We start from the raw sequence: 72,089 nt of genomic DNA on the forward strand, positions 1-72,089 counted from the left end.
GCAACAGCAAAAGCTTTAATATATCACATTACAACTTCTTGTTTCATTAGGAAATACAGAAAACTCCACTCATCAGGCATTTCTTTTTAGTTGTCTTGCTTTAATTATGTATTTACAGCAAAGAACTAGCTCATAAATTTGAGTTATAGTTCTAAAGTTGTTGTGTATGACTCCTCTATTTGTTTCTCCTCATTCAGTATGGATGAGGGTGACATTTCATATGCTGTCCTTAGCACAGTGTTTGGAGACAAATATAGCAGTTCTCAATGGTGTTAGGCTCAGTGTTCTGCACAGACATTGTTCTCTCTAAGGGCAGCAATATGCTACGGTGGGTGCAGCCATCCATCATGGATGTCTTGCACTCATCACCGGAGTCCTTCTGGCTGATGGCGTCGCTCTCACTCTGCTGCAATAGCGTTCTGTCACCAGTAGAGGGAACTGTTTGCTAGTGCGTGTTTAGTAGCTTCTTAGTTTTATAAAGCATAAATATAATTTAAAAAAATGTTTACATTTATTATTTTATATTTCCCTTTTTAAAACCAGAATTTTTATTCTCTATAATTTTTGATCATTCCTTTTTATTAGTAATAAAAATGTTGTGACATCCCTCATACATAGGCTACTGGAGGTCAAATAGCCTATGTAACTCAAATATTCAGTATTGGGGGTGACCAAAGCTAAAATATGAAGTTAAACTACCAGTGCGGCAGTGATGAGAGTTCATGGAAGAAATTGGACAGTCTCTTGAGTGAATGACTGAAATGGTCCGTCTCAGGTGTGAGAAGTTTAAGTAGCAGAAAGAAGAAAGGTATTCCATTACAGCCCAGAATATTGCAGAGATTTTTCACATTTACTGAACCATTACTGTAGACTGAGAGACACAGTATTAAATAATGTCATACTGGAACCCACTCAAGCCTTTTATAAAATTGCAGAATCTGTTGATCTGTGCCGGGAGGAGTAGACAAAGCTATGCCTGTAAACAAGTGATATAAAAATAGGGATAATAGCAGATTTTGTGATGCGCTTTTAGCTCAAATTAACGTTTCATTGAAGCTCAAGTTTATTTAGCCTAATTAATGTTTTCTCCGTCATTTCTGGTTGCTGTCTGTTTCTCTTTTCGTACTGCAATTTCAGCGTTTTGAATCTCTCTCAGAACAGAGTTAGTTGAATTTAACCAGTCCAGCCCTCAACATATCATTGATGAAAGGGTGCACAATCCTTTCAAAACCAATTAAAGAGGCCTTAGCCCGCAGGGGTGGTGAGCGAAGGGCTGACAGGAGACCACAGAGGAACTCAGAGAGGTAATCAGTGCCTTGCTTTTGAACAATATTGAAAAGCACAACAATATCGCACAATAAATCACGTTGAGTGGTGCAGGTTCTCAAGGACAAACAGGTCGTCTCCTTAAATACACCTTGTGACATGCTCACCTTTCTGTCTGCTGTCAGATTGTTTACTTATTTACAGAGGGTGTCAATAGTATCACTAGTTATTAAATCGAGGATTTCAGTGAGATATTTTTCTGATTAAATACCACGGTAGGGCTACAACGTTAGATTTTCCTCTGACAACTAAGTTAAAATCGCGCATGTGAATATTTTCTGTTGCCTGGAAAGAATTAATTTGTGTTAGCCATGCAGCTATAATGTCGCTATAATGTTCTTATTAAGTTATGAACTCAATGATATCTGAACGTCCAAAAAAGTCTAAAAAAAAGTTTAAAAAACGTATTTCCCCCCCTTAATTATGCAGTCGTTAAGGTAAGATTCCATTTTATCATTTTGCAAACATTTTGGGAACGTTGCATTTGAGTGTTATATTAATCTGAAACAAGTAATAACATTTAAAAAATGTCAAATTAACATTTCAGAGAAAAAGTTGTAGCCTTTGTGTTAGAGGGTTCACCCAAAAATGAAAATAATGTCATTTATTACTCACCCTCATGTCGTTCTACACCTGTAAGACCTTCACTCATCTTCGGAACACAAATTAAGATATTTTTGATTAAATCCGATGGCTCAGCGAGGCCTGCATTGACAGCAATGGTACTCCCTCTCTCAAGATCCATAAAGGTACTAAAAACATACTTAAATCAGTTCATGTGAGTACAGTGGTTCAATATTAATTATTATAAAGCGACGAGAATACTTTTTGTGCGCCAAAAAAACAAACAAACAAAAAAAACGACTTTTTAACAATATAGTGATGGCCGATTTCATAACACTGCTTCATGATTCATTCTTTATGAATCTTTTGAGTCGAATTAGTGATTCGGAGCGCGTATCAAACTGCCAAACTGCTGAAATCACGTGACTTTGGCGCTCCGATTCACTGATTCGAATCGTAAAGGTATGAAGCTTCATGAAGCAGTGTTTTGAAATCGGCCGTCACTACATATTGTTAAAAAGTCGTTATTTAGTTTTTTTGTCGCACAAAAAATATTCTCATCGCTTTATAATATTAAGGTAGAACCACTGAACTCACATGAAGTGATTTAAATATGTTTTTAGTATCTTTATGGATCTTGAGAGAGGAAGTACCATTGCTGTCTATGGAGGCCTCACTGAGCCATCGGATTTAATCAAAAATATCTTAATTTGTGTTCCGAAGATTAATGAAGGTCTTGCGGGTGTGGAATGACACGAGGGTGAGTAATAAATGACATTATTTTCATTTTTGGGTGAATTAACCCTTTAATGTTTTGAGAATATCAAAGATATATCTGAACACTTTCTGTTAGCATTAGCTACTTGAAGACGTTTCGTAATTCAGTCTGAATCATTTGAACTGCAGTTCAAATACAAAGTACAGTACATGCAAGCACAGAACCATATAATATTTGTTAAAAAAATATCAGAGGTACATTTTTTGACTAGTTTGCCTAACACTGCTGTTTATTAAAAACATTCATTCATATTATGTGTATAATATTAAATTTACTTCTATGTTCCCAGTCAGTGCCTTTGTGACAATGCGGCTTGTGGCAGGGGTCCAAGCACTGAACCTCGTGGCATCCCCGTGGTGAGAGTAACAGACTGAAGTGAGTGAATCTTTCCAGCTGACTAGTTATGACCTGTTACACATGTAGGACTCCAAGACATTGAAGTTGCAGCTGAGGCACACCTAGAAGTTTTGTTATTGGTGCTGGACAGGTTCTTTCATGTGACGTATATCACTTCTTTACCACACCACTTTTGCCCTCCAATTTGGCCTTCGGCTACTCACACTTTATAATATCATCATCTAAACATCTCTCCTGCACAAACAGACCTGCAGATGTCATTATACTATCAGCACAGATTAAATTCTACTAGCCTCATGGAGCGGCATGCATATCCAGAGGGCACATAGGGAGAGAGCGCTACCTGACAGCATTAGGCCTGTCACCAGTACCTCTCTGACATCTCTTCCCCCTCACTAGGCCTGTCATCACTGATCTTGTCCCCTTCTCACAGGAGAAAATCCAACGTGTTCTCTGATAGGGATGTGCGAACTCTGAATAGAGACTATTAATCTGTTGCACCCAAGGTCCTCTCAACTTAAAACGTTATTTTGACCATTCACCATAGTTCTTGTGATATTGCTACAATTATTTTTTATTGTATACTATATTATTTTATTTTATTGTGCAGTTTGTATTTGTTTATTTATTTTTCATTATATAGATATATAATGGAAACCCATTTTCGTCATATAAGAAAACAACACATGCTTCGGTAAATTATAATTATGACATAAAAAGTCATAGTTATGAGATAAAAGTGAAAATTTTGAGATACTAAGTCATATTCTAGACAAAAAGTTGAAATTTGATGCTATAATAATGAAAAAAAATTTAAATGATGAGGTACTGAGTACTAAAGTCAGTTGCGACAAAAGTCAATCGAACTTTTTGTCATAATTCTGACTTAGTATGTCAGAATTTTACTTTATCTCATAATTATGACTTATAATTTCGACTTTTTATGTCATAATTATGATTTACCAAAGCATGATTTGTGGTCTTATTTGGCAGAAATGGTTCAGAATTTATTTATTTTTTGTCATAATGTTAACTTTTTATCATAATTTTGACAATTTTACATTATCTCATACCAAAGCATTATTTTCATTTTCATATTTTTGACAGAAATGGGCTTCCATAATGTCGGGCTGGAGAATTTGGAGAGTAGTGTGAAGAATATAAGGTAACAAAATTAGGAAAAGCCAGGTTAAAACTTGTTTCACCAAGTATCCAAAGCTAAATATGTGTCAGAGCATGTGCACTAGTTACTAGGCCACTTCTTTAAGGGTTAGTTCATCCAAAAATGAAAATTTTGTCATTTATTACTCAACCTCATGTCGTTCCACACCCATAAGACCTTTGTTAATCTTCAGAATACAAATTAAGATATTTTTGTTGAAATCCGTTGGCTCTGTGAGGCCTGCATAGCCAGCAATGACATTTCCTCTCTCAAGATCCATAAAGGTACTAAAAACATATTTAAAACAGTTCATGTGAGTACAGTGGTTCAATATTAATATTATAAATCGACGAGAATATTTTTGGTGCGCCAAAAAAAGAAAATAACAACTTATATAGTGATGGCTGATTTCAAAACACTGCTTCATGAAGCTTCGGAGCGTTATGAATCAGCGTATCAAATCATGATTCGGATCGCGTGTCATACTGCCAAACGGCTGAAATCACGTGACTTTGGCGCTCCCAACAACTGATTCGACACGCTGATTCATAACGCTCCGAAGCTTCCTGAAGTATTGTTTTGAAATTGGCCATCACTATATAAGTTGTTATTTTGTTTTTTTAGCGCACCAAAAATATTCTCGTTGCTTTATAATATTAATATTGAACCACTGAACTCACATGAACTGATTTAAATGTCTTTAGTTCATTACTGGATCTTGAGAAAGGAAATTGTCATTGCTCCCTATGCAGGCCTCACTGAACCATCGGATTTCAACTAAAATATCTTAATCTGTGTTCCGAAGATTAATGAAGGTCTTACGGGTGTGGAACGACATGCGAGTGAGTAATAAATGACAGAATTTTCATTTTTGGGTGAACTAACCCTTTAAACAGAACAGTTTATGTTGTAATTTATATATTTCAATAAGACCAAGTAAACTGGTTTAAATCTCCTTACTGTTTCATACTGCGAGTGATGCATGAGGAAAATGTCTGCTTTGCCTTCTCATCTCTTTATAAGGTTCTGCACAGATCAGCCTCCATTAGAATGCTCAACAGATTGTCTATTTAAAGCATCCAGTCACTCATTTGCAAGGGTGGTTTGCTGTGATATTATTTTCCTTTTAGATTCTCAGTGCATTAATGAAATCCTCACTCACATGATTTCATTTGGCCCGTGCATTAATGGCAGAGGAAGTAATAATTACATTCAAATATTAATTCGGGCCCCGAGACAGAACCATGAATCATTAGCGCTCACGATGTCGAACACAAGCTCCTGTCCCTTTTCTTTTCCCAGTGTCTGACCAGATGAATTAAAATGACAAATAATTGCAATTCCCTTGCGGAGGGCGTTTAAAAAAACACTATTTGGTAGAATTGGTTGAGCAAAGAGGGCAAGTGATGAGACTCATTTGTTATGCTGTGTTCTGAACACGCTCGAGCTTAATGACGGCGAGGAGAGACAGAGATCAAGGACGATATCGGGATTGTAGTAATGGCCGTGATAATCGCCATGGAGATGAAACCATAGCACTCAAAAATGTCGTCTGTTTGAGAGGTCCGGTGGTGTTAAGAGTGTGGATGAGTTAAAGTGAGCTGTTGATTGTTGTGATGAGAGCAGTGGGAAAAAATGATAAGCAGAGGAATGTTTTATTGCTCAGAGTTTGCTCATTCAAAGCTCAGGAGGGTTAATGGAGTTCACTTGTTTCATTTAAGCATCGCATTTGTGTTTGGTACTACGGAAGAGGATTAGGGCCAAGCAATAATAAAAAAATAAAACCATCTCGAGATTAAAGTTGTTCAATATCGAGAAAAAACTCGCTAAATTTCAAGAAAAAGTCGAGATAAAATGTTGAGAATAAAGTCATTAAATTACGAGAAAAAAGTCATTAAATTACGAGAACAAATTCGTTAAATTATGAGAAAAATGTCGTTAAATTTCGAGAAAGTCGAGATAAAATGTTGAGAATAAACTCATTAAATTATGAGAACAAAGTCGTTAAATTATGAGAACAAATTCGTAATTTAACGAATTTGTTCTCGTAATTTAATGACATTTTTCTCATAATTTAATGATTTTGTTCTCGTAATTTAATGACGTTTTTCTCATAATTTAATGACTTTATTCTCAACATTTTATCTCAACTTTTTTCTCGAACTTTAACATTTTTCTCATAATTTAACGAATTTGTTCTCGTAATTTAACGAATTTGTTCTCGTAATTTAACGACTTTTTCTCATAATTTAAGGACTTTATTCTCAACATTTTATCTCAACTTTTTTCTCTAAATTTAACGACATTTTTCTCATAATTTAACGAATTTGTTCTCGTAATTTAACGAATTTGTTCTTGTAATTTAACGACTTTTTTCTCATAATTTAAGGACTTTATTCTCAACATTTTATCTCAACTTTTTTCTCGAAATTTAACGACATTTTTCTCATAATTTAACGAATTTGTTCTCGTAATTTAACGACTTTTTTCTCATAATTTAATGACTTTATTCTCAACATTTTATCTCGACTTTTTTCTCGAAATGTAACATTTTTCTCATAATTTAACGACTTTTTTCTCATAATTTAACGACTTTATTCTCAACATTTTATCTCAACTTTTTTCTCGAAATTTAACGACATTTTTCTCATAATTTAACGAATTTGTTCTCGTAATTTAACGAATTTGTTCTTGTAATTTAACGACTTTTTTCTCATAATTTAATGACTTTATTCAACATTTTATCTTGACTTTTTTCTCGAAATGTAACATTTTTCTCATAATTTAACGAATTTGTTCTCGTAATTTAACGACTTTTTTCTCATAATTTAATGACTTTATTCTCAACATTTTATCTCGACTTTTTTCTCGAAATGTAACATTTTTCTCATAATTTAACGAATTTGTTCTCGTAATTTAACGACTTTTTTCTCATAATTTAATGACTTTATTCTCAACATTTTATCTCGACTTTTTTCTCGAAATGTAACATTTTTCTCATAATTTAACGAATTTGTTCTCGTAATTTAACGAATTTGTTCTCGTAATTTAACGACTTTTTTCTCATAATTTAATGACTTTATTCTCAACATTTTGTCTCGACTTTTTTCTCGAAATTTAACGACATTTTTCTCATAATTTAACAAATTTGTTCTCATAATTTAACGACTTTTTTCTCGTAATTTAATGACTTTATTCTCAACATTTTATCTCGATTTTTTTTCTCGAAATTTAATGAGTTTTTTCTCGTAATTTAACGAGTTTATTCTCAACATTTTATCTCAACTTTTTTCTCAAAATTTAAGGTAGAACCACTGAACTCACTTGAACTGTTTTAAATATGTCTTTAGTACCTTTATAGATCTTGAGAGAGGAAATGTCATTGCTGTGAATGGAGGCCTCACCGAGCCACCGGATTTAATCAAAAATATCTTAATTTGTGTTCCGAAGATGAACGAAGGCCTTGCGGGTGTGGAACAACATGAGGGTGAGTAATAAATGACATTATTTTCACTTTTGGGTGAACTAACCCTTTAAGCACAGTTTGAGACATTTTTTTAATGTTTTCTATAGAGGAGAGCATTTTACATGTTTTCTTGTAAAATATGCAATAATATGTGCAATATTAAAAAAATAAAACTTTAAATATAATATTTATACAGAAATACAGAAAATACATCTGCCAAAACCAGGTTTCTCCTGGGCATTTGTATTATCAGCGGTGTATTACTATGTATGTACTTACAAAAACTCGTGTCACTAAAGAGAATGCAAAGCCACTAGACCACATTCCAACAGTTGAGTCAGCTTTAAACATACTTGAGCTGAATCTGTTCAACACAACTCAGGTCCTAAAGAGCGCTCACCCTAATTACTTTACTGTTTGCAGAGCTATGGGATAAATCTATAACCTGGCCTCCACCAACAAAGAACAGCAGCCAATTACTGATAAATGTGTTTTCAGTATAACGCAGTAAACAAGTCTGAAGTGAGCATCTAATTGTGCGGGTGGACAGGACCTTCACTGTGCCATTTAATTTAATGAAAAATAACCATTACGACCACCAAATGTTTAGGACATGTCATTTTGCTGTAGGTTGATAACACTCCAGGTTGTTTTTAAATGTGCTTTACATGAAACTTACCTGATTATTAATTAAAGATAATTGTGAGTGAGTGATTTTACTGACTGCTTCTCAATTTTATCTCTCTTTCTCTGCAGGTCATGCAGTGGTTATTGTTACATATGTGTTTATATTTGAGTTTTTTTGCTTGTGACTTTTTTCTTTTTTTTAAGTAATCGATACCACTTGCTTTTAACCTAGAGTGAATTCCAAACATGCCTGTTTGCCCTTGAATGACACTACAGGAAGTAAATTCCTAGGATAATTCCAAAGAAAGAACACTGAGCAATGCAATTCGTTCATGGCCAAAATTCCATTCAAATATGAGCATCAGTATGCTCCATTCATTCTGAAGGATTTTTTTAAGATTATTTGATGAATATAAAGTTCAAAAGAACAGCATTTATTTGAAATAGATTTTTTTTTTGTAACAATGTAAAAGTCTTTACTGTCAATTTATATTAATTATACAATAATACAATTTTAAATCTATAAGGGTTATCTAAGGGTTGTCTAGCGAAACGATCAGCCTTTTTCTAAAAAAAAAATAAATAAAAATTATATACTTTTTAACCACAAATGCTCATCTTGCACTGCAATGCAACCACGCATTACGTAATCACGTTGGAAAGGTCATGCATGACGGCGGCAGAAGTACCGTGCAAAGACTAAGTCAAATGCCCTACAGCGGTACTTCTGCCTACGTCATGCGTGACCTTTCTAACATGATTACTGAATGCGTGGCGCATCGCAGAGCAGTGCAAAATGAGCATTTGTGGATAAAAAGTGTATAATTTTTTTTTTTTTTTTTAGAAAATGACTAATCATTTCGCTAGATAAGACCCTTATTCCTCGGCTGGGATCATGTAGAGCCCTTTGAAGCTGCACTAAAACTGCAGTTTGGACCTTTAACCTGTTGGTCCCTGTTGAAGTCCACTATATGGAGAAAATCCTGAAATGTTTTCCTTAAAAACCTTAATTTCTTTTCGACTGAAGAAAGAAAGACATGAACATCTTGGATGACATGGGGGTGAGTAAATTATCAGGAAATTTTAATTCTGAAGTGAACTAATCCTTTAACAGCTATGAACATGAGTTCTGCTGTCATGTAAAGCAACTTTATAATTTAACATGGTTTGAGTCATGTATGTGTACAAACCACAGACATAGAGTATAAGCCACACATACAGGTCCTGCACCCTTTATAGTACACACTTTTAAGTGCTCTGCCCTGGGATACACTGATGCTCACTTTTGCATGGAACTCACCCCTGGTCTGTAATGAAGAGAAATGGAACAGACTACAGTCCTTTACAGTGCTTCGTAAAAACCCTCGACCACAAACAGACCCTCTGCTCCTGATTGTAGTGATGTATTCTGTAATAAGAAATTGATGCCAAAGATCAGATTGAGAATGACAAAGCCACTGCTGTGCCCTTCAAATAACCCCATAACCTATTCAATTTCTTTACTTCTCCCTCTCTCTCCCGCGGTCGTTCTCTCTGTTAATCTAAGGTGAGTTATGAAGTCACTCTCTTCACACCCCGAGCCCTATAGGCAAACAGCGGCATGGACGTTGTATCGGTGCTTTAAATACAGGTCGGGAGGATAGACAGGAGGAGATGAAATAAAGAATAAAAATGAGTGCCTCGGAACTGTCATTTTTCAGGCCCCGACTCAGACCTGGGAGAAAAGGGCCAGTTAGATTTATGGGACCCCCGTTAAGACCGAGCAAAGCGATGGGAGAGATGGAGAGAGAGATCAACGCTTGACATTTATTGGTGCAAGGGGAGATGGGCCAAGCTGTCAGGCATTGGGTGGCTCCACGGCCCAGTTTGAAGGTTATGTGAAGTCCCACTCATTAAGAGACAGACCCACTGACAGGAAGCTGATCCTCTGCGGGCAGCCCCCTTGCTCAGAAGGAGAAAAAGCATCGTCTCTCATTGGTGGCAGGAGAAAGAGAGAGAGAGGTTTATTAAGACATAAAAGATAGTTCTCAGGCCTGCCATTAGTGCTTCACACTGTCAGCTGAATGGCTGTAACCACTGATCAGAATAGACACTCGGTTCAGGGAATCTTTAAAAACAGACTCTTAAATTTAAGACATTCAACTTCAGGCCAACCAATTAGATCAATTAGCGGTGCGGTGGTTACTAAGTTTGGGGTCAGTAAGATGCTTTTTGCATTATATTATATTTATATAATATATATATGTATATGAGCAATTTATAATATATGCAATCACAGGCATACATTACAAATATAATTATACAATAAACCATATAGAACCGCCCTGGCTCCACCCGCAGCAACCTCATAAAACTGCCCTGGCTCCACCCACAGCAGCCGCATAGAACCACCCACAGCAACCGCATAGAACTGCCCTGGCTCCACCCACAACAACCGCATAGAACCGCCCTGGCTCCACCCACAGCAACCGCATAGAACCGCCCTGGCTCCACCCGCTGCAGCCACATAGAACCGCACTGGCTCCACCCACTGCAGCCACATAGAACCGCCCTGGCTCCGCCCACAGCAACCACATAGAGCCACCCTGGCTCCACCTACAGCAACTGCATAGAACTTCCCTGGCTTTGCCCACAGCAACCACATAGAGCCACCTTGGCTCCGCCCACAGCAACCACATAGAACCGCCCTGGTTCCGCCCACAGCAACCACATAGAACCGCCCTAGTTCCACCCACAGCAACCACATAGAACCACCTTTTTCTCCATCCACAGCAACCACATAGAACCGCCCTGGCTCTGCCCACAGCAACCACATAGAGCCACCCTGGCTCCACCTACAGCAACTGCATAGAACCGCCCTGGCTCCGCCCACAGCAACCACATAGAGCCACCCTGGCTCCACCTACAGCAACCACATAGAGCCACCCTGGCTTCACCCACAGCAACCACATAGAACCGCCCTGGCTCCGCCCACAGCAACCACATAGAGCCACCCTGGCTCCACCTACAGCAACCACATAGAGCCACCCTGGCTTCACCCACAGCAACCACATAGAACCGCCCTGGCTCCACCCACAGCAACCACATAGAACCGCCCTGGCTCCACCCACAGCAGCCACATAACAATGCCCTGGCTCCACCCACAACACTGCAGGATCATGGCTGATTTTACACAGGAAAACATATTTTCTCTAGAAAAGGTAACATTTTTTTTTTTAATCCTTCTTTCATAATGTGAGCTCAGATTCAGATGGGAAACCTCCAGACATTGTGGTTCATGTGGAAGGTGGAATACTAGTAACAATAAACCATCAATTATTCATTATCAATAACTCAATAGCCCACCGGACGTGACCTTTAGTTGGTGGATGGCCACTGTAGCTTGTCGCCTCTCATTACTTTCTCCACACGTTTTGTCACATGAAAACAGACAGATGGGCATCTTCAAACAATCAAATTGTACTTTAGATTTCTCCACTATTACCAAGAGAAAAATATGCAACATCAACATACAGCATTGTACAAATAAAAAGGCAGAATCAGTGGCCTGAGAGAAATATTGTATGTGACATGGACACATGATAAAAAACAACATAGAATAGCTCTCAGTGCATCCATCTGGACATAGTTTGAGGAAACCATGACCTTTAGGAGCAGGAAAACAAAGTTAGTCATCAGAGTTTATTGTAAGGTCAGTCGTGATGACTGATGTGATGTTATCATGGCACATTTTTCATGAGTCTGAATCTTGAGACAATCGGATGGACAGACCTTAAAGGGAAAGTCCACCCTCATGTTGTTCCAAACCTGTATGACTTTTTTTCTTCTGTGGAACTGAACTAAAGTTTCCCATTGACTTCCATTATATTTTTTGACCACACAATGGAAGTCAATGGGACCTGAAACTGTTTAGTTACCAACATTCTTCATAATTTGTTCCACACAAACAAAGTCATACAATTTTGCAATGACTTGAGAGTAAGGGGTGAATTTAGGTAAATTGGGACACATTTTGCCATTGAGATGACTGGGACAAAATATCCCAATTTACCTGAATTCACCCTAAATGATGACAGAATTAACTAGATAAAAAAGTTTGTCGAAAAAGCCGGTCCAGAAAGTTTAAAGCAGTTTTAAACGTTTTCAGTTTGAAAGTTTCAGTTTTAGTTTAGTAATTTTGATAGAGTACTAGGGTGCTCTGTGTGGTTGCTAAGATGTTGCTATGCAGTTGCTAGGGTACTCTGAGTGGTTGCTAAGATGTTGCTATGTGGTTGCTAGGGTACTCGGGGTGGTCGCTATGGTGTTGCTATGCTGTTGCTAGGGTACTCGGGGTGGTCGCTAAGGTGTTGCTATGCGGTTGCTAGGGTACTCGGGGTGGTTGATAGGGTGTTGCTAGATTTAGTTTGATAGATAGATTTAGTTTGATAGATAGATAGATTAAATGAGTTTATGAGTTTGAATGAGTTTCAATGGATTAGAAATAGTACATAGAATGGCACTTGAGTCTAATTACGTTTTTGAGTCTAATGGGCTTCCGTAGTTTAAATTTAAATTTTGACAGTTGGAGTTTGAACAGTCTTGGCTCATTTGAACATTCCGTCAATGAAAGTCAATGGGATTTTTCCGAGCTTTAACAGTCTTTTTTAGGAAAACCGTAAGTCCGATCAGTTAGAAAAGATATAGCACACTAAGTCAGAACAGTCTGAAGATCTCACCCGAGTTTGGAGTATGTAGAGTTAAAGCTCTAGGAGGAGTTAGAGTTGGAAATTTTAGTCTCAGAAGAAAATAGCATAACAGTAAGTTGGCTTTTTCAAGCCAACTTAACTATCCCTTTCATGACCTACATATGTTTTTTTTTATGTATTTATTGTATTTTCACTTTTCTGCATGCTGGTTTGTTGTTGTGGTGTCATCAATTTTAGATGGACCTGCCCTTAAATGTTACATACAGGAAGCAAACTGTGGTTGGTTGCATTACAGATGCCCCCTACTGGTTAATGGGACAGATTTATAGACCCTTTAAATAATACTATTAATTTCTAAACTTTCATATTTTCATACTGAAGACTTGTCAAATCATCAAGAATAGTTGAATGAATCATGGTGAAAAATGAGCATGTCTCATTTTCAATTTAGGGTCAAAGTTATTTTGTCACAACAGTGTACGTACATGTGAAGTTCACCATTTTCTGAGCTCTCTAAAAGCGCTGTTGTTCTCCAGCAGATCTGGGTGGCTTTGTCCCTGTTCGGCAGCCGCAGAGAGTCCACGGAGGAGGAACAATGGGCCATTGATTTAAGGTAGGCCGACTCTACGCGCTGCTATTCCGATGCTGTGTAACTGAGGCGATTTGTCACCAAAAAGGTCATAAATCACAAAGTGCCAGGAGAGATTGGGCAGTTCGGCTCATCCACCTAGAGGAGCTGTTCACCCACCAGGACAAGCTTGGATCAATTCTGGGGACAAAAAGTCGGTATTAAAGCATCATAAAATCCTTGCAAAGTGTTTCAATGTACATATCATTTAGCATGTCTTACTCTGCAAGTAGGACATGCTCATAGATCAACATACTTTGTTTTCCGTTGTGTTAAACTGAAATATTAATGTTCATCTATCTATCTATAAACCTTAGCAATCACATTGCAGCGACCTGGCAGTCGAGTTTTATATCACTTATATTTTCCTCAGAGATGTCTAGTTTGTTGTCAATGCTTGTTTCTTTACTATAGGACAAAATCAGATTGGATCCATAGTAAATAATGAGTGCTTTGGTAATACATTTAACACACTTTTTTAAATTCAGTCTATAGCATAATTCATTATACGGACGTCTTTCGATGTCTGAAATCACTGTGGACTCAGAGAGACAGGAAGCGACATCATGGCCCACATCCACCACAGCATTCCATTATGTGTTTCTAATACCAGACTGCTAAAAGTGCTCAGGCCCAAAGCTCTGCTCTTTGTACAGTCCTGAGAAAAGAGAAATGGAGACCAGTGTCGTCTATCTCTCCATCTCTCTCAGCTAAAGGCCACCGACACATAGTAGACCCCATTATCACTGGGATGTATCAGTGACTCTTTAGAAACCCCGGGTCCATTCAGCTCCGAGTGAGATATCTGCTTGCGGTGACTGCACGTGGCAGCCGGATACATAGCGGGACTAACCTTAGAGCACAAAGAGGCTGGAGGTTATCACACGGGCAGATCTCTGACCGCTTTGATTTGGCCGTGTAAAGAAGAGCGGTGCGTTTGCGAAGGACCCGAGCGTGTGCGTCTGAGATGAAAAGAGCCGAACGGGGACCTTCTGCGCTGATGAATGGAGCTGGAAGGCTAAAGAGTGAATGCGTTTGTGTTGGTGGCTTTATGAAAGCAAGACAACAGGTACCTGAGAGGATATCGAACGACAGCATCGTAAATCAAACCGAGACACGCTCCCCTCCCCGACTGCAACGTGTCTACACATCTACTGTTCTTTCACCTCACTCTTTCAGTCGAGCTTTTGAGCTATTAGCATCGACTTGACTCGGTATCCATCATCAAAAATTCATATTGTTACTTCTGTAAAAGATATTTCTCTAAATACATTCACAAAGAATTATGGGTAATTCCTCTTTCCCTTCCTACCGACGTTCCCCCTCTTAAATGTGTCATCTTTCACCTAAGACTTCATTTTATCTCAGAGTTAACCTGAAGGGACAGGTCCGTCCTATCAGCATGCAGGGACAAGGGCTAGAAACACTCCATCCATCTCCACATCGAGATTTAGTACTTCATAAACCATTTCCTCCGGAAGATTCACTCTCTGCGCCGCCGCGGCAGGTGCCTTTTTCACACGGATGCTTCCGAGCGCAGAGACGTTGTATTGTTTCTCACTTCCCTTGTCGCCAAGGTTTATAGAGACTGTAAAATGGACACAAATGGGATGTGCCGTGTCCGTCAAAACACGCTTTCTTGGTTTTGATGGCCTTACGGTATCTTGTTATGGTTTGTAAAAAACATCCTGTGTCACGGCGGATAAGATATGTGCTGCTTTGAAAGCTGTGTTTCCTTTTTGTGCACTTCAGAGTTGCTTTTTTATAGGCAGCTGTAGTTATTTGCAAACTAATTTAGTTAAATGTCCCACAGGAGCAGAGCAATTTACACAGGGCTGAGCTGAGCCCAACCCGGGGTCATCATTAATATATACCATGTTATACGCAGCTTTGGGTGTGGAGGTTACAGTGGACATGAAAAGTAGCTGAGATGAGATGAGACAAGAGCAGGTGAGATAACAAATGAGATGAGACAAGTTGAGAGTAGAGCAGGTGAGGTTAGACAAGATGAGTGTAGATGAGATGAGACGAGACGAGATGACAGTAAAGCAGGTGAGATGAGATGAGACAAGATGAGAGTAGAGCAGGTGAGATGGGACGAGATGAGAGTAGAGCAGGTGAGATGAGATGAGACGAGACAAGATTAGAGTAAAGCAGGTGAGATGGGATGAGATAAGAGTAGAGCAGTTAAGATGAGATGAGATGAGATGAGATGAGGCGAGATGAGAGTAGAGCAGGTGAGATGAGATGAGACAAGATGAGAATAGACCAGGTGAGATGAAATGAGACAAGATGAGAGAAGAGCAGATGAGATGGGACAAGATGAGAGTAGAGCAGGTGAGATGAGATGAGACAAGATGAGAATAGACCAGGTGAGATGAAATGAGACAAGATGAGAATAGACCAGGTGAGATGAAATGAGACAAGATGAGCGTAGAGCAGGTGAGATGGGACGAGATGAGCGTAGAGCAGGTGAGATGAGATGAGATAGAGCAGGTGAGATGAAATGAGACAAGATGAGAGTAGAGCAGGTGAGATGAGATGAGACAAGATGAGAGTAGAGCAGGTGAGATGGGACGAGATGAGAGTAGAGCAGGTGAGATGAGATGAGACAAGATGAGAGTAGAGCAGGTGAGATGAGATGAGATAGAGCAGGTGAGATGAGATGAGACAAGATGAGAATAGACCAGGTGAGATGAAATGAGACAAGATGAGAGTAGAGCAGGTGAGATGAGATGAGACAAGATGAGAATAGAGCAGGTGAGATGAGATTAGACGAGACGAGATGAGAATAGAGCAGGTGAGATGAGACAAGATGAGAGTAGAGCAGGTGAGACGAGATGAGAATAGAGTAGGTGAGATGAGATGAGACAAGATGAGAGTAGAGCAGGTGAGATGGGACGAGATGAGAGTAGAGCAGGTGAGATTAGATTAGGCAAGATGAGATGAGACGAGACGAGATGAGAGTAGAGCAGGTGAGATGAGATGAGACGAGATGAGAGTAGAGCAGGTGAGATGGGACGAGATGAGAGCAGGTGAGATGAGATGAGACAAGATGAGAGTAGAGCAGGTGAGATGGGACGAGATGAGAGCAGGTGAGATGAGATGAGACAAGATGAGAGTAGAGCAGGTGAGATGGGACGAGAGTAGAGCAGGTGAGATGACATGAGACAAAATGAGAATAGAGCAGGTGAGATGAGATTAGACGAGACGAGATGAGAATAGAGCAGGTGAGATGAGACAAGATAGAGCAGCTGAGATGAGATGAGACGAGACAAGATGAGAGTAGAGCAGGTGAGATGAGACGAGATGAGAATAGAGCAGGTGAGATGATACGAGATAGAGCAGGTGAGATGAGAGGAGACAAGATGAGAACAGAGCAGGTGAGATGAGATGAGACGAGACAAGACGAGAGTAGAGCAGGTATGATGAGATGAGTGTTGAGCAGATGAGATGAGATAGAGCAGGTGAGATGAGATGAGACAAGATGAGATGAGACGAGACGAGATGAGAGTAGAGCAGGTGAGATGAGATGAGATGAGATGAGAGTAGAGCAGGTGAGATGAGATGAGATAGAGCAGGTGAGATGAAATGAGACAAGATGAGAGTAGAGCAGGTGAGATGAGATGAGACAAGATGAGAGTAGAGCAGGTGAGATGGGACGAGATGAGAGTAGAGCAGGTGAGATGAGATGAGACAAGATGAGAGTAGAGCAGTTGAGATGAGATGAGATAGAGCAGGTGAGATGAGATGAGACAAGATGAGAATAGACCAGGTGAGATGAAATGAGACAAGATGAGAGTAGAGCAGGTGAGATGAGATGAGACAAGATGAGAATAGAGCAGGTGAGATGAGATTAGACGAGACGAGATGAGAATAGAGCAGGTGAGATGAGACAAGATGAGAGTAGAGCAGGTGAGACGAGATGAGAATAGAGTAGGTGAGATGAGATGAGACAAGATGAGAGTAGAGCAGGTGAGATGGGACGAGATGAGAGTAGAGCAGGTGAGATTAGATTAGGCAAGATGAGATGAGACGAGACAAGATGAGAGTAGAGCAGGTGAGATGAGATGAGACGAGATGAGAGTAGAGCAGGTGAGATGGGACGAGATGAGAGCAGGTGAGATGAGATGAGACAAGATGAGAGTAGAGCAGGTGAGATGGGACGAGATGAGAGCAGGTGAGATGAGATGAGACAAGATGAGAGTAGAGCAGGTGAGATGGGACGAGAGTAGAGCAGGTGAGATGACATGAGACAAAATGAGAATAGAGCAGGTGAGATGAGATTAGACGAGACGAGATGAGAATAGAGCAGGTGAGATGAGACAAGATAGAGCAGCTGAGATGAGACGAGACAAGATGAGAGTAGAGCAGGTGAGATGAGACGAGATGAGAATAGAGCAGGTGAGATGATACGAGATAGAGCAGGTGAGATGAGAGGAGACAAGATGAGAACAGAGCAGGTGAGATGAGATGAGACGAGACAAGATGAGAGTAGAGCAGGTATGATGAGATGAGTGTTGAGCAGATGAGATGAGATAGAGCAGGTGAGATGAGATGAGACAAGATGAGAATAGAGCAGGTGAGATGAGATGAGTGTTGAGCAGATGAGATGAGATAGAGCAGGTGAGATGAGATGAGACAAGATGAGAGTAGAGCAGGTGAGATGGGACGAGATGAGAGTAGAGCAGGTGAGATTAGATGAGGCAAGATGAGATGAGACGAGACGAGATGAGAGTAGAGCAGGTGAGATGAGATGAGACGAGATGAGAGTAGAGCAGGTGAGATGGGACGAGATGAGAGCAGGTGAGATGAGATGAGACAAGATGAGAATAGACCAGGTGAGATGAAATGAGACAAGATGAGAGTAGAGCAGGTGAGATGAGATGAGACAAGATGAGAGTAGAGCAGGTGAGATGGGACGAGATGAGAGTAGAGCAGGTGAGATGAGATGAGACAAGATGAGAGTAGGTGAGATGAGTGTAGAGCAGGTGAGATGGGATGAGATAGAGCAGGTGAGATGAGATGAGACAAGATGAGAGTTGAGCAGAAGAGGAAATGAGATTAAAGTAGATAAGAAGAGAGCAGAGAAAATGAGAAAAGACAGGGGAGGTGAGATGAGATTAGATGAAAAGAAAGAATAGGAGATGAAAAGAGACCTGAGGAGAACAGTGGAGAGGATTTGAGATAAGACAACAGCAGAATAAGAGAGCAGAGAAAAGAAAAAAGAGTATTTGAGATGAAAAAAAGAGAAGAAATTAAAAGATGAGGAGACAAGAGCAGAACAAAGGTGAGGGGATGAGACAAATCAACAGCAGAGGAGACAGGAATGAGAACATAGCACAAAAAAAGGAGACGAGACAAGGTGATACAAAATGAGAAAAGAAGAAAGAAAATAAAAAGAGTAGAAAAAAGAAATGAGAAAAAGGAAAGCAGGGAAGATGAGACAGAACAAGACAAGAACATATGTAATGGAGATAAGATAATGAGTTGAAATGAGACAAGACATTAAAAAGAGATAGAACTAGATAGAAAGATAGAAATAGAACAGAGGAGACAAGATGAAACGAGAAACTAGATAGTACTAGTTTTGGATTAGAAGAGGAAATGAGAACAAAAAGAGCTCATACGAGACAAACTAAATGAGACGTGAGGAGATGAGATGACAAAAGACATGCAGAAGAGAGGAGAAGATCAGAGAAAAATTAGACGAGATGAGAGCAGTTGAGACAAAGGAGAATAAATGAGAAGAATGAATCAGAACAGAGGAAACAAAATTAGAGACAAGTGATTACTAACTAGTTTAGATGAAGAGAGAAGATGAGCACAAAAAGAGAAGAGATGATATCAAATTAAATGAAGATAAATGAAATGAGACAAGAGGAAAGAACAGAATATGAAAAAACAACAACACAAAAGTAGAGCAGACGAGATGAAAGGAGATAAAAATTGTGATGAGATAAAAGATGTGATGAGATAAAAAGGAGACTAAATGAAAAGAACAAAAACAGAACAGAGGAGACAAAACACGGAACTAGGTAGTGATTACCAACTAGTTTTTTTTTGAGGAGAGGAGAGCAGCTAGTTAGACAAGGAAGAATTGACTTTGGAGTGCAGGGTTGTTGTTGGAGAGGATTCCCTGCGTTCACATCCATCTTCACTGTCTGCAACTCAGCCTTTTAATTAACAACTTTAGAATCTGCTTTGTCTTCTAAAAGAGGATGAAGTCTAATTGTGCTCCAAATTAAACAGCCTAATGAAAACACACCTTTAGCTCATTCATCACAAGCTGCCGGTGCACAGACCAACACTCAGCCCCCCAGTGGGGAAGACATGGCAAAACACCACAAACACTCCCCTTGTGGGAAGAACAACAATGATTTCTAATGACCATTTGAACTTTCTTTTTCATAACAAGGAGGAGGGAAAGAAGTCATTACTAACGGATGATTTTAACTAGGGGATGTGCCCAAAGCCGAATACCATATTCGGAAAGGAAATGACGTGTACTACGGAGCCCCTTTCTTTCTATATATATGCTTTCTCTAGCAATTATATAGTTGGGTAATTATATGGTAAATAATTTGCCAGCATCAGGAAGCTGCTGTTAATATGCAGAGTATTGAAATCGCTTTTGAATGCATGCGCGCTTTTACTTTTACTTTCGAGATTCGCAGTCACACGTGCTGTGTGTATACTAGGTAGCGTCAGTACTTATTACACATTTCGCAAGATTAGATATTTGTCAGTGATGCTCAGGAAATGCAAACCATTCACCACTGTCCTATTAGCCATCTCTCCTTACTCTCTCCTTACTCTCTTTACGGATTTAGTATTTGGGCACACCCCTAATTTTAACTCACTTCACAAGAGCTTTTCACACTGCACTTAACCCTGGGTTATCATGGTTCATACCTCACTTTTAACCCCGGGTAAAGGAACGTTAGGTTATAAACCCTGCTCCCAACCCCTTGCTTAACCCCGGGTTATCATCATTCTAAACCCCACTTTTAACCCGGGGTAAAGGAACATTTCATGCTTGTAATTTAGAAGCGGGGTTAGCACCGCTTTTTACCCGAGGTTATAAACCCTGCTCCGCTTTTGCGCTGTTAACCCCTCGCATAACCCTGGGTTATCCTGCTCATACCTCACTTTTAACCCCGGGTAAAGGAACGTTTCACACTTGTAATTTAGAAGCGGGGTTAGCACTGCTCTTTACATGGAGTTATAAACCCTGCTCTGCTTTTGCGCTGTTAACCCCTTGCTTAATCCCAGGTTATCATTATTCTAAACCCCACTTTTAACCCCGGGTAAAGGGAAGTTTCACATTTGTATTATAGAAGCAGAATTAGCACCGCTTTTTACCCAGGGTTATAAAAAGATAACGCAACAATCGGAGAAAAGAGATGGTTTCAACACATTTTAATACCCAGGATTCATTTTTAACCCTGTAAATTGTGAGTAATGTGAAACTTGAAGCAAGATAACCCAGGATTTTATTTACCTGGGGTTTAGAATGACCCAAATTTAACTATTTCAAGTGTAAAAAGCCCTTTTTACTTCTAAGATATAGTAAGGTTTTTTGGTCATAATTAAAATCAGTAAGTAAGTGTTAAATAATAAAATTAATAGGGCAGGTGTAGTCTCAAGCAGTTTTGTGACATATTTAGACAGAGCCCAGCTCCTTCAGGTCGTGAACAGAGAGAGAGGGGGATGTGACGGAGGAGGGGAGAGCCGCGCAGATTGAAGGAGGATGGGGCAGGAACAGATTTGATAGCTGTCAGAGTCGTGGTGGAAGCTGACAGTCGGGACGGATGACTCCTGGCGGAGCGTCCACGAGAAAGTGGTTTAAGAACGCCCCTGGAGATGACGGAACCCTCTCTAATGGGGCCTGCCAATCCGATTACTCTTTATTGTGAGTATGAAGCCTGGTGTGTAATTCAGTTTGAGGAGAACAGAGGGCCACCGTCAGCCTGGGAAAGTTCACACTCGGCAATGTGCAGACACATTTCAGGCACCGAGGAAATATTGCAGAGGATGTGTTGACTTCACCTGGCAGGCGGTGCACACTGAGTATGTGATGCTCACTACCTTTAAACTTGCATTTTAATGTTGCATTTTCTTCATTTACACTAAATGATAATCAATATTTGAGTCAGATTAATTTAAAGATGCATGTGAATAAGAATCTGTTGTGATTGTTAACTAAAACATAAAGATGAAAAACTAAAAGTTCAACTAAAATTAGAAATGTTGCCTTGGCAATTAACTGAAATAAAATAAGCTGAAGTACAAAATTTAACTAAAACTGAAATAAATAACAATAAATTAAAGCTAAATAGAAACAAAAAAATAATAAAAATGACAAATGCAAATATAATGACTAAAAGTTAACTAAAATAAAAATGAACGCTAATTCAATATATTAATAATAGTATACAGATAGTAATAAAATAACATTGATATGAACAAGAAAAATTGTGACATCATTTACTGATTACTTAAAGAAATCCATAAAGTGGTTACATCAATTTTTATTTTTAATTTAAAAATATATAAAAACACTTTAAGCAAATAAGCAATAGTTAGTAATGCAATACTGTCTTACTTCATGATAGAACTCTGTTTAATAGAAAATACACAATAAGTCGCCCCGTATGCAACTCAGTTTCTGGCTTTGCATATAAAGGTCCTCATACACAATGTCAAACTGATCAGCCACGACCATGTTCTGTTGATTTGGCTGTAAACTTCAAACTCCATGTAATTGTGCCACATCCATATCCATATCCTGGTCACGCAGAGCAGGGTCATGACGAGGTTGGAAATTTTGTTGAAGTCATAGTAGTCCATCTTCTTTCAGTTGATCCCCTTTACCTTGAGACTTTTCCTCACTGATTTCAAATAATTTGGATCTGGATAGCCGAAGCTGACACAAAAGGAGAGAGAATGTTACTGAATCATATTTAACCTCAACATTAAAGGTGAACAAAAGAGAAAATATGAGAGAAAAAAAATCTTACAAAATTAATTTTGTTATCCTAAGATGTCAATGTAAATGTTTAACATAACGATTTCCTTATAAAATTAGCTTTTTAATAAAAAAAAAAACAATAGAACATTTTTAGACTATAACTGAATTATATATATATATATATATATATATATATATATATATATATATATATATATATATATATATATATATATATAATTAATAAATGTTTTATCTTTCTATTGCATTTGAATTTAATAAAATTAAATATATAATGTATTTATTATTTATATTACTATGGTTTCATTTTTCTAATGGCTTCTAAAGACAAAATCATGAAATTAACTTTCAAAAACACAACATAAAAAAAATCTGAAAATAAATAAATAATAAATACAAACAATGTTTTATCTGTCTATAGGAATTTGAATTTAATTAAATATTAAATACACTGCAAGCGAACAGAAAGTAAATATTTAAAATATTTTTTGTTTGTTTGTTTAGTGAACATCTCAGGTTACATGTGTAACCATGGTTCCCTGAGAATGGGCCAATGTGTCTTCAGACCCAGTGTGAGTTCCCATTCGAAAAGGAACTTTTCAGGTTACCCATGTAACCATGGTTTCCTGAGAAGGGTAACGAGACACTGCGTCCGAAGACACATCGGCTTTCCCCACTGTGTCTTTGGATGCAGTGCGAGTTCCCATTCGAAAGGGAAATTAGAATATGTATATTCCAACTCAGCAATAATGAAGAAATATGGTGAACACTAATCTATTTTTTTGGGATTCTTTTATAATTACTATATACCTTCCAGGTCCCCCGCTGTCCTGAGTCTTGAAGGGTATATCTGCAGGTGTCACGCAGTATTCACCGCTGATATTGGCCGCCACAGTGAACAGCAGCTTGTTTTCGAAGGCCTGCTCTAGTAGCCGGAGGATCCTGGTCCCTGTGGTGTTCTGAGGCAGGTAGGCCACAAATTCAGTGCCCTTGTAGCTATGTCCTGGGTGCGGATGCATGTCCTAAAAGGCGAGTTACTAAAGTTGATCACTTACATACTGTATATATATATATATATTAAAAATAATTTAAAAATGTATTTGCATGTGTAAAACTTTGGGGTGAGACTATAGTAAAGCTGTTTTTCTGAGTTTCAATGTATATACACAAAAAAACAACTCTGATCTTATTTAAAAAAACAAACTGATGAACACTATATGAAAGTTCAAGCACAGCGCTTTATAAACACTTCAGGCATTAGTGTTTATCATAACAGGGGATTTTAGTTATCAGCACACATCCGTCAGTGTCTGCATGTGCCCTGTGGAAGTGTATGAGAAACAGGCCGGACAAGATTCCACAGAGCAGAGAGACGAATAGCTGAGATGTTTTAGAGTTCTCAGTGAGGTCATCAGGTGTGTCAATTCACCTTGATACTTTAACATTGTCAAAGAGATACTGTAAAAAATAAGAACACATCATGAGCTCACCGACTGGATTCCATCATCAAAATGAAAGGTGATTTGAATGGTGTCACATTCAGAATGTCCCGACAAACTCCGTCTTTCGATATTCCAATTCATCTTTCCTCCATCTGGCTGGTTGCCTTGTTTTATCAGAGTATTCTTTTTGTGGTTGTTTGATCCTTGAACTTCCGCTTGAACTGTCATAAAATATAATAGTCACTAAATGCACAGTTAAACAAGTGAAAATGCCTGAATGGAGTTGGAGTAGAATACAAATGACATCTTGCAAACAAGATTTTCTCAGAACTAAATTGACTTTCCTGAGTAACCAGGTATTAATTGTTTATTACATTAACTATTGTATGAACATGTTAAACTAATGTTTCACAATTACAAAGTGTCAAAAAAAAGAACAATATATCAATTGTTTTATCATTTGAAACCTAAAAAAAAACTCTGTGAAATAATTTGATTGAAAAGTAGGGTTTTGTACATTAGTTAACATTAGTTAATGCATTACCTAACAATAAGTAAGACATTTGTTACAGTATTTATTAATCTTTGTCAATGTTAGTTAATAAAAATAGAACTGTTCATTGTTACTTCATGTTATCTCAGGTTTATTACCAATATGGTAATTTTAATAATATATTAGGTATTAGTAAATCTAATGTAGGTATCTAATGTTAACAAATGAAACCTTATTGTAAAGTGTTACCGATATATTATTATCTAATGCGATAACATTCATGCGTTCTTAAAAGTGGAAAAACAGATATTTTTGGGTAATATTTGTCTTTCTGTATGTCAGCTCAGAAAGTCACCTGTCTCAGTCAGCGGTGGAGGACCTTTGCCGTTCAGATATCTGGTGCAGTGCATCTTATCTTTGCTCTGTGAAGCCCCCATGATCAGCTCTGAGTTAAATGAGCAATGATGACATAGATCTGCAGGTCATTGAAAAGAATAAGCTCTGAAATAGATACAAACAAAATATAAGCATCACAGAGGTTTTGAATCAGAAAACAATTTTCACATATAAATATTTAATCTTTGAGTGCACTTACCTGATATCTTTTAGGATGCTCACCTACTTCTCTCTTTCTTTTGGGTGAACTGCTCATCTACACTCTGACTACAGGGATGAACCTTTCTCATAGCTCACAGATTTTTATAAGCACAAAAATAAGTGCATAAGGAAGTGAAGGTAGGTGCAGTTAAACCTGTTCTGGATGAGACAGCTGGTTGTGAACGGGAGGGGTTTTAAGGATTTCAGCAGATGAGCATGACGTTGTTTTGATTTATTTGTTTACATGAGGATTCAAAACGCTTCAAAAACTTTTAATTTGATTTGTGTGTGAAAATCATGATATTTGTTTAATCTGGTTCATCAAAATAACTTCCCATCCCTTTTTCAGCAACTTCTCTGATAATGTGTTTAATGGCACGAGGGTGGGACAACCTGTCAATCACATAAGATCGACCAATAGCAAACCACAACCATCCAATTAATTCCCAATGGACAAAATCAAATCCCACCCTACATTTTATCTTGTTCGGGAAGCCATTTCAGCCATTCAGAAATACATCATGATACAGAAGAAAAGACAATCGCTACTTTCATTTCATGCCAACTTTAATCTTTCTGACCAGTCTATGGAGTTGATGTTAAAGTTGGCATGAAATCCAAATTGACCCTATTTATTTTGTTAGTGCACATTAGTCTTAGTGAAAAATTCATCCGTGCAAGTTGATTCACAATAAATGTTTTGTTTTTTTTGTCTTTTATAATCTTTGATCAAAATCTAAAAATGTACTTCCCCTCTGGAATGGCTTCCTTCTCTGATGACATCAGTCAGTGTGCTGCGATCTGAATGGAACGCCTACTTTTCTAGATCCAATCAATTCCCAGCAGATAAAAACAAGCCACACCCTCTTTTTTCTCATTTAGTATTCCGTTTCACTCAGAAAATCCGGTTCACTCAGCAACCTTCCAGTCTCGCTCTTGAATCCAACACGAAAGTGACTTAAACTGCAATTCATCGACTGGCCTCTAGAGTCAGGCTTCAAAATTTAGTCAATCCCATAGACCCCTCATTAAAATGCCCAACTTTTCCGCAGAAAAAAAAAATGTTTACAGCCTGGTACAAAAAGTGGTTTTGGTCTATATAGCTAATTTTGTCCTTCATGACAACTTTGAGGGGGGTGAAGTATTTTTTAACTCATATGTTTAAATTATATTAAGCCTTAAAGTTCTGCATAATTATGAGCGTGACCACTTGAGTGACAGGTGAATTGCCGCTGCTGTCACTACTAGTCGTTTGTATGCTGTCTGTTAGCCGTCACGTGACCTTAGCTAATTCCTTTTTGCCCATTTTTGGTTATCCGGGAGTGACATGCCGTGATGCGCTGCCAAGATGGCGACAGCCGGCTCCGCCCACTTTGGGCTTCAAAAAATTTTCAGAGACCTATGGGTGACATCACGGACACTACGTCCATTGTTTTATGTAGTCCATGGTCACAATACTGAACTAAAATAGGTTGTAACTTCCGGTTGATTCATGCGTTCATAACTATCTCAAACTATCTTATAAATCAAATTATTTTTACAATGCTCTAGAGTATTCTACTATGTAACGTCCCAAACACAATGTTTGTCTCATGAGGATTCAGAGGCCACATATTTGACTCAGTCTCATAAGTTTGTAGAGATCTGTTCCTTATCATACACTGAGGAGGTTTTCCAACTCTATAAAGTATTATTTAATAAAGGAAGGATAGAACATGTAGTCTACTTCCTCAGAAGCGAGGAGAGAGATATCACTCAGACAGCATATGAAGCTGTGGATCCACAGCAGAGGCTCAGAGTGAGATGAGGGGAGATGAGACCAAAGACTCCAGGCTGAGAAGAGATTGAGAGTTCCTGCTTTCAGCAGAAAATAAATCCAGAGACGTGAGCAGAGAGAAGGACTTACTGATCTGCAGACTGGACGGGAGTTTACTGTTGGTTTCATTGTGAGGTTTTGTGTGTGTGTGTGTGTGTGAGGCAAAACAAACAGGATTTTTATCTGTTCGTCTGTGTACATTCTGTCTTTTCTGCTTCTTTGTCACAAACGTGCACGCACACACCAAAATCCCTACTTTTTCTTTCCACTCTCATATACATATTGATTACAAATGCTCAATTCAGCCATGAATTTTTTGAGGAGCATTATAGGGTCTTGATGACTTGATTAGAAGTGCAAGGAGCTAATCAACCAGATAATTCAAATACACACACAGAGCAGAGAGAAACCACTGATTAATGATATTGATAATCACATGCATTTTCAAAGTAACTAGAGACTCTAATATGTTATGCCCTCTTTTAGGCCTCTAATCTCCACCAGTTTTAAAGACTTTAAAAGAATAATAAATATATTTTTGCTACTGTACCTTTAAAACTTCTATGTAAACGTAATGCATTTCTTTTTACTCTTTCCAACCTCTCTTTAGCCGCTTTCCCACCGTCGAGTCGAACGGTTCCAGTTGTATTTCCACTTGAGTCTGGCTTAGCACGGCATGATTACAAACTGTTTTTGGCCAAGAATTCTCAGCACGGTTGACTAACCGTGTTGAACCATGTTGGTAGAATGCTTGTAGTGACGTCGCAACTCAGGATAGGTCACTTTTGGGATGTTACATAGTAGAATACTCTAGAGCATTGAAACTTTGCGTTCGCTCACAAAATTTTTGCATTCCCCTGAACTCAAAGTGAACGCGAAAGCATTGACTTATTATTTTTCCTCCCATCTCATATTTTATGTCTTAGGGGCTCTGTTTTTTTCTCATTTAATTTTACTGAAGGTTTATTGCAGCTAAACTTAACAAAAATAAATTTCTTAGAAAACATTTCCATAGTAGGCTTCGGGTTTGATAAGACCACTTACTTAAGCTATAACGTTTCCTCTGGGCGGCATGGCAGCGTTACAGTCAGAGTGTGTTTTTCAGTGTCGCGTTGTGAGGAGAGAGAGAGGCATAGCTGTACCGTGCTCCTCTGGAGCGTGCCGGAACATTCCTCACAGATTTGGGCGTCAGCTTCTTTCTCTTAAATCCCTGAGAGTGCTGCGTTTCCATGGTGATCGGAAAGTTATATGAGCCATCTTTATTCATCACTGTGGCCCAGAGGGCTGGAGAAGAAGCACTGACGATAGAGAGAGATAAAGAGGAGGAAAAAGAGGAAGACAAAGATAATCTCCTGTTGGTTTGCGTCTGTCTGGGATTGAATTGACACCTTTTTATATAAAAAATCACAACGGTGAAAGCAAAGATCAGTGTCAAGATTCGTACATCGTGTCTAAGTGATGCAACAAAAACATTTGTTGATTAAAAAGGGTGTGTATGTGCGTGTGCCAAAGTATATTAATTACTCCCATTGATCCCAGCAGCATATGACACATGAAAAATACAAAAGGTCCTCAATGGAGACAGTCGTTCACGCAAACAAACAATAAACGCTCAGTGCTGTACTAGTTTCATTACCCATCATGCCCACTGGCTCTGAGCCCCTAATCTGTCTGTGTCCTGACTGAAGTCATCTGCTCTATTAATAGTCATGTGCAACAGAACTGGGGAAACTAAATTTTAAATCTGTCTTGTCTCAAGAACTGCATGTTAACTTTCTCTCTCTCTCATCTCTAGTCGAATGGCCTGAGAGCAGATGTCCCTGGGATACTGAAGAGAGCAACACCTCTGACATCATACTGTTATGATGAATGATATCTCAAATCATGCAACTTTTGAGGAGAGGTGAGCAATTACTTTTGTAAATTAATGAAGCTGTGATTTCCACCTGGCTGACTCTAAAAAGTAATTCAGGGGACTTGTTACCACAACTTAAATAAGTGCATGGTTGCAAGTTAAAAATTCTAATTTATTGTTGCAAACATTATTTTGTTGAGTTCTGTTGACATAATAATGTTGATCATTACATCAACTTAATATCGTCTATAATTTAAAGTCAAATTTCTGCATTAATTGACTTTTAAATAAAATATTAGGTTGTAGTAACTTAATGAAATTGTCTTGATAACATCAGAAATGAGGCAGTGGATTTCTAGTTCCAGTGCATAGGACTGGATAAGAAGAATAAATGTTGAAATTAAGTGTTAATTTATGTGTTTTTAGTGAAGGGAAAGACCTGTTAATGTTTGACATTTAAAAGAGTTTCTGTAATGTTGAAGTTTTTGTGGTTACCATTGTGCTGAAGAGTAGACAACATGAAGGTAAACACTACATTGACTCTATAAGCAATGACTGCGCTAATGCCAGTGACAAGTAATATCTTACTTGTTCATTAAATATACATGCTAAATAAGTTATGTTAGCATGTGCTGTGATAGCCGTGGATTTGAACTGAAATAGATAAGATTAATTACTTCCAGGGCCACAACTCTGGTAGTTGGAGCAACTTTTTTTTTGAGTAATCAGCTTAAAAATTTGTGTCTATGCTACAAATTATTAAGTTCATCTAACTCAATGTAGCTTGTTGGTTGAATTCACTCAAAATTGATGCAAAAATGCTGTTGCGTTAATTTTTTTGTAGAGCCAACACATTTTTTTAGAGTGTATAAAACAGGTGAAAATTCCTTAGATTTACATTGAAAGAGGAACCCGAGTCTTACGCCTTCTAGAGATTAGGGTTCCTTTAGTATTAGGGCTGCACGATTAATCGCAAGCTATTCTCACGCGCATTTCGTCATAAAGCCGGTTCCCTGTACCGTAAATCGCCATCACCTGTTTTAAACGGAGCGCCTTTTAATAGACGGAGCCGTAGTTCACGAAAGCCACGCAATTGCGTTCATATCGCAGGCGATTCATCTGCGATATGAACGCGATTTGCGTGGCTTTTCATACCTACGGCTTGTCTATTAAATGCCGCTTCATTTGAAAGCAGGTGATGGCGATTTAGCGGTAATCAGGGAACCGGCTTTACTGACGAAATGCGCGTGAGAATAGCATGCGATTAATCGTGCAGCCCTATTTAGTATCATTGAGATACTATTGTAGTTTTGATTTGTTTGAATTGTTTATAAATATCTTTTTTTATAGTTGAAGTAATTAGTCTATTTCCTCAGGGAACCATCTTCAAATCTTGAGAAAATCTCTGGAGCCAGATTAATATTTCGGGAGTGAACTTTCTCTCTATTCTTTTTTTTCATTAATATTTTTATGAATTTATGTAGTAAAACACAGTGTTTTTTATGTAAATGTGTGCACTGGACATCCTAAACAAATATACCATATGAACATTAGCTGTTATATCATTCTGTTCATATGTGTTGTAAAGTAATCAGGCACCAGGATTGTTTTATGACAGGGAAAGTGTGAATTTCAGCATTTCAGGAGTGCGTACGCTACGTGACTTTCAGACAAGGCAGTGTGTGGTCTGTGCGTGAACGGCTCCAAATGGTTGTGATATATTAGTGAGGTGCAGCACAATCAGACATGCACTGCTAACAAATTGGCTGTAGAGCAACTGACAAGAGAGAGATGCACAGCGAGACAGAGAAGGAGCTAAGGACCTAAGATCAGGCTATCCCAAACAAGTGTGTTTGAATCTACAGTTAAGATAAAACCAGAGAGAGAAATCTCTAACTGGGCAAGATAAAGACAATTTGTTTCCTATTGACCTAGTTGAGACCCTTTGCTTAACATGAAGTGTGCAGTGTGCAAACCGAGTTGCCTATACCTTTATATAGTGAACTTTTTGAGGGCAGAGCCATTGATAGTGGTATCTGAAACCCATGGACATTATCCAGTGCTCTCATTCAATCCCATATTGCACCTCACCTCACAACCAGTGTAGTACAAAAAAAGATATTTTGAAGAACCAAACCATTTTTTATGGGAAAAAATACTATAGAAGTCAATGGGGCCCATCAACTGATTGGTTACTGACATTCTTCAAAAGAACTTCTTTTGTGTTTAGCAGAAGAAAGAAATTCATACAGGTTTGGAACGACTTGAGGGTGAGTAAATGATGACAGAATTTTCATTTTTGGGTGAACTATCCCTTTAACTCACTCAATGGTGAATGAGGGCATGGGCCGATTTCTGTTAGTTGCACCATTCAACCAGTAGGTGGCGAAAAGTGAGTGTCTTTTTCTGCAATATCAGTGAGTCACTGAATCTTTCTCTCACTGAATCTTTTCTGTCTTTTTTACGACAGGAATTCTTATTCTCCTATATTAAAATGAAGAGAATCAATATATTTCGTTCACTTTAAAAGATTCATTCTAAATAGAATGTTATGACAAAAGAAAAACAGAAGCTAAATTCTAAAATCACCAGCAGGATTTTTTTCTCCTCAAACACAGTCTTTATGAGCAGGGCAAAGGATTAGTCTGAGGGGAAATACACACACATATTAAAACAATGGACTAATCGTCTGAGGTCTGTTATATAAACCATTACTGCCACAGTCCATGTATTTTTTATCAACCTTTAAATATAGAGAGGTGGGAGCGTTTTAATACCAGCCGGACAAATAGGGGTCTGACCGCTGTCACGATCAATAAACCTCCTTTGCAGGAAGCTTCAGATCCCCTATTATCCAACTCTATCGTTCTTATACACCAAAGAAGAGCAAGCAAAGATACACGGCCATTGGGACTCACAAAGTCAATAGTGTTCCCTGTTCACAGGCCTGAGGGGTCATGTAATGATCCATTCTCTTTGCCAAATATTGTTCCAGCCCGGTTTTGAGAGATATTTTCGATCTACCCGCAATGTTGTTTGAAACGGGAAGCTTTACTACTTCATTCCCAGCGTATAACTCTTTGCCCCGTCTTTCAGATTGACGAGCCTATGCTAATCAGAACCACTAAACCAGTTCAGCAATATCAGACGTTTAGGATGGAAAGTGGATTTTGTTAGCAGAATCAAAGCTTTTGCTGAGATCCAGCAGCCTCAGCTAGCTGCCAAATAATTAGCTATCAGATGTCTGGCATCCAACAGGAGGCCGTTGAGTGAAATTAAGTGAAAGCAGAGAATAAATGGACAGTGCGTCCTGATAACTGAACGCGGAGCGTCTTAACAGACAACCTGACTGCTGCTCTTCGCAGGCATGTCTTCAGATAATTCAACATTCTCAAGTGTGTCTCAGGCTAATTAAATGCAAAACGTTCCATCCAGAAATGTCACAATTGATTTATCTTCTTCTGTGGCCAGTGACTTTACTTCAATCTTTCCATGGATAAGTGAAGAATAAAGGAAAACCGGGGAATGTTGATGTTATTTGCCCCAAAACACTTGCTCTTCATGTCCTTTTCTATCTGATGATTCAGTAGTAGGCCTATATACCTATATACTGACATTAAACCTTATTTTCGATATGGACATCATATAATGATAACTTACTGCAGTTCAGTAAATGAGTCAGATGTTGATTCAGTAACCGGTTTGGTTGATTCAGTTCAGTAAGATTCTGTTAATTCAAATTGTTGAATAATTCATTCAAATCGCTGTTGGACATTGTTGATATCCACACACTAATGTCCAATTGACGTTGAAAAAAACATCAAATTGACGTCCACACACTGATGTCCAATTGATGTAGAAAAAAACCCCATCAAATTGACATCAATTTTTTTTACAACAATTTGAGGTCCACACACTGATGTCCAATTGATGTTGAAAAAAACCCCATCAAATTGACAAATTTTTTTACGTCAATTTGACGTCCACACACTGATGTCTAATTGATGTCGAAAAAAAACATAAAATTGACGTAAATTTTTTTACGTCACTTTGGCATCCACACACTGATCTCCAATTGATGTCGAAAAAACCCCATAAAATTGACGTCATTTTTTTTACATCAATTTGACGTCCACACACTGATGTCCAATTGATGTCGGAAAAAAAAACATCAAGTTGATGTCAATTTGACGTCCACACACTGATGTCTAATTGATGTAAAAAAAAAAAAACATAAAATTGACGTAAATTTTTTTACGTCAATTTGACATCCACACACTGATGTCCAATTGATGTTGAAAAAAAAAACATCAAGTTGATGCCAATTTGACGTCCACACACTGATGTCTAATTGATGTCGAAAAAAAACATAAAATTGACATAAATTTTTTTACGTCATTTTGACATCCACACACTGATGTTAAATTGATGTCGAAAAAAACCCATAAAATTGACGTCAATTTTTTTACATCAATTTGACGTCCACACACTGATGTCCAATTGATGTCGGAAAAAAAACCATCAAGTTGATGCCAATTTGACGTCCACACACTGATGTCTAATTGATGTCGAAAAAAAACATAAAATTGACATAAATTTTTTTACGTCAATTTGACGTCCACACACTGATGTCGAATTGATGTTGAAAAAAACCCATAAAATTGACGTCAATTTTTTTACATCAATTTGACGTCCACACACTGATGTCCAATTGATGTCGGAAAAAAAAACATCAAGTTGATGTCAATTTGACGTCCACACACTGATGTCTAATTGATGTAAAAAAAAACATAAAATTGACGTAAATTTTTTTACGTCAATTTGACATCCACACACTGATGTCCAATTGATGTCGAAAAAAAAAACATCAAGTTGATGTCAATTTGACGTCCACACACTGATGTCTAATTGATGTCGAAAAAAACATAAAATTGACGTAAATTTTTTTACGTCAATTTGACATCCACACACTGATGTCTAATTGATGTCGAAAAAAAACATAAAATTGACGTAAATTTTTTTACGTCACTTTGACATCCACACACTGATCTCCAATTGATGTCGAAAAAAACCCCATAAAATTGACGTCAATTTTTTTACGTCAATTTGACGTCCACACACTGATGTCCAATTGATGTCGAAAAAAACCATCAAATTGACGTCAATTTTTTAACGTCAATTTGACGTCCACACACTGATATCCAATTGATGTCGGAAAAAAACCCATCAAATTGACAAATTTTTTTACGTCAATTTGACGTCCACACACTGATCTCCAATTGATGTCGAAAAAAACCCATAAAATTGACGTCAATTTTTTTACATCAATTTGACGTCCACACACTGATGTCCAATTGATGTCAGAAAAAAACCCCATCAAATTGACAAATTTTTTTACGTCAATTTGACGTCCACACACTGATCTCCAATTGATGTCGAAAAAACCCCATAAAATTGACGTCAATTTTTTTACATCAATTTGTCAATTTGACGTCCACACACTGATGTCTAATTGATGTCGAAAAAAAACATAAAATTGACGTAAATTTTTTTACGTCATTTTGACATCCACACACTGATGTCTAATTGATGTCGAAAAAAAACATAAAATTGACGTAAATTTTTTTACGTCAATTTGACGTCCACACACTGATCTCCAATTGATGTCGAAAAAACCCATAAAATTGACGTCAATTTTTTTACGTCAATTTAACGTCCACACACTGATGTCCAATTGATGTCGGAAAAAAAAAACATCAAGTTGATGTCAATTTGACGTCCACACACTGATGTCCAATTGATGTAGAAAAAAACCCATCAAATTGACGTCAGTTTTTTTACGTCAATTTGACGTCCACACACTGATGTCTAATTGATGTCGGAAAAAAACATAAAATTGACGTAAATTTTTTTACGTCAATTTGACATCCACACACTGATGTCCAATTGATGTCGGAAAAAAAAACATCAAGTTGATGTCAATTTGACGTCCACACACTGATGTCTAATTGATGTCGAAAAAAAACATAAAATTGACGTAAATTTTTTTACGTCATTTTGACATCCACACACTGATGTCTAATTGATGTCGAAAAAAAACATAAAATTGACGTAAATGACAAGTTGATGTCAATTTGACGTCCACACACTGATGTCTAATTGATGTAAAAAAAAAAAACATAAAATTGACGTAAATTTTTTTACGTCAATTTGACATCCACACACTGATGTCTAATTGATGTCGAAAAAAAACATAAAATTGACGTAATTTTTTTTACGTCACTTTGACATCCACACACTGATCTCCAATTGATGTCGAAAAAACCCCATAAAATTGACGTCAATTTTTTTACGTCAATTTGACGTCCACACACTGATGTCCAATTGATGTCGAAAAAAACCCCATTAAATTGATGTCAATTTTTTTACGTCAATTTGACGTCCACACACTGATGTCGAATTGATGTCGAAAAAAACCCATCAAATTGACGTCAATTTTTTTACGTCAATTTGACGTCCACACACTGATGTCCAATTGATGTCGGAAAAAACCCCATCAAATTGACAATTTTTTTTACGTCAATTTGACGTCCACACACTGATCTCCAATTGATGTCGAAAAAAACCCATAAAATTGTCGGCAATTTTTTTACATCAATTTGACGTCCACACACTGATGTCCAATTGATGTCGGGAAAAAAAAACATCAAGTTGATGTCAATTTGACGTCCACACACTGATATCCAATTGATGTCGAAAAAAAAAACATCAAGTTGATGTCAATTTGACGTCCACACACTGATGTCTAATTGATGTAAAAAAAAAACATAAAATTGACGTCAATTTTTTTACGTCAATTTGACATCCACACACTGATGTCTAATTGATGTCGATAAAAAACATAAAATTGACGTCAATTTTTTTACGTCAATTTGACGTCCACACACTGATCTCCAATTGATGTCGAAAAAAACCCATCAAATTGACAAATTTTTTTACGTCAATTTGACGTCCACACACTGATCTCCAATTGATGTCGAAAAAACCCCATAAAATTGACGTCAATTTTTTTACATCAATTTGACATCCACACACTGATGTCCAATTGATGTCGGAAAAAAAAACATCAAGTTGATGTCAATTTGACGTCCACACACTGATGTCTAATTGATGTAAAAAAAAAACATAAACTTGACGTCAATTTTTTGACGTCAATTTTACATCCACACACTGATGTCTAATTGATGTCGAAAAAAAACATAAAATTGACGTCAATTTTTTTACGTCAATTTGACGTCCACACACTGATCTCCAATTGATGTCGAAAAAAACCCATAAAATTGACGTCAATTTTTTTACATCAATTTGACGTCCACACACTGATGTCCAATTGATGTCGGAAAAAAAAACATCAATTTGATGTCAATTTGACGTCCACACACTGATGTCCAATTGATGTAGAAAAAAAACCATCAAATTGACGTCAGTTTTTTTACGTCAATTTGACATCCACACACTGATGTCCAATTGATGTTGGAAAAAAAAACATCAATTTGATGTCAATTTGACGTCCACACACTGATGTCCAATTGATGTAGAAAAAAAACCATCAAATTGACGTCAGTTTTTTTACATCAATTTGACGTCCACACACTGATGTCCAATTGATGTCGGAAAAAAAAACATCAATTTGATGTCAATTTGATGTCCACACACTGATGTCCAATTGATGTAGAAAAAAAACCATCAAATTGACATCAGTTTTTTTACGTCAATTTGACATCCACACACTGATGTCTAAATGATGTCGAAAAAAAACATAAAATTGACGTAAATTTTTTTACGTCAATTTGACATCCACACACTGATCTCCAATTGATGTCGAAAAAACCCCATAAAATTGACGTAAATTTTTTTACGTCAATTTGACGTCCACACACTGATGTCCAATTGATGTCGGAAAAAAACCCATCAAATTGACAAATTTTTTTACGTCAATTTGACGTCCACACACTGATCTCCAATTGATGTCGAAAAAAACCCATAAAATTGACGTCAATTTTTTTTTACATCAATTTGACGTCCACACACTGATGTCCAATTGATGTCAGAAAAAAAAACATCAAGTTGATGTCAATTTGATGTCCACACACTGATGTCTAATTGATGTAAAAAAAAAAAAACATAAAATTGACGTAAATTTTTTTACGTCAATTTGACATCCACACACTGATGTCCAATTGATGTCGAAAAAAAAAACATCAAGTTGATGTCAATTTGACGTCCACACACTGATGTCTAATTGATGTCGAAAAAAACATAAAATTGACGTCAATTTTTTTTACGTCAATTTGACGTCCACACACTGATGTCGAATTGATGTCGAAAAAAAACCCATCAAATTGACGTCAATTTTTTTACGTCAATTTGACGTCCACACAATGATGTCCAATTGATGTCGGAAAAAAACCCATCAAATTGACACATTTTTTTACGTCAATTTGATGTCCACACACTGATGTCCAACTGATGTTGAAAAAACCCCCATCAAATTGACGTCATTTTTTTACGTCAATTTAACGTCCACACACTGATGTCCAATTGATGTTGGAAAAAAAAACATCAAGTTGATGTCAATTTGACGTCCACACACTGATGTCTAATTGATGTAGAAAAAAAACATAAAATTGACGTCAATTTTTTTATGTCAATTTGACGTCCACACACTGATCTCCAATTGATGTCGAAAAAAACCCATAAAATTGACGTCAATTTTTTTTACATCAATTTGATGTCCACAAACTTATGTCCAATTGATGTTGAAAAAAACCCCATCAAATTGACATCAATTTTTTATGTCAATTTGACGTCCACACACTGATGTCCAATTGATGTTGAAAAAAACATCAAATTGACAATTTTTTTTACGTCAATTTGACGTCCACACACTGATGTCCAATTGATGTTGAAAAAAACATCAAATTGACAAATTTTTTTACATCAATTTGATGTCCACACACTGATGTCTAATTGATGTTGAAAAAAAACCCCCATCAAATTTCATTCACAACAAAACCCCCCAATTGCTACTCAAAACTAGCCCAATCGCATTTCAGGGGAGTCCCCTGGTAAAGGGGGGTAAAATCCACGTTTTTGGTAGGTGCTCCTGGTTAATTTTGCATTCCAGGGACTAAATATCATGTTATTTAGGGTCGCTTCAACCTGCAGACATAAAAAACAACCTGCGGCAACAGTGTTAAGCAGCTCAGAAGAGTCATTTGTTTGGGTAATCAGACTATAGCTGTGTTTGAAATCGCCTCCTACATCCTTATCACACTATTCCCTACATTACTCGACTAATATAGTCCATTTGAAGGAGTGAATGAAAACGAGTGAGTGAATTCTGAGTGCGCCGAAAGCTGCCGCTTTTGCATAGTTTGTCATTGTCGTTTAATAATCATTTGGAACTTAGCAAACTGGCTGCTCCAGTAGCGATGAAAAGATTTATCTTGAACTCTGTCATGGAAACTACTGTAGCATGTCCTTAATTAAACAATTTAATAATCAATTTAAAGGAATTTATACCTGTATGATATTATGCTGTACCCACATTGGACCAGCAGTTTGGAAAATGGCTGGATGGATGATTCAGCTGCGGGCGCCATCTTCTGGTCAGATGTGGGAATTCAATCGGCAGACCCTCACAGTGCACTATGGGTATTCTCTAGCTGTTGAGTGTACATCAGTTGTCATTATTGCGGTGCATTGTGGGATTGAATGAGTGCGCTCGATAACGTCCACTATGGTTTCGAACACCACTACAAATGGCTGTCCCCTCAAATAGTGCCACATGTTCATGAATCAGTCTACACTTTTCATGTAATATGTTGTTTAAGCCTGCAGCCCACGAGAACAACAACAGAAAGATGTTTCTTGCCATTTTTTCATGGCGCACATGAAGGCTTTTTTCATTAGACCTACTGTACATCACATTCAACACATACAAACTCACATTCGCAATGAATAAAATGTAATTATTTTGCCATGGCACTGAAGATTCAGCTCTTCTGCCATTGGCGACAAAGCTCAAGATAGTTGCTTGAAGGGATCTGTGCATGTTCATATGTTGACATGGCACAATTTTCTGGTGGCTCCAGAACATTTAGGCTCTGATGATTGGCTCAGTTGGGTGATTTGGTTGTTTTAAAGCATGGCATAGTTACAACTGGCTCCACAGTGGCAAAGCAAGAGATGGAATGATGAGAGTCTCTTCCTCGCTGTCACTTCCTTTCTGTCAGAGAGGACCGAACTGAAGCGTCATGTCATTGTAAATGTGTCAGGCTCTGTGTTGTCATGGTGACTATAGGAACACGAGCCCATTAGGGTTGTGTGGCCCCTGATTGGCTTGTCTAGCCTGTCTAAAGTTCACTTTATTCCCAAGACTGCCTTGTGCACTGTTTTTTAGTCCATGGTGCCAGCTCGTTTCCTGTTTGACCCCACATCCGCCGTGATGGACATACGCTAGGAACGCTTGTGATGGTGAGGGTGTGATTTGACATGTCTTGTCTCAAAGCGACGAGTCATGGAACGAGAAAGCCACCAGGACATTGATGTCTCAGGGCCTGTGATCTATGTTTTTAGTCTAGACACACTCACACACACCTGTCTGTCTGTCTGTCTGCAACACATGTGTGCTTTGAAAATTGATGGCTGAATTCTTTCTGGCATTGGGTAAAAACAGAGCGAGGTGTTTCCCATTAGTTTGGTTTGCTTGTCACTGGTTAGAGAGGAATGGAATCAGGATCTCACAAACGAATCACAAATTTGACATTTTGACTTAATTTTCATCCCCTGCTGATGCAGTTGAAATGGAAATGTTGAGTGTGTTGTTTCATAGAGATATGAAGCTCTAGCACAAGTGACTCAAATGTCACTTATTAGTTCAGATCTAACCAATCATTATCTAACACTTGGAGTTTAAAAGATCGGTACTTACACGTCTGAGTTTGCAGATGCTGACGCCAACCTTCACCTCCATCCTCCCCACCACCACCAGGATGGTCCCTGTCCATACTTCCCGGGGGTCGGCTACACCCCTACCTTCATCTTCAGGCAGGAAACGCAAACGCAAAGTCCGCAACCCTCAGGACGTGAGCTATGGACGGGGCCTACGCCAAAGAACATTATCTTTTATATTTTGCTTGCTGTTTGGTAATAAATATCATTGTTTCGTTGTCTTGTCTCCCGAGTCTTTCTGGTAGAAATGAATGAGATGGATCATTTATTCACCTTTGGCTTCATTTGGAACTATTGAAATTAGTGGAGCAAAATAAACAGCAGCTGGCAATATTGTATCTAAAATGTTGTGTATCTAAAATCTAAAAGTTACTTAATATTAAATGTTTAAAAGCAATATCAGAATGGCAATCGTGTCGGTTTGAATATTAGAATCTGAATTGTGAATATTAATACAAACTTTTGCTTGTGTGATATTCAGTGATATTTTTGTATTATTTATATAGTATAGTATTTATAAATGTTTTGAATTAGCTTTTATATGATCATTTTCATTTTTAAAGTTTGAGTACTTTATGTACTTTTGTCATTTTTATAATTTTTTTTTTAATGTTTTTAGTTTTATTTCAGTTTTAGTCATTTTAGTACTTCAACTTCAATTTTTTTACATCAAATATTTTTAAAAATTTCAGCTTTATTTAAATTAACAACATTCATTTTTAATAGTGCTGTCAAATCGATTAATCGCAATTAATCGCATCTAACATAAAAGTCTGTGTGTGTGTGTGTGTGTGTGTGTGTGTGTGTGTGTGTGTGTATACAAACTTTTATGTTAGATGCGATTAATTGCGATTAATCGTTTTGACAGCACTAATTTTTAATAGTTTTAGTTTTAGATTTGGATACCAATAACAAGACTACTTAAATCAAAATCTGTTTAAAAGTCAACCAGAATCAAACTCTTGTGTTTCTAATCAAAACTCAGCCAGTCAAATGAATTATTAAACTGAACATCCTCACATCTGATCATGTTTGACTTAAAAATAAATCCTAAATCTGTCAGTAAGTTGATCCCAAGAACATTTGCAAGAGACATTTATGACTAATTGGCCTAAAATGAAAGATGCCGCTCGTAACAGAGTTTACTCATAATGAAATCGAATCAGGCTAATGTCTCTATTTTAGGGGAATTTTTAAAATGGGGCAATTAGATCTATTTAATTACAAAGGACCCGCACCAGCAGAGTTCCATGGAAACTGAATATCAGTCATTCTTAAAATTCTATAAATACTTTGCATGTTTGGTTTTAAATATTTTGGTTACATTATACTTTGAAAATGCTTTCAGCTTTTACAGTTTGCTTAAAGGTGCCCTCGAATGAAAAATTTAATTTATCTTGGCATAGTCAAATAACAAGAGTTCAGTACATGGAAATGACTTACAGTGAGTCTCAAACACCATTGTTTCCTCCTTCTTATATAAATCTCATTTGTTTAAAAGACCTCCGAAGAACAGGCGAATCTCAACATAACACCGACTGTTACGTAACAGTCGGGGTGTACGCCCCAATATTTGCATATGCCAGCCCATGTTCCCAACATTATGAAAGGCATTAGACAAGGGCAGCCAGTATTAACGTTTGGGTCTGCACAGGTGAATCAACAGACTAGGTAAGCAAGCAAGAACAATAGCGAAAAATGGCAGATGGAGCAATAATAACTGACATGATCCATGATATCATGATATTTTTCGTGATATTTGTAAATTGTCTTTCTAAATGTTTCGTTAGCATGTTGCTAATGTACTGTTAAATGTGGTTAAAGTTACCATCGTTTCTTACTGTATTCATGGAGACAAGAGCCGTCGCTATTTTCATTATTAAACACTTGCAGTCTATATAATGCATAAACACAACTTCATTCTTTATAAATCTCTCCAACAGTGTAGCATTAGCCGTTAGCCACGGAGCACAGCCTCAAATTCATTCAAAATCAAATGTAAACAATATAACAGTATACAATACTCACATAATCCGACGCATTCATGCCGCATGCATGACGAACACTTTGTAAAGATCCATTTGAGGGTTATATTAGCTGTGTAAACTTTGTTTATGCACTGTTCAAGGCAAGCGCGAGCTCTGTGGGCATGGAGCACGAGATTTAAAGGGGCCGCAGCCTAAATCGGCTCATTTATAATGATGCCCCAAAATAGGCAGTTAAAAAAATGAATTTAAAAAAAATCTATGGGGTATTTTGAGCTGAAACTTCACAGACACATTCAGGGGACACCTTAGACTTATATTACATCTTTTTTTAAAAAAAGTTCTAGGGCACCTTTAACAGGTTTATGTCTATTCCATAGAATTTCCATCAAAATCAGTTCAGAAACCATGCAAGATTCCATCCAGGCCTATGGTTTGGAAAGAAAGTAACTGGTTGACTTACTCTTAAATTATTAGTTATTCTGGCTAACTTCAAATGTTCATTAAGCAATTGGGGAAAGGGCTTAAGTAATTCGGAGAGCTTTTATAAAGACGTTTTAAGGAGCTAACATCTGTTCTGTTTGCACAACAGTTTATGGGAAATTAATGTGTACACCTAAGTCCTTAAAATCCTTAAATATCTTTATTAGACAGTTTCTTGCCAAAGTGTCTCAACAAGTGTGCACAAATCACACTAATTGCAATTATCAGGATGGGTGGCTGAGAATGCATGCTAGAAGAAACTCACACTGTAAAACTGGAGTGGAAGAATTTCTCAATATCATTTTCACAATATCTGAAACTTTAAATGTACAATATGTGTTCATAAGAGATGCATATAAACACTAACAGACATGATCAAACTATGATTTGATCTGGTTCTCAAGACACACAGAAAGAGACAGTGAGAAGACATGACAATGTTCTTTTCCTATCACTCCCCCTAATAGAGCACAGCAGACTTCTTTACACTCCGACAACAAATAGAGATATTAGGAATATTGGAACAGACAAGCCCCTTTAAGCTACATGGCACAATTTGCTCTGAGTTAATAGTCTCCTCTCTGGGAGATTTGATAAGCATGGAGAGCCGTGTATCACATCCCCATCCAAATAGTTCCACAGCACTGTCACAACTGATAACATCAAGGTAGAGAAGAGAGGGCCAGTGTGTGTGTGTGTGTGTTAATGTGTGCGCCGTCCTGATCTCTGCCACCACAGACAATCAGTTGTTTACGAAGCATCAGATGCCTTCATGTTCCCCCAAATGCATGCATTGCTTGTGACAGCACTGTCAGTGATACAATAGGGAATTCTGTGGAAGTTTGCACTGTGCATGTCCATTACTGGCCTTAAGGCCTGTTCACACCAAGAATGACAACCACAACGATAACAATATTACCGTCTACACCATAATGCTCTGTTTATTAATAGCATGATGCTTAAAATGCTCAAGCTTTTTAAAGCAGAATGGTTGCTCAGCTGGAGAAAATCATTCTGAAAGTGATTCAAATAATATTTTTAAAACAATATCTTTATTGTTATAGTTATCCTTGGTGTGAACAGACCTTTAAGGTTCTATTTTTTTTTTTTTTAATTATGCCCCTTTTCACAAGATGTAATATACGTCTCTGGTGTCCCCAGAATGTGTCTGTGAAGTTTCAGCACAAAATACCCCACAGATCATTTATTATAACTTGTCAAATTTGCCCCTATTTGGGTGTGAGCAAAAAACATGTCATTTTTGTGTGTGTCCCTTTAAATGCAAATGAGCTGCTGCTCCCGGCCCGCTTTCCAAAGAGGGCGGAGCTTAAACAGCTCACGCGTCAGTTGCTCAACAACAACAAAGCTGGAGAATCTCACACAGCTGAAATGACAATTGTCAGTAACGGTGTTCAGCCTTACATTGTTCAAACCGGCACTGATGGAGAGACTCAGGAAGAAGTTACAACATTTAGAATGAATCTGGACGTTTCTGAATGGTTAGTGGATAAATTTATGTAGTTACTGTGGAGTTGATTCAACTCATCTACTAGCATGTGCCGTCATGTTAATCTTTTGTGCAAATCCAGCATTGAATTGACCCTCGTTTGTGAAGCAGTCCGGCGTAAAATGAAGGCATGTCAACAACACTCTTCCTCTTCTCTAAAGCAGCCCAACCCCCTTTGTTGCATGTTCTCAGGGGCGGGGTTTATGTAAATTTGGGGGTTGATGTGATGTCACTAACCCAGGAAGAAGCTCGTTGTAGTCCCTACCAGCCGTTTGTTGTAGTCCTTAAAAAACGATTTCTGTAAAAGAAAATATCTCCCTTTGCATTGAACTTTGAGCGTCGTAACTTTTCAGATGTTGTTTATGCTCAAACGGCAACATTACACACTAACTAAAGTTAAAAAAGTGAAATCATAATCAACCACCCCTTTAAATTTACAATATAAAGGCCTGGTTTCACAGACAGGGCTTAGATTAAGCCAGGATTAGGCCTTACATTTAAGTATCTTAGAAAAAACATTACTGATGTGCATTTTGATACAAAACATGTGCAAGTTGCTTTTAGTTAAAACAGCTCAAACATGCATTTTAGTCCCTGAAACCGGGGGAATATAAATGATGTGCACATCTATACATAATCATAATTTGTTGTTTATATATATTTCACCAAAATCTGAGCTTCATAATTGAATGACTTGTTTTAAGTATAAGGATTGAAATGCATTTCATTTTTCTCTCTTTCTGTTTGACTGAGGGATGTGGGGGGTGGGGCAAGGAAAGGTAATTGGACATATTGGTTTTTTCACTGTGGATCCGTCAAAGTCCGGGAGGATTTTAGGCTGTCAGAGATGGTTCCGTGTTGGGTTTTAATTATCCTCCTTGGAGCTTTGTCAGGGACAACAGTGTCAGCAGCCCAAACTGTTTTCCAAACAGAGCTTTAAGATCTCAGAGTCCATCTAGCTCAGACAGGGTCATCTGCCATCACAGCCAGTGGCTTGTTTGGTATTCATACACACCACCAGAGACACTCTCCAGTCTGGAAATCAAACCCTGCAGATAAAGGATAGAGTTTAATGTGCAATTCTCCTCACTGCTCACTTCATTGTGTGAAGACCATGGAAATTGGTCAGTATTGGAGTTTTGTGGCTTTTAGTCCATGTCTGTTTTATTATTACGTTTTAGGCCAGTTAGGTTCTTCATTTGTACACTATCTATCCATCCATCCATCCATATATAATTCATGGTATATTTGTGTCAGTGACAGCAGTCATTATGTCTGCTGCATGAGGGACCTACTTAACATTACTTGTATTTTCTCACTTTCAGGATAGTTTTCTCATCTCTCTGACCTTGATATGCTCAAATGTGTGTGTATCTGATGTGCACGAGACGCTTATAGATATTCGCACACATGCATTTATCCAGCAAGAAAATACGCTTCCTCTACTCTTTTTCTCTTTCCTCTCTCTCACTCTCTAGCCTCAAAAAAGCATTTATCTTATTATAATGCAGACTGACCTGATTATTTATGAAGTCTGAAACCGATTCTCCTTTTATTAAAGGGATAATTTTCTCAGAAATTAAAATTCTGTTATCATTTACTCACCCTCATGTATGACTTTCTTTCTTCACTCTTTCAGTATAACAAAATTGAAAGAGGTCTGAAATGCAAAAAAGCATCATAAATGTAACTCACTATATTCCAAGTCTTCGATTGCAAAAATTGAACTATCCCTTTAAAAGGAATTTTTTTTTTCTGTGATGTTACATTATGAGTGTGATCCTCTGAAGACAAGACGTAAGGAAGAATGTGAAGATGGATTTAGAGCTTTGTGAACCTCAACTGAAATACTGGGTTGAATCTTGTTTGTGATCCCCAATAAGTAGCACAACATGCCAGTATTATGAATGTCCTGTAGCTATAACGGCTCTCAGAAATGAACAATACAGATTGATTTTGCCTCTCCTTCTCCAGTCCGCAGGCCTACAGTCATCCAATTCCTTTTGCTAGCACTGCTAGATAAATGATACACAATGTATTCCCTCAGCATTTTTATCAATTTGTATTGAATTTTGTCCTAGAGACCCTCTTTCTCTTCCATTAATGACACCCATGGGTCCCTTACAACACTGTGTGTGTGTGTGTGTGTGTGTGTCATATTTCAATTGAGACTTCTTGTTAATTACAAAATATAGTGTTGTGTTTTAAAACTGTATTTTAAATTCTGATCGTTTCTCATCCCAAAAGATGCAGTCTCTTTATGATCAGGCATGTTTTATCGCTACTCCCTAAAATTCTGACAAGACTATTTTTACACCCCATACTAGATATCTCATACACATATTCACATACAGACGCCTAGAAAGAGAAAAATACGAGAGCAAGGAAGTAGGATGAGTGTTTTCTGGGCCAACTCACCAGAGTGACTAGGACAAAGCAGAGCAGCGGTTTAAACTCACAAAGCATTTGAGGGAAACTCAGGACACACGCTCACAGCTTTAAAGATTCCTTAAGATCCAGTTAAACAATTTTAGCTTCAGCCCCATGAGTGCATCTGACAAACCTTCAGTACAACCTGTTGTTTTTTTTATGTCTCGATGCTTCTTGTAGCTGAAGATAAGACGGCGACCGAGTCAGGAGTGTGAGGATGACCTTTCATAGCGTGGCAATTTTATTTAGCGTTTGCATAATTAGCTCATAAACTGCACTGTCATTTTGTACAGACGTAGCCCATAAATTCATATCAAGGTCTACCTGTAAAAGGATTTGTGTGAATATAAGTGCTAGAAACGAAACTCCTTCGCAGGCTGTAGTCTATAAAGATTTATAGTTTACATTTGTAGTTTAGGATTATTTCCTTTGGTTTAAATTGGATTGAGTTTTAAAAAATAAAGTATTTTATATGATATTTTTAGATTTTTAATTTTTTTATATATACAATTCATTTTAAATATTTTATAAAAAATAAAATAAAAATTATATATATATATATATATATATATATATACACACATAAATTGAAATATATTTTAATATGTATGTGTGTGAATATAAAATAAAAAATTAAAATATATTTTGTGTATGTGTAGAAAATATAATTTAAATATATATAAACACACATATATAATAAAAACATTTTATATCATTTTATTTTTTAGTAAAATTAAATATAAAAGTAAATATTTTTTAAAATGTGCACACACATTTTATATATATATATATATATATATATATATATATATATATATATATATATATATATATATATATGAAGACTTCAGATGCAAAAGCCTCTAAAGTGCCGTCTGAAATTTTCTTCTAAAATTAGCATTTTTATCAAGCTTGTATGTTTATGTTCAGTTATTTCAGTTTAAAGGCAATGAAAAGGACCTATTAATTGACATTAAAGTGAAATTACTGAACCTAAACATACGAACTTGATAAAAATGCTCATTTTAGAAGAAAATTTCAGGCGGCACTTAGAGGCTTTTGCATCTGAAGTCTTCATATATATATATATATATATATATATTTTTTTTTTTTTTTTTTTTTTTTTTTAATGTTGTAATTTTCTTCTATTATTCTGTGATTAGTCATTCTGAACTGTTGACCACACCCCCACTTCCTTACAGCCAATCACTGCTTCCTTAATTATTAGACCGGTTCAAGAAGGTGAAGGAATTGACTAGGGGCTAAACGGATCGTTGTTGATCCGTGATCTGTACGGACCGGTTCAACACGCATGTGATTCAAGGACCAATTGCAAGTTTACTCGCAATAGCGTGAAAGGAAATTATTTGAACGTGTGCATTCAATAGATTTTAAAACCATTCCAGTGCTAGAAGAGGCAAAAGATAATTTAATTCGCGTACTCCGAATTGATTTATCTTTCGCGTCCCCATGCACTTGGATGGAGACGTGCACACAAATTATGTCAGTAAAAATACCCATCGCAGCAAGTATTCTCGTAAACACATTCGGTTATGTCTTAATTGAACGAGTTGAGAAAGAAATCGGATGTAGGCTATCATTATATTGGAATTTTTTTGATCCATTGAACCACTAGAACTGACTAATTATTAAAAAGCCATGTTCGGCTGACGTTTTCCGACTGAGAGACAAATTCACCTTAAACATTTCCGACATGTTATGCATGTCTAATTAGCTGACCGAGATGTGTTTTGAAATCTCTTCACGTTGTCTGGTCCTGAGGACAGTATCCTGGGTGAAAGGTGACTGATGTTGAGTGATGTGTCCGTCGTGGTCGCCCCATGAAAGGACAGAGAGCGTCGTCTGAACAGGTGGCTTCTTGGACAGGGTTCCTGGTGATGAATGACATCCATTCAGGGGTGCAAGAAAGATTTTGTTTAGTCACATAAAGAGGAAAAAATGGTGTCGCTCTTGGCCTTGGTGTCCAGTTGGATGAGTGACTGACCCTGTACAAATCCTCTGAGCCCTGAAATGGGATTCAGAACATGTTGCCCTGTGACCCCTGAAGCTGAGGGGACAGAAAAGCGTATGAAACCGGATTAGTTAGTTCTAAATGCTTTTATTTATCAGATCTGTAAATATTTATGGATGATTCGTGAAATAAGGTTGTAATAAATCCTCAGGTAAAGTCTTTATAAACAATCATAAACTGAGGAAAAACCATAGTACACTCAAAAAAAAATAAAAAAATTCTATAGCCTGTTTTTAAGATTTACAAATTTCAATTGTATAGTAAAATTCCATCAAATTGATTATGGACTAAGAATTTTAAATGAGTCAAAAAGTTTACCATTTCAGTTTATGTGATTCATATTCATAGGGGGTAACGCATTACAAGTAACTCGAGTTAAGTAATCAGATTACTTTTTCCAAAGGAAAGCAAAATAAGGAGAGGCAGAAAGAGTGTGAGCTCATTATAAAAGGCTGTCTTTATGCCAGGGATCTTTATGGTTCATGAGTGTTTTACACAGAGAGTTGACTCCTGTTTGACCTCTAGCTGATTGGCCCGGTCTCACACATTTCCTACAGAATAAAAATTAATGCATGAAGGGAAATGCAAGCAATTGTTTTATGTCAACTTTGAGAGAGCGGTACGTACACTGCACCAAATATCCATCTCTATTACTGAGTATCTGTTTGGCATTATTAAAAGACTGAATTCATCTGGAGTGATTCATTTTCGTTCAATCACAGCTGTAGAGGCCAGACCTCCATCTGGAGTGTGTGAGCGAGTTCTCCATCTGACCTTCACCGTCTACATTTTAATCTGAGAAAGAGGAAGGACCCTATAAAGCCCAAACAACCAGCCAGACTCACTAGACTCGGAGAAACAAACATCTTCCATTAGAGTGGGATAGAAGGTAAAAACATTTACTACCTGCAGGAACTGTTTATAAGCTCTGATCCGGCAGTACCTGGATGGTCCAGACATTCACCCCAAACTCAAATGCTGTTTGAAGATTCAATCAGTCCTACTATAAAACTTTCCACTCTTAAAAACACAGATTCTAAAAGGGGGTTTCCGCATTGATGCCATAGAAGAACCATTTTTGGTTCCCCAAAGAACCTACTCCTTTTCCACCAGCATGAACTGGGTGCTAGTTCAGAGCTAGTGCTATTGCCAGTTCGGAGTTGTTTCGACTGGTGAGGCTTCTAAGAACAGGGTTGCGTTTCCACAGGCTAGAGAGTCTTACGTTACTGTTTACATCTCATCTTTCCCAGCAGCGCCAAACACAAACACACCATCAACAATGGTGGATGTTGCATTTGCTATTGATGCTCATGGGTTTGCGAACATTGGCATCCAAATACAGCAAATCCAATGAGTTTGTGCAGCTCGTCGTAATTTGCTTAGATGGAGATTACAATTGAGCTGCTCGATTAGCGGTCACAAGTTTCTGTTCATCTTGTTGGTCACGGTAACCCCACCCCCAGCCCCTGATGCACACGGTTCTTACTTCTAGACCAGCAATGCTTTGGTGTTACTTATGAACCACATTTCCTGGTTCAGAGCTGGTTCTTTGGGTGTCGAAAGACGAAGAACTGATTTGAAACTAGTTCTGAAGCAGCACTCAAACTGCCTTGGTGGAAAAGGGGTATCATTGAACAGTTCTTAAAAGAAAATTTTTTTTTTCTTAGTGTGAAGAACATTTTAATAATCTAAAGAACCCTTTTCCAACTACTCTTAAGTTCTTCATTGTCATTGATGGTTCCATAAAGAACCTTACACAACCTTGGATGCTTTCCAATTTGCACAGAAGGTTCTTTTAAGAACTGTTGACTGAAAGGTTCTTTGGGGAACCAAATATGGTTCTTCTATGGAATCACTGCAAAAACCCTCTTTTAAAACCTTTATTTTTAAGAGAGTAAGAACCTTTTATGGTATGGAAAGGTCACATGGATGTTAAAGGTTCTTCATGGAACCATAGATGCCAATAATGAAACTTTATGCTATAGCACTGAAATTGCCCATGAAATTTAAATTGAGACTTTTTTAGTTTCTTGATACAAGTTTTTTTGTCTTATTGCGAATGATTCATTGGTGCCTGTCATTTCAAACCAAGGCCACGGCCTCATCCATTCAGTTCCCATTGAATAAAATCCCTTTCCACACTTTTTCCTTTACAGAATTTTCTGATTCACTCAGAAATGCTGTATGTTACACTGCAGAAGTAAAATGGGTTGTGTATCCATAAACACACCACAAGCTGAGAGCCAAAACTGTAACAACAGGTGAACCAGAAGGAAGGCCTAAATAACACTGATTACATGTAAGAGAACATAAGCTGCATCCGAATTCAAATACTTATGGAAGCTTGTTTCTGCCACTAAATAAAAAAATTAAAAAGGTAATTGCGACATTTTAGCTCACAATTCTTACTTTTTTTTCTCAGAATTGTGAGATTTAAACTCACAATTGCGAGTTATAAAGTCAGAATTGACCCTCCGCAAAGACCCGCCCCCCTTAGTTACTGTTGCTTTGTCCAACAAGCCATGGTTCTGTCACGCCACACAGAGTGAGCAAAGAGCACACAAAGAGGACACTGACAACACGTCGACAGACAAGACAGAGCAGGTTACTTACGATATTAAACAAAGTCCCAGCTTTCAAATATTGTATTTTTTTTAAAGAAATTCAAACAATAAAAACAGTTTTGTGGCTCTTTAATGTGTCGTGACAGATTGCTGTAGCGCCTCAGCTCAAGCGGCTCGTGACCCGATCATCTCTTCCTACTATTTAATTTATAGCATCAAATAAACGCGAATCAACATGAGAAGGAATTTCGCTTCAAACGCAGAAAAACGTCAGTACACACCATTTTTCAAGTTCAAGTCCACCGAGGTTAAGCTTCTAACTCTTGACTGCTTTGTCGGACAAAATGGCAGATTCGGCGTTATGATTGGTTAGATCACTTGTCAATCAAACTCCCGGCGAAGGGTCAATTGCTACATATAAAGTCGCATTTCTGACTTTTTTTCCTCACAATGGCGAGTTTTTATCATGCAATTCTAACTTTTTTTTACCCAGAATTATGATATAAACTCACAATTGTGAGTTATAAAGTCAGAACTGCTTGATATAAACTCACAATTGCGTCTTATAAAAAATTATAAAATAAGTCAGAATTAAGAGTTTGTATCTCACAATTCTGACTGTATAACATGCAATTGCCAGTTATAAAGTCAGAATTTTGAGATATAAACAATTCTGAAAAGAAAAAAAAAACAGTCTTTTTTTCCTCACAATTGGACATAACACGAAATTGCAAGTTTATATCTCACAATCCTGAAAAAAAGTCAGAATTACAAGATATAAACTTGCAATTGCATGAAAAAAAGTCAGAATTGTGAGATAAAAAGTCGCAATTGCCTTTTTTATCTTATATTTAATGGCGGAAACAATCTTCCTTAAACACTTCCCTAGTAGGAGAAAAAAGAGAGCCAAAAGAGTAGTATGTCCAAATTCGTAGTATTCAAAAAAACAGTAGGCAAAAAAATCCCCGGATGACCTAATTCTTCCACTGCGATTTTGAAATGTGCATTCGATGGACACTTTTCTATCCCATGAGGCTACGAAGCTGGTAAGTCACATGACAGTAACAACATGGCAGATGCAGTACATCCGAATTTCATTCATACTACCCATATTCATACTACATAGAAAGTACCTTTTTAATGGTCACGAAGTAAGTTCAACTTCAAATGTAGAACCTACTCAGACAGTACGCCATTTTGGACGCACCAATAGTCTGATTCACTGATAGATAAAATAAGGAAAATGCACATATCTGATCAATTTCCATTTAATGGAAAATGTGTTTGAAGGGTTGTAGATGTGAATGAGAATTACAGCAGCAGAACAGGAAAAGAAAAATAATCCTCGGGTAATAATTCATCACACACATTCCCTGCCATCCCAACCTGGAGATGAGAGTGACGCAGATACATAACGGTCACCTGATGTTCTTTCATATTGAAAAGAAAAAAAAGAGATCCATTACCATATTTACACTGAAAATAAGATGCAATATTATTAATCACATTCTGGAAATCTCTGAAGATAGATACACATTTACATATTAACACCCATACTCTGCATAGTGCTCTAAATATCACGAGAAACATATTCCTTCTCGGTCTAGTATACGTCTGTGTGCAATAAAAGATGCCGGCTGACATTACACACCAAAAAAACAAAAAAAACAAAAAACGGCTTTTGACACCCTGACACTGCAGACTAAAAGTAAATCGCTGAAAGCATTAACTGGAATATTATTTCACTGCAAGCCATTACCACCAAGGTATATTTTTTGTTTTATATCCCTAATTCATAATCAGCACTCACAAACAGTCAGGGAATAAATATCTGCAGTGTTTTAGCAGATATATATTATGCGAGAGGAACACGAGAGGATCATTTTGGTCAAGTTACACTGGATATCTAATGGATGATGATATCGTTTGGGTTAATGCTTCATGATTCAAACTCATTTAGGCATCTGACTAGTCAGGTATTACTGAGATGGAATTGGAATAACAAATATCGTAGTTTACGTTATTGCACATATAGTTGATTATGTCAGGTTACATATTATAAAACATCTCACAGGCTTCTTTGATGGCCACAGACATAGAAAGACACACAGTAACCTCCTCCTCCTCCTCGGAAGCTTCTTCTCCTCCGTGATGAAGTGCTTCTTTCTCCAGGCTTTTTTTCTTTTTGGTTCTTGATTTTTGGATTGCAGGGCAAAGAGTTCTGCCTCAAACCCACATCTACAGACTAATGATGAGGGGTGTTTGAGCAGGTCTGTCTGCTTGCCCCGGGCCCAAAGGAAAAATATGCAAAAAAAAAAGAAGAAGAAGAGGAATAGCAGAGGGGGACCGGATAGACCGTCTGGAGTAGGTGCGCATGTCCTAATCGGCGTATATAATAAAACCAGAGAAGGTGCTGTACTTGTTGTTGTTCCCCCCATGGGCTTTTCCCCCGTCTAGTTTGATGTAGACTTCGTCTCCGGGCTCCAGGTGAAGAACGGCACTGTTGCTGGCGTAGTCGTAGTTTTGATCTGCGTCCTGGGCGATGGCGCTGGCACGGACCTGCGGGAGGAAAAGAACATTTAGTGCAACGTTTCAGCTGTCAGATGGCGAAACTGCATATGATATACAGGCTTTCCATGCGTATATATTAGGTCTCAAGTCTTCATAGACCTAATAAAAAAAAAAGACCCAGCAAAAAAAAAAAAAATATATATATATATATTTACATAAAATTATATATATATATACATAAAATTATAATATTTATTATTATTAGGTCTAAGACCAAGCATGCCATTGTTTTAAGTATGCCAAAATATGACAAAGTTATTACTTGGATCGGGGGATATATATTGTGATATATTGTATGTTGTCATGTGAGCAAAAACTGGATCCTGGTGTTACATGAAGCATGTAAAATTGCTTTTACTCAAGGTGTTGCATCCATTAACACATTTGATTTACGTTTATAACTTAGGTGTGAATACATTCAAGTCATTAATTTTCACTTTGTGAAACCGGTCAATCCAATATTAATTTTTAAGCGCTCAACCTGAAAACCCAATCCAAATTCCTACGTGAACTCAAGTTTGATGCTATTTCACTGAAATAAAGATGTCAGTAGACAAATGCATTTTTTTCTCTTCTTGAATAAATTAGTAACAGCTGAAAGTGCTGGATTAATATAAAAAAAAAAAAAAAAAAAAAAAACACCTGCATTCATCCATAAATATCTGGAAGAAAAATACTGCTCTTGTTTTAAAATGCATTTCTCAAATCAGAACACCAGAATATGACATGACAAGTTCAACAGTTGATTAAATTTTTGTGAAATTGTAATAAAAGTTTATAATGATAATAATAATAATAATATTATTATCATTGTTGTTGTTATTCATATTAGTATTACATCTTGACATACAGTAATAATAATATTAATTAATAAATATAGGCTATAAACAAGTCATTAATAACTTTAAGTAGTAATTAATTACTGTTCATGGTTTGATGGTTGTGTTAGTCTGATCCTTTTATCACATATATATTTCAACAGCCACTTTGGAAAAAGATTTTATACACATATATAAGTCAGAAATTATCTAAATAATCATTTCAGTTCACATATTTTACATGCTGAAGATCTGAGATTTCTGAAAAACTACAAGAATCCTTCATTTGGAACTGAACAGAAAATTTTCACGTGTGATTTTCTGAGGATGGAAACAAACATTTTATTTTTTATTATTATTATTATTATCAGATGAATCAACACATCTTTTATCCCTGAACGTATTTTAGAAAGAAAGAAAGAAAGAAAGAAAGAAAGTTATTAGGTTTATAATAATGCCTTTGAATGTTTTATGTCATATTTTAGTGCCTTAAGTTGTGCGCGTGTTTGTTTGTGTGTGTGCGCGCGCGCGCTCACCTGGTTGTTCTTGCACAGATCAGCCCACATGCTGGTTCCGTCTCCTCCTCGCATGAGCACATGGTAGGTAAAGAAGTATATTCCCGGTATGGAGCAGGTGAATTTGCCCGTGGTGGGGTCGTAATGATTCCCGAGATTCGTGACTACGTCGTCAAACTTCAGCAGCTCGTAGCCCTCGTGCTGTTTTTTGAGCCCTGCGTAAAAGGCGATTTTGGGCACGGTGCTGTAGGTGGCCGCGCTGATGGCACCGGTGGCCATATTTGGTCCCGGCTGTCCGGGTAATCCAGGTCGACCCGGTTCCCCCATCTCTCCGGGAGGTCCAGGGGGTCCGGGTGGTCCTGGTTCACCGGGAGGGCCCCTCGGTCCCGCTTTCCCCGGGCGTCCCGGTTCACCTTTCGGACCTTGTATAAAAGTTGGTAAAGACTGCATAAGGTTGCTGTCCCGGGCCGGATCTGCTGAGACCGTGCTGGTCGGAGATTTGGTACCGTAAGGATCGCAAACCATCCTGCAGGTGCCGAGCATCTCGTAGTGCGCGGCGGATGTCCCGGCAGAGCTCACCAAAACCGGGATCAGGATCACCAGCACCAGGACCATGACCACACCAAGCACCCCAGCCGCGATCAGCCGCTTCCTGCCGACGAGCCGCGTCAGCACCGGCCGATCCTCCTGTCTGCTTTTGGGCGAAATTTTGAAGGTTGGTGAGGCACCACTACAGATGAGAAAAAAAGTCCGATTGGTTTTGTTAATGAACTTTTGGCCTGGGCCCCAACAGCCTCTCTTTTTTTTTTTCTTCTTGTCCTCTTCTCTCACTTAACTTGTTTTCTGCTGATGTTGGCTCACTTACAGCCCTGCTTCAGCATCAGCATCTCTCCAGAAGCGCATCACCATCAGCGTCTCTCCACATGTGGACGCGCAAAGAAAAACTCCACTGACGGACGAGAAAAGCTGCCTGGGATCCTTGAACACACCCTGGTATCCTTCCCTCGCTTTTAAAGTCTTTCCTCTGTGCACAAAAGACGGGATGAGCTGGATAAAGGTGGATGTCATGAAAATCTGGAGAACTGAGACGCTCTGCGTGAGTGTGAGCGCAGCGCAGCGCAGGACACGAGAGAAAAGAGGGAGGGAGAGATCCAGCGCTGTCTTATAACACACCAAAACGCAAAACCACAGACATCTACTAGATCAAACACCTACACAGGAGAGACATAATAATAAAAAAAAACAAGTCTAGACTGTTAAACACACTTGAAATACAGCGGGGCATGTTGTCACACTCTATAGGGAACCTACAGATCATTAACACTAAATTGAGATAAATACCTTTTTTAAACTATGAAATACTTCCTTAAGTTAAAAAAGGCCATTAAATCTACTGTATTACAAACTACTTAAAGGATTTGGACAGAATTTTAATATATTTAAATAAATACAAAATTATTATAATAACAGTATTTAAACAATAAACAATGTTACAAAAATATCAAAAACTGTTTTGGGTCAAACAAATTGTAATCAATGGAGAGTATCATTCAAATATATAACCTAATTACTAAAATGTTATCTGCACACACACACACACACACACACACACATTTTATATTTTATGTCAATAGAAGAAAATTTGGATGGAAAGTTGAGTCCACCATGGAGAGAACAATGGGCCTACTCTAAAAAACGCTGGGTTATTTTGTTAACCCAAACGCTGGTTCAGACTGTTGGGTTATATTTTAATATTTTTACCCAGGTGCTGGGTAGTTTTTCTATAACTCAGCTGCTGGGTCAGTGTAACCCAATGTGCCAGACCGGTTTAAACTGGATACAACGGTCATTTTGTTTTCTGTTCTGAGAGAAAACTTCCTGAGGGGAAACTTTCTGAATGAAATTAATGTTTGTGTTGCATTCCTATCAAATTATTAAATTATATCAAACATCTGTAGCCTCACATTTTACCTTTTTTTGATGTATGGTGCAGCTAACTCTGCTTGAGACGCTAGCCAAACGACGCGTCGTCGGCGCCACCATGGAAGTTTCACCTCCCACAAAACGAATCCGCGACCTGGGCTGAAACTCGACGCGACATCGCTGTCATGGGTAAAAGCTGACGTGCGCTAGAGTCGAAGCTATGGCCTTTATGCGTTTGACGGTTTGAAACTTAATGTCTGACAGATGAGATGGCACAAGGTTGTTTTTATGTAACTTTTCAAAAAAATGAATAAACCAGATTGTCATTTACTGAACTGGAACAGCCTAGTGATACCAGTTTTCTTCCCACAGATTCCCATTGGCTGCTGATGCTGCTCCTGTCACGTCCTAAAATATTTACCAAATGTTTTTTGAGTATTTTATGATTTTTTAAAAACTGACTTATATTGAATAAAAAATATATGAACCGTTCCTGTCCTATATGCAACAGAGATTTTAGAATACATTTGTATTATTTAAAATGAAAAACCTTCAATATCAAATTGACTGACCAGCACTGTCCAAAAAAAACAAAACAAAAAAAACAGCCCAGCAAATGGGTTCATGTATAAAACCCAGCATGTGTTCTGCCCAATATTTACCCAGCGCTGGGTTGCCAAATAACCCAGAAATGGTTGATTTTAACCCAGCATTTTTTTTTTTTTGAGTTAAAGGATTAGTTCACTTTCAAATTAAAATTTCCTCATAATTTCCTCACCCCCATGTCATCTAAGATGTTCATGTCTTTCTTTCTTCAGACGAAAAGAAATTAAGGTTTTTGATGAAAACATTCCAGGATTTTTCTCCATATAGTGGTCTTCAATGGAGCCCAAGCGGTTGAAGGTCAAAAGTTTCAGTTTCATTGCAGCTTCAAAGCGTTCTACACGATCCCAGATGAGAAATAAGGGTCTTATCTAGAGAAACCATCCCTCATTTTTATAAAAACCAAAAAAATTAGATAAGTTTTAACAATAAATGCTCATCTTGAACTAGCTCTCTTCTTCTATATTTGAATATTTGAAAGTGTATTACTGCCCTCCACAGGTTAAAGGTAATTGTTATATACTTGCACTAGCATATTGTATGTGACAATTTAGTTCAAACTTTGACCTGTGGAGGGCAGTAATTCACTTAGCAGTGTCTACACTGCTGGAATTCTAATAGAGAAGAAGAAGAGAGCTACTTCAAGATGAGCATTTATGGTTAAAATGTATACAATTTTTTTTTTTTTTTTTAGAAAATGAGCGATGGTTTCGCTAGATAACACCCTTATTCCTCATCTGGGATCACTGTAAACTGTAATTTTGACCTTCAAAAGTTTAGGGGCCATTGAAGTCCACTATATCGAGAATAATCCTGGAATGTTTTCATCAAAAACCTTAATTTCTTTTCAACTGAAGAAAGACATGAACATCTTGGATGACATGGGGGGGAATGAATTATCAGGAAATTTAAATTTGAAAGTGAAGTAATCATTTAATGCATTTGGACTTTTGAATCAAAAATTTTACATCACTTGACATGTCTTTTAGATGTGCAACCCAAACTTCTGCATTCGTACAGTTCCCTTTTTAGTCAAGTTGATGTTCTAGGTCACTGCACAGTGAAAAATGAAGCTATTGGAAATGTTTATTCACGTATCCCTGAGAATGAGCTTTGAAGGTAGCAGCGCAACCACAAAACGACACGCATGCCAATAGTATAGACCTGCCAGTGATGCCCTGCCACTACAGGATGCAAGAACAAATCATTCATTTAACTCCAATCTGGGAATCGACCACCTTGCAGTTGCACGACTGTGTGCTACTGAACGGCTGAGGTGCATCTCATGAATTCAACAGGTTAGTAACCTCTGTTTGGTTAGATGGACCAGTTGCCTCTACAGCAGCGGCATTGGCACTGAATCTGTTGTATTGTTCCGAGTTTTGACTCAGCGAGGTCTTGAAAGCTCCCAATTATCTTCGGACCACACAATGGGCCACTATCCATACTGCTTACCCTGGGTGCTCGATGAAAGTCTAGGTTGAACAGCGTCTCCGACGACGCCATTTCATTGGTCAGCATGGGACCTGCTCTCCAGAGGAGTTTCCCTCACCCCATAAATCAAGCGGCAAAAATCAATGACCTCGGTTAGCGAGGCCCGTAATGCCCTTCAGCGTATGAGCTGCATAGAGAGTACGCCACGAGAAATCGTTTTAAACAGGGTGATAAAACAAACTAAACAAACAAAAAAAGTAATCAAGCCGAGCAAAATCGCTACAAGTCTGTAACTCAAGCAAGGGAAAAAGACATTCAAGGATTTCTCTGAAAGGTCAGTGAGTAATTGTCGGCCGTGCCGCGTGCATGGTGATCCATCGCCGTTCGGACTCATTTTTAAACTTCAATGTCCCACTTCCTATCGACGCTGGCAGAAGGATGGGACAAGCTCGGGTCGGGATCTAAAGAACCGTTTCTCCGCAGAGCAAGAGATTGATCGCCTGAAGACTTTGAACCATAATGAATGTCCAACAGTTTGTGGAAAACTTTTAAAAACCACACCTCTCCAAGACTCATCATTTGAAATGCAAAGAAAACTTTTGAAAGTGGATGAAGAATTTGGGGGGGAAGAGAGACAGTTGGAGAGTGGAAGAGGTTCGGTACACGGTGTGGACTTTGCCATGGACAGATGTTCCTGCTGAGCGCAAGAGGAAAGTGTATTGGGGCGAATGTGCGCTGGACAGATGTGCCTGCTGAGAGTGTTCGAGAGAACAGAGAGTGTGAACGAGCAGGACAGGGCGACGCACACACGGCGTCTGGAAGGGGTAATAATAATGTGAGCAGAATATTAGCAAAGAGAGACAGGAAATCCCACGCGGCTATCATGGACCTTCTACAAACACAAGCGCACACCCCATCAACATCATCTGACTCACAGCATTGAAAGGTCAGCTCCTTTACCCCTGATCTCCTGTCATGTTGGTGGTCCGGACCATGACAGGGCCTCGAATGGGAAAATCATTTTTAGATGTGATGATCCTTTGTAGCCATTTCAGATCACACCCTACAAATCAAGCATTCTGCTTCAGAACTTTCTTTCAAGTGGCTTCAAACTTTAACTTATTTTTCAAGCATTTAAAGGGTAAGTTCATCTAAAAATGAAAATTTTGTCATGAATTACTCACCCTCATGATGTTCCTCATCTGTAAAACCTTTGTTCATTGTTGGAACACAAATGGAGATGTTTTTAATGAAATTCGAGAGGTTTTTGTCCCTCCATAGAGATCCAACGCAACTGCCACTTACAAGGTCCGGAAAGGGAAAGACAATCATTAAAGTAATCCTTGTGTAATCCAACCTCAATTTCGGATTACAACTTTTCCCCACACCTTTACACTGATTATACTTAATAAAGTGACAACTAATGTTGGAGAGCAACTAATAATAATAATAATAATAATAATAAACTTTATTTTATATAGCGCCTTTAAAAGTAGCATCTCAAAGCACTTTACATAAAAAATGAAATTAAAAAGATACACATAACAGTGCAGGCAGTAAAAACTAATCAAACAAAAAATACAAAAAATAAAATAAAATATAGCTGCAAGCAGCAATTCGGGGCCAAGCCCCAGAAGGGGCAGTAGCGCAATACGGAGCAGGTAGAGCAAAAACAGCAGAAATTGAATGTACATGCAAAACAGCTGGTTCAGAAGGACAGGTGGAAATGAAATGAAAATCAATAGAAGTTCAGATGAGAATGAACACAGAATGAACTAAAAACACTTGTATCTAATTTAAGAGGAATAAAGATTAGTACAATGCTTATTTGGATAAAAAAGGAATCAAAATGACTCATTACACACAATTGCATAATGACCACCCAACACGGGATTCGAACCCACAACCTCCAGGTCCAGTGTCCATTGCGCATCTCATTGCACCACTGTGCAGGTGATTGTTGGCACAACTGCCGAAGTTCATTAGTTCATGTGAAAATGAACTCAAAATGAAGAATTTTAATAAAACTGCACTGAATGTTATATTTAATAACTTTACTTTAGATCATTCTGCAGCTTATCATGCTGTGGCGCAATACGGAGCAGGAAGAGGAAAAACAGCAGAAAATGAACAACAATGAAACAGCTGGTTCAGAATTATGGGCGAGAATGATCTCAGAATGTACAGAAGCTTAGATGAAAATGAACACAGCATGAAACAAAAAGCATTTATTTCTAATCCAAGAGGCAATAAAGGAAACAAAACATACTCTTTCATAAAACCACTCCACCCGGGATTCGAACCCACTATCTTTGGGTACAGGGCTCTTCGGGTACCTGGCTTTACACATTGAGCTACATCATGACACATGTGCAACATGCTGTGGAAGAGAACTTTTAGTGTAAGAAAGAATTTACAAAAAAAGCATTACTTAGCATGCTAACCATATTAGCATGCTAAGCTAACTTAATGCTAATGAAGCTCATGGTTAACTTGATAGCTGAAGAGCCACATTAAAAAGAATGACAACTGGTTAGCATACTAAGCAATTAGCATGCTAAGCTAACTAACATAAGACAACAAACACAAGCAAGGTCACATTCAGAGACAAATATCTCGGGAACGGTAGCGAATATCAAAATTCCGTTCAGTCATTTCTATGCGGCTCGGTCCAAAGATCATCTGAGCTGATTGTGGACAAAATTGGACAAAATTTGTGGGAGGAGTAGCGAAAAAACTGTTTTTCATTTATTTCAATATGGCAGACAGGGACATTTAAGGAAAATGACAAATGACACATCGTTGGAATTGGCATTAGCCAGGGAATAAAATGACATAAAGCAGACAAATTTTGGATAATGTTTTCAAAAGTTATAAGCAATTTTGCAAAAATCATTATATCTGTGGAACACTAGGTGGCGCTGTGCTGAAACTTCTCATGTACCTTCAGGACACTCTGATGGTCATATGTACCAAATTTTGTGATGATATGTCAAATTGTTTAAAAGTTATTGCAATTTATGACAAAATTCAAAATGGCGGACATGCTTTTCATCCGATGTTGACAAATTCAATATCCCCGGATTCGGCATGGCCCAAGGAATCCACAGACACCAAGATCTTGATTTTCTAATAAAGTGTTCAAAAGTTATTGGCCAAAATAGCCATTTTTCAGATCTCATGACCTATAGGTGGCGCTGTTCCCAAATTCGGCATGGAACCTTAGATCATGGTCTTGATCAAGGGTACCAATTTTTGTTTTGATTGCTCAAAGTTTGGCTGAGATACAGCCTCTATAGCAATTTTGGGTCAGATGTACTAAATTGTATTTTTTGTATCAGAATTGTATCAGAATTCTAGCAGCTGAATTTTGTACCAACTGTAATTTACTTAGGGTAGCTTTAGAAACTCCAGCCAGCAATGCATTACAATAATCAATGCGTGAAAAAACAAAAGTGTTGATTAACTTTTCAGCCACAGAGAAAGTCAACATGGGACGTAATTTGGCAATGTTTCTGAGATGAAAAAATTATGCTTTGACTGTGTTACGAACATGATGGTCATTGTTGTCATATATATATATATATATATATACACACACAGTGGGTACGGAAAGTATTCAGACCCCCTTAAATTTTTCACTCTTTGTTATATTGCAGCCATTTGCTAAAATCATTTAAGTTCATTTTTTTCCTCATTAATGTACACACAGCACCCCATACTGACAGAAAAACACAGAATTGTTGACATTTTTGCAGATTTATTAAAAAAGAAAAACTGAAATATCACATGGTCCTAAGTATTCAGACCCTTTGCTGTGACACTCATTTATTTAACTCAGGTGCTGTCCATTTCTTCTGATCATCCTTGAGATGGTTCTACACCTTCATTTGAGTCCAGCTGTGTTTGATTATACTGATTGGACTTGATCAGGAAAGCCACACACCTGTCTATATAAGACCTTACAGCTCACAGTGCATGTCAGAGCAAATGAGAATCATGAGGTCAAAGGAACTGCCTGAAGAGCTCAGAGACAGAATTGTGGCAAGGCACAGATCTGGCCAAGGTTAATTATATATAATTATTATTATTTTTTTTTAAGTATTGTCCCCCTAAGTAGTTAGCTACTTTTTGTACCATCTTGTATAGCAGCTAACTCATAATTATGAGAGGCATAGTAAGATACAGTTTCAACGTATTGAATAAATAACTTTAAACAGCTCACAAAAGTAAAACCCAGTTGGCAATTTGCATGTAAATATAAGCTTATTCAACATGTATTCTTGTGTCTGTTTACTCAGTTGCACAATTTTCCATGTTTGTTGTAAATCTGTTCTTGTGTAAACTGTCAGATTCACTTCAATGCAAACAATTTACACAAATTCTTGTTACATGAATGAAAAGTTTTTATAGTACAACTTAGTTGAACATTATTTGGTCATACCAGTATACAGTTCAAAAGTTTGGGGTCAGTAAGATTTTTATTTTCAAAGAAATTAACATTTTTATTTAGCAAGGGTGTACCAAAAAAAATTACACAACTTTTTCAACTTTGATAACATTCAGAAATGTTTCTTGAGCAGCAAATCAACATATTAGAATGATTTCAGTTATTATAAATTGTAATAATTGTTGAAAATATTAGTGTTTTAAGGTAATTTAGATCAAATAAATGCAGCCTTGGTGAGCATAAGAGACTTCTTTCAAAAACATTTTTAAAAAATCGTACAAACCCCAAACTTTTAAACGAAAGTATACATTTTAGAAGGTTTTATAATCTGAACTTACGATCTGCCAGACTGCTGAAAGAAAAACTGAATCATCCAACAAAATGGTGACTTTATTTCAATGTCAAAAATCAGTACATCGCACACTGCTCTGTGTGCACATGATAAAAGATATGAAAATATTACAACTTTAAATGTGATTGCAATAAAACAGCTTGTGACCCTTTTTAAAATAAACAATAACACATCCGTAAAAAAGTCCAACTTAAATTCAGCCAAGCTTTGCAGAATTAGAAGATTTTAGTGTACGCAATCTAAAGCTGTAGTGAACGTAGCAGAAATTACAATTATTGTTGCACGATTAACCGCAAACTGGTTCTTTACAAACACCACGGTACTGTATATAGTTCTGTAAAAAGTTGCATTGTCATGTTAACTTGAATACACAGTAAGAAACAATGGCCAACCGCTTCAAAAAACACCATCTGTGGTTTGTTGCGATATCTTGTTGACCCTCTTAAATGGCCACCGGGGTGTTTCTGTCTGGTATCTGCTGTGTACCATCTGAAACTCCCGTTTGCAGCCATTCATATCTGTCATTAAGAGGCAGGGAAAGCAGTCAGCGATGTCCCCCCGGAGACCTGACACAATCCTACTCAGACTCCACTAAGACCCCCAAACTCCTGCTAAATCCCTCTTCGGTTACAAAACACTCGTCACCACCTCCCAAAATTCACTGCTCTCCTCGTCTGGATGGTTGAATAGGACAACACTCCCGCCGCCTCTCAAGAGACGCAAAAGACGTGTTCAGAAATCTGATTAGCACCCGACGCAGGTCTGAATTGACAGAAGTAGCACTTTGAAGGCAAAAAGTGGCACTGGACAACAAGGACACTTCTTAAACGTGGAAGAAATGATTGGCGCGTATAAAGGGTGGAGCCATTTGGAGGTTACATGATTAACGTAATACTGAAGCAATAAAAAAAAACATACTTTATGAATAAATATCAAATGAAGAAGGCACATGCAGTGAGGTTCATCTCGGATGGTCGGATCAGCTCTTCGTCGCCCTCTTCTTCACTTGTTCTTGGCCGCCAGCGGCTTGCGGCTGATCTTCTTTGATTTGTCGGCATTCTTTTTGGGCGCCTCTGGGTTGGCCTGCATGTGTCGCCCGTAAAGACTGCAAAACACAAACAGACATTGTGTGATCACACCTGGCTGCTCGTAGGTTCTGCAAAAGGCTTGAATACAGAGTAGCGAGGAAGAGGAGTTATATTTTTAGTGTTAACCAGCTGAAAGAGGATTAATTGAGTCCAACACACTGACGGGTCCCCCACTGGGACACTGAACTCTCTGTGCTGTCCAACACCCCTCGGCTACAGCTGTGTATGGCACAGAGAGACAATTATCCGCAACCACCCTACACACAGAGCAGAGAGAGAGAGGAGGACATGTAGAGAGAGCAATTTCCAGTCCAGTGGTCCCTCTCTATTTCAGAAGCACTCAAAGGCTGGGTTCAGTGATACAAGGGAGAAGACAAAGAGAAAGAGAGAGTAAGAAACAGACTTAAAGTGAATGAGAGTGACAATGTTTATTACGGAGGCAGGGTTCATTGGCTCTGTACCAAAACCTACCCAGTTGCTTTGCTCTACACCGACTACATAGGCAACATCCTGAAATGAAACTAGGGCTGTTGATTTAACACATTCATTAAATAAATTAGTTATGGAAAAATAAGGAAAATAAAATTCTTTAACGTTTCTGAATGAATCCGAGTTTTGAGCGAATCAATCGGGTGAACCAATGATTCAACGACTCATTTATAAAGAGAGCCATTTACTTCATTCCTGAATGAATCAGCCGTTTGAATGAATTGTATGAATGAATGACTCAATGACTTACTCAGACATTTACCACCACCTACTGAAAGTTTTAGTTTCTTATTTAGAGTATCATTTCAAAAAAATAAATATATATATATACACTTTCATATTTTGGGAGTAGTTTGCCTAGAAATGAAAATTCTGTTTATTTACATTTACTGTATGTCTATTTCTTTTGTAGAACATAAAAGAAGATCTTTTGAAGAATGTTGGTAACCAAACTGTTTTTGTCTGTAAACATATAAATATCAATTCAGATGCAGCTTCTATAAAAAAACATAATAGCTGTTGTAGCTTAAACGTTTATGTGTAATAAATTCTGTTGAATTCAATAAAATATTACTTTCTAAAGCTATTTTTTGTAATGTCTATTTGATGCTTTTCTCATTTAACACAATAATGATTTTAAATTATCTTTTGGGGGTAATTTCTTTGTCAAATTTGATGGGTGATTAATTTGTGATTAATTAGATTAATTAATTGGCACATCATGTAATTAATTCAATTTTTAAAAAAATGATGATCAGATAATTCTGATTAAAATTGAACCAGAAATTACATCTTTTCTTCCCTATTGTCTTCTCTGTATGACTTTCTTCTGTGAAACATAAAAGAAGATATTTTGTCTCAGCTTTTTTTTTTTTTTTTTTTCATAAAATTAAATTTGTAGTACGGAAGCCCATATCTGCTAAAACAAGCTTTGATAAATCATAATTATGACATAAAAAAATTTAAATAATGAAATACTAAATCATAATTATGAGGGAAAAAAATGACATACTAAGTCATAGTTAAGAGATAAAATTAAAAAAAAAAAAAAAAAAAAATCACGATTTGGTAAATCATAATTATGTTACAATTACGAGGAAAAAAGTCATAATTATGATTTGCATCTTAAAAACATTTATGAAGCCATTTATGTGATCATTTTAACTTGTGTCTTAAAAACATTTATGAAGGCATATATGTGTCAATTTTTAATTTTTATGTTATAAAAAGTTGTAATTATCACATAATCATGTCTTAGTATCTCCCTTATGTTCCGGAAATGGGCTTCCATAGTAGAGTGCTTTCTTCAAAATTTACTGCATTCTTCAAAATTTTCTGTTTCTGCAGAAGAAAGTAAGTCACAGAGGATTGAAATGACATTAGGGTGAGTATTTGATGACAGAATGTCCATTTTGGGGGAACTATTCCTTAAAAATGCTGTCAATGTAGGCAGCATACTAGGTTTTGGAACACAGCCTTAGTCTGTGCAGCAGTTCTACTGCTTCTGTTACCTCATTAATACTTCTCCCTGATTGGGTGTTGACACAGTGGCTGGTGATTGCAGGGTTGGCGGCTCTACACCAAGCATGCCTGGACCAGGACTATGACACTCCCAAGTGTAATTAAGAATACTATTTGAGGGCGAATTCTAATTGCGGTGCAGTGAAATGTCAAGCGGCAGCTCAGATTCATGACTAAAGTTCATATCAAATATTTACAAAGGACCACACACGGCCCGAGCAGAGAGAGCAGCTCATAGCTTTTGAGCCATTTTAATCACATTGCAAGAGGAAGTCACTAAATATTCTTACTGTAAGCAGACATTCAGCAGATAATTTATGCAAAGTGACCTACAGTATACTACGGAAGAGGATTAGGGCCAAGCAATAATAAAAAAAATAAAACCATCTCGAGATTAAAGTTGTTAAATTTCGAGAAAAAAGTCGAAATAAAATGTTGAGAATAAACTCATTAAATTACGAGAAAAAAGTTGTTAAATTACGAGAACAAATTCGTTAAATTATGAGAAAAAAGTCGTTAAATTACGAGAACAAATTCGTTAAATTATGAGAAAAAAGTCGTTAAATTACGAGAACAAATTCGTTAAATTATGAGAAAAAAGTCGTTAAATTACGAGAACAAATTCGTTAAATTACGAATTTGTTCTCATAATTTAACGACTTTTTTCTCGTAATTTAATGACTTTATTCTCAACATTTTATCTAGACTTTTTTCTTGAAATTTAACGAGTTTTTTCTCGTAATTTAATGAGTTTATTCTCAACATTTTATTTAGACTTTTTTCTCTAAATTTAACGAGTTTCTCATAATTTAACGAATTTGTTCTCATAATCTAATGACTTTTTTCTCGTAATTTAATGAATTTGTTCTCATAATCTAATGACTTTTTTTCTCATAATTTAACGAATTTGTTCTCAATCTAATTACTTTTTTCTCATAATTTAATGACTTTATTTTCAACATTTTATCTCGACTTTTTTGTCAAAATTTAACGACTTTTTTCTTGAAATTTAACGAGTTTTTTCTCGTAATTTAACGAGTTTATTCTCAACATTTTATTTCGACTTTTTTCTTGAAATTTAACAAGTTTTCTCTCGTAATTTAATGAGTTTATTCTAAACATTTTTTTTGACTTTTGAGTTTATTCTCGAAATTTAACAACTTTAATCTGGAGATGGTTTTATTTTTTTATTATTGCTTGGCCCTAATCCTCTTCCGTAGTATTACTTATTACAGGACACTTTGAATAAAGCAACTACCATATACTTATGACAGTTCCCTTAAGGAAGTGTAAAGAAATAGCTCAGTTAATAATGGAATGAATTGCACTTGCATACTTTCAAATACAAAGCTTCAAGGTTTCTATTGATCTCAATGACAAAACCAACAATATTTGATATCTTTAACGTCAAACTGAGTCTTGATGTGCCATATTTGAAGGGACAAGAATGCCAGTGTGGTTGTGATGATGACCAAATGACATCATTGACGTGAAACCTGGCACATCTGAACGGAGGGTCATCAGCGACTAAATTTTGGTCTTTTTCCAACACAAAGCTTTCATATGGCTTCCGAAGACTTGGAATATAATGTATGAACATATGCAGTAGTCGTATAAACAACTTTTATACACAGATTTTTCACACACATATCTGATGCGTGCTTACGAATCCCACCGTCACATTTTTAAAAATTTCAGTACCGGTAGTTCAGTACCGAAGTCGGTACTTTTGACAACACTACGATTCAGTAAATTAAACAATTTTTATTTTTAGGTGAAATATTTCTTTAGCTACAGCTCATTGAATGCTCTTTACACACTTTGAACCTACAACCTCAATTCTTCACACAATCCAATCCATTTTGCAAACCAAAGCAGGTTTTCAAAATGAAACCCTTTTTTTCCCACTAAGTATGCACATGATCTGTTTTTGTCTTCTATACTTTTGTGACATGTCTGTGCAGACGGCTGAGCACTTCTCTCATCAACAAGTCAGTCAGTCTCTTTCGTTCATTCCGTCTCTTTGTATCTCTCTTAAGCACCAAGCTGCCGATCCGTCTGTGTGGTCCTGTCTGAGGTTCTTCCCTTGGGGCCCGGAGGTTCCCGTTCTTTCCTGCCTCCTCTGGATCTGCCCAGCCAGGCGCAGAGGCAAGAGCCCAGCAGGGAGGCACTACTCAAGCCCCTACGGACCCTCAGAGTACGAGAATATCAGACTACAGCTTTTTATCTCACACATCCAAGGGAAAAACACACACACACTTGTATATGTGGTTTACGGGGACTCTCCATAGGGGTAATGGTTTTTATATTGTACAAACTGTATATTCTACTCCCTTATACTAACCCTACCCCTAAACCTATCATTCACAGAAAAATTTATGTATTTTTTCTGTATTACAAAAAAACAACAACAACAACAAAAAAAGTTTAGTATGTTTTTTTTTAGCCACAGGAAGTGTACTTGTAAACGTCTTTATGTTGTAATAACCATGTCATTATACACATTTGTGTCCTCAAACCTCCATATATAAGAACACACACACACACACACACACACACACACACACACACACACACACACACACACACACACACACACACTTCACATCCAAAAAAACTGCTCCCAAAAATTAGCACTGACTGTTAAGTGTGTGCATGTGCTGGGTAAAATATGTCTCTTCATATGTTTAATTCAGTGTTTGATGATCAAGAATAGGAGACTAAGAGGGTTTCACTAACAGAAAAAAGAGAGAGGCCATTGCCAAAAAAATAAATAGACAAAAATATTAACCTTCCAGACTGTTTGACAGGGACAATACACATAAATTAACACATTACACTGATGCAAATGTGCCATATTCTTCCAAATTCTTATCTGCTGTCCCATAATGGTGTCACTATATTGCTAATGGCATGGAATCTATTTAGTGAATTTAGTAAATATGGAAAGAGGACATGAAATTATAAGCAAGAGAGTAGGAAATGCTGCTCTGGAAATAAAGGGTTAGTTCACCCAAAAATGAAGACCTTCGTTCATCTTCAAATGGCAATGGCAATGCAGGCCTCACTGAGCCATTGGATTTTATGAAAAAATATCTTAATTTGTGTTTCGAAGATTAACGAAGGTCTTACGGGCGTGGAATGACATGAGGGTGAGTAATAAATGACAGACTTTTCATTTTTGGGTGAACTAACCCTTTAAAGGTGCCCTAGATTCAAAAATTGAATTTACCTCGGCATAGCTGAATAACATGAGTTCAGTATATGGAAAAGACATACACTGAGTTTCAAACTCTATTGTTTCCTCCTTCTTATATAAATCTCATTTGTTTAAAAGACCTCTGAAGAACAGGCGAATCTCAACATAACACCGACTGTTGCGTAACAGTCGAGGTGTACGCCCCCAATATTTGCATATGCCAGCCCATGTTCAAGGCATTAGACAAAGGCAGCCAGTATTAACGTCTGGATCTGTGCACAGCTGAATCATCAGACTAGGTAAGCAAGCAAGGACAATAGCAAAAAATGGCAGATGAAGCAATAATAACTGACATGATCCATGATAACATGATATTTTTAGTGATATTTGTAAATTGTCTTTCTAAATGTTTCGTTAGCATGTTGCTAATGTACTGTTAAATGTGGTTAAAGTTACCATCGTTTCTTACTGTATTCACGGAGACAAGAGCCGTCGCTATTTTCATTTTTAAACACTTGCAGTCTGTATAATTCATAAACACAACTTCATTCTTTATAAATCTCTCCAACAGTGTAGCATTAGCCGTTAGCCATGGAGCATAGCCTCAAACTCATTCAGAATCAAATGTAAACATCAAAATAAACACTGTACTTACGCGATTAGACATGCTGCATGACGAACACTTTGTAAAGATCCATTTTGAGGGTTATATTAGCTGTTTGAACTTTTTTTATGTTGTTTAAGGCAAGCGCGAGCTCTTGGGGCGTGGAGCACGAGAATTAAAGGGCCACACACCCTGAATCGGCTCATTTTTAATTATGCCCCAAAATAGGCAGTTAAAAAAATGAATTAAAAAGGGGGACACCTTATACTTATATTACATCTTTTAAAAAAAAGTTCTAGGGCACCTTTAAACTTGTGGTGAATATGTCTCACTGTGCATTAAACATCAGGCCATGGCTCCAATGTAAACATATTTAAAATTTTATTTTAGGGTGTGTTAGTAGTTCCGTTCGCTTGGTTCGAAAAAAGAAAGAAAAAACATACATTCAGTCCTGGTCCACTTAGCAATCACATTGGCATTTTAACACCAAACCTAAAGATACCGAACCTAAAGGCATAGGGATACGTTTACAACCTGGTCGGCTTTTATGAAGTATATTTCGTGACAGAACTTACCGAACATCCAAAATAATGTTGTGTGCTGGGCTAAATGTGCTTATTGTATGTGCGTAGCCTACATACAATAGTATTTTGGCCAGCTGAGAACTTGGAAAGAGCTTATAAAATGTGTAAAAGGAGTCAAAACAGTGGTAAGAATCCCTCCGTGACCCACACAAACGATGATCTGCTGCGAGGAGACATGATTCTGATGCCTGTACTGAACTGTGATAGGCAACATCATGACTATGACAAGAAAAAACAAGTATGCTTGAGCTTTGTCCATTTTAGTCTCGCATTTTGTGAGATCATGCCCTGTTTTTGGTTCATTTAAATGTCTTTGGTCCTTGTTGCATTCATATTTCATTCGAGCTGCACCAGAGTTCGTTCGGAAGCGGACCGAGACCCCTCGTTCCGCTTGTTTGGTGCGCACCAGGATTCAGATAGTAGAGTTCACACTTATTCAAATGAACCGCACTAACAAAGCAATCGAACCAAGGGTTTGTTTTAATCGAACCAAACATGCCAAGTGTGAACACACCCTTAATTGAGTATTTAATCACGCATTTTAATTAAACATTTGTAACTGCCAGAACCAAGGTCATTTAAAGTTCAGATGACTTTAAAAGGGTTCATCTTTGACTCTTCATGATACGATCACACAGGCAGAAGGATTTTCACGAAGCCGTTAGTGAGCTCATACGTCCATGTAAGAAAGAAAGTTGTGTTTGTATGTGTGTAGACGGTGAGCCATTTCTGAGCTGACTGAAGGAATCAGTGTTGACAGATGCACGTAGATGTTTGCGCTGGTGTCAGGGCTAAATTGGGCTGTTTTACAGGAGGCTGATATGCAGGGGGGTGTGAGCTGAATCTGAAAGCCGTTCTCTCTCTGTCAGTGTCCCGCAGGCTTGACAGACCCTCTGGCAGGAAGACAACGCTGAGAGGAACTCCCAACACATCTAACACAATGTCTAAAGATCAACCCATGAAGGCTTCGTAATGCTGTCATCAACTGACCAAAGACTGCGTCAGAATCCTGTCCAACAACCACAGGGGTACTATAATGTCAACTACTTGTCTCAAAGCCTTTTAAAATGACTAATGCCTAATGAACTGGTCAAACTTATTCACAAAGCGTTAAAGGGATAGTTCACCCA

General features: G+C 37.6%; 3 protein-coding genes and 2 long non-coding RNA genes across 12 annotated transcripts in view; 2 read left to right on the plus strand and 3 right to left on the minus strand.

The window, feature by feature from the left end:
• The first annotated feature begins 720 nt into the window (after window positions 1-720).
• Window positions 721-8,367, plus strand: LOC125258168. 2 transcript variants are annotated; one of them, XR_007182540.1, is made up of 5 exons: window positions 721-1,304; window positions 2,958-3,043; window positions 4,133-4,190; window positions 7,638-7,674; window positions 8,077-8,367. It is a non-coding gene; the product is annotated as an uncharacterized LOC125258168 (long non-coding RNA). The 2 variants fall into 2 exon arrangements; XR_007182541.1 differs by lacking the exons at window positions 7,638-7,674; window positions 8,077-8,367 and adding an exon at window positions 7,538-7,596.
• A 13,029-nt stretch (window positions 8,368-21,396) lies between these two features.
• LOC125258252 lies at window positions 21,397-40,025 on the plus strand. 2 transcript variants are annotated; one of them, XR_007182563.1, is made up of 4 exons: window positions 21,397-21,508; window positions 23,406-23,556; window positions 28,732-28,839; window positions 39,804-40,025. It is a non-coding gene; the product is annotated as an uncharacterized LOC125258252 (long non-coding RNA). The 2 variants fall into 2 exon arrangements; XR_007182562.1 differs by lacking the exon at window positions 21,397-21,508 and adding an exon at window positions 21,519-21,666.
• On the minus strand, window positions 22,116-25,526 carry dtx3la (deltex E3 ubiquitin ligase 3L a). 3 transcript variants are annotated; one of them, XM_048175150.1, is made up of 5 exons: window positions 25,119-25,526; window positions 24,879-24,998; window positions 24,079-24,251; window positions 23,399-23,610; window positions 22,116-22,522 (listed from the first exon to the last, which is right to left on the minus strand). In XM_048175150.1, the coding sequence occupies exons 2-5, from the start codon at window positions 24,958-24,960 to the stop codon at window positions 22,453-22,455; spliced, it is 537 nt and encodes a 178-aa protein (XP_048031107.1). In that variant the 5' UTR covers window positions 24,961-24,998; window positions 25,119-25,526; the 3' UTR covers window positions 22,116-22,452. The 3 variants fall into 3 exon arrangements, with proteins under 3 accessions (XP_048031107.1, XP_048031105.1, XP_048031106.1); XM_048175148.1 differs by having other exon boundaries at window positions 24,879-25,024; window positions 25,119-25,497; XM_048175149.1 differs by having other exon boundaries at window positions 24,879-25,024; window positions 25,142-25,230.
• Window positions 40,026-52,060: 12,035 nt separating the features above from the next.
• c1ql3a (complement component 1, q subcomponent-like 3a) lies at window positions 52,061-56,812 on the minus strand. 2 transcript variants are annotated; one of them, XM_048175298.1, is made up of 3 exons: window positions 56,684-56,812; window positions 54,734-55,736; window positions 52,061-53,367 (listed from the first exon to the last, which is right to left on the minus strand). In XM_048175298.1, the coding sequence occupies exons 2-3, from the start codon at window positions 55,325-55,327 to the stop codon at window positions 53,188-53,190; spliced, it is 774 nt and encodes a 257-aa protein (XP_048031255.1). In that variant the 5' UTR covers window positions 55,328-55,736; window positions 56,684-56,812; the 3' UTR covers window positions 52,061-53,187. The 2 variants fall into 2 exon arrangements, with proteins under 2 accessions (XP_048031255.1, XP_048031254.1); XM_048175297.1 differs by having other exon boundaries at window positions 54,734-55,923; window positions 56,684-56,811.
• A 6,682-nt stretch (window positions 56,813-63,494) lies between these two features.
• Window positions 63,495-72,089, minus strand: part of rsu1 (Ras suppressor protein 1) — a 46,668-nt gene continuing 38,073 nt past the window's right edge. For all 3 annotated transcript variants that reach the window (XM_048174420.1, XM_048174417.1, XM_048174418.1), the window contains one exon: window positions 63,495-64,579. In XM_048174420.1, coding sequence (XP_048030377.1) covers window positions 64,407-64,579 — 173 coding nt within the window. In that variant the 3' untranslated portion in view covers window positions 63,495-64,406. The remainder of the gene's footprint in view (window positions 64,580-72,089) is intronic.

Source organism: Megalobrama amblycephala, linkage group LG22, assembly GCF_018812025.1.
Source record: "Megalobrama amblycephala isolate DHTTF-2021 linkage group LG22, ASM1881202v1, whole genome shotgun sequence".
NCBI classification, from domain to species: domain Eukaryota; kingdom Metazoa; phylum Chordata; class Actinopteri; order Cypriniformes; family Xenocyprididae; genus Megalobrama; species Megalobrama amblycephala.

Excerpts from the sequence above, each read along its gene's own strand:
- dtx3la (XM_048175150.1), bottom strand. The coding sequence starts at position 24,960 with ATGGGGGCTTCACAGAGCAAAGATAAGATGCACTGCACCAGATATCTG. Across the intron at positions 23,611-24,078 it reads TTGATGATGGAATCCAGTCG|GACATGCATCCGCACCCAGG; the intron begins GTGAGCTCATGA and ends CTCGCCTTTTAG. Across the intron at positions 22,523-23,398 it reads GACAGCGGGGGACCTGGAAG|CTTCGGCTATCCAGATCCAA; the intron begins GTATATAGTAAT and ends CTTTTGTGTCAG.
- c1ql3a (XM_048175298.1), bottom strand. The coding sequence starts at position 55,327 with ATGGTCCTGGTGCTGGTGATCCTGATCCCGGTTTTGGTGAGCTCTGCC. Across the intron at positions 53,368-54,733 it reads ATCTGTGCAAGAACAACCAG|GTCCGTGCCAGCGCCATCGC; the intron begins GTGAGCGCGCGC and ends TTCCTCCCGCAG.